This window comes from Bos indicus, chromosome 14 (assembly GCF_029378745.1).
Source record: "Bos indicus isolate NIAB-ARS_2022 breed Sahiwal x Tharparkar chromosome 14, NIAB-ARS_B.indTharparkar_mat_pri_1.0, whole genome shotgun sequence".
Taxonomy (NCBI): Eukaryota; Metazoa; Chordata; class Mammalia; order Artiodactyla; family Bovidae; genus Bos; species Bos indicus.
The window spans coordinates 11762335-11834423 of NC_091773.1; the positions used below are offsets into that span (position 1 = coordinate 11762335).

The following is a 72089-nucleotide window of genomic DNA, read 5'->3' on the forward strand; positions in this document are numbered from 1 at the left end:
AAATTAAAGCAATGTCCGCCTTCACTAATCTTCTTTCAAGGCAAAATAGTAAATATGCATTATATTTAACAATTGTGTTTCCCTGGAGCTAAGCATGGGTTTCAGTGAAAATAAATGCTCTGTAATGTGTCTCGGAATGCTACCCTGGAATTGCAAATAGAGTCTTTTGCCCTCAACCCCAGCAGAATGAACTGTATAATGACAAGGACCAGGATCAATAAATAGGGCCTGATTTGTTATCCAGGATTTATAATTCATCATTGCTTGCAAAACGGAAGCTTGATTAGGTGTGAAGATCACTTTCCTAGTTTGGCTCTTTTCCAGTCTTCAGTGCTGGCTTAGGCAGAGGCCAGGGTTGTATAAGGCTCAGAAGAAATGGCATTGTCCTGGTGGTATCAGGGACCTATTGCACATTCCATGTTTGTATCATGGCAACCTTCATTTAGTTCATCATGTGTGTTTGTAATATATGTTCATCATAGTTTATTCATATACATCCATGGTACATAATTTATTCTTTTATATATAGTTTATTCATATTGGTAAATATATATTTGTCTAGGTAAACATGTATGTTTATATGAACATATGTTTATATCTGGTGTGTGTATATGTATATATGTATATATATTCCTGGATGTGGGAAAGAGTTGTAGAAGTTAGTTTATTTATAGCCTCATGAAGTCACTGGTGAAGTCATTGTTTGCTAGAGCAAAAACGGGGACTCAGAGATACTCAGAGCTGAGGGGTTTTTCAAATGCAGTCCCCAAAGGCCTAGAGTTCTGTAAAGGAGCTACAGAAAGATACGCATTTAGATGCATTTGTATCTAAATTTGAAGCCTAGTCGTGGCACTCACTAACTTCATAACCCAGAGCAAGCTTTCTGCCTCTGTATAATGGGCATGATAACAATTTTGTTATAGGGATGTCATGAGTCTTCCATGAGTTGATGCATGTAAAGTATGTACCACAGAGTTGGAATATGATAAGTGATCAATGAATATTAGTTCTTACTATATACCTCCAACTCTGTTTCTCTATGACCATGATTAAATATCAGTATTCCTGGAAGATTATGCTTGAAATAAACTTCTCATTTTCTAAGAGATTTTTAAAAACTTACTAATCTTGTTTAATATACTGTAGTATATATGTAAGGAAGATTAAGCTCAGAAAGTGGAGGTGACACTGTCAAGGTCATTGAAAGACTGTGGTCTGTTGTTAAGAGGAAGATTCCAGGAAAGATTTGGGCTTGTTGGTTTAACCAAAGCTCACTGGGACTGGTTAAGAGGTTATCGAATAAAGGAGACTTGAATTTAGTCTGTATACTGACACTAGCCTCCCCAGTCTCCACTCAGGTATGAAAGCGCACACACACACACACACACTCCCCACAAAGTCACATGCATACACATGAACAAACATGTACACATATACTCACTGATTCACATGCAGACACACATGTGATCTGGGTGCAGACCCTTGTGTTGGTTAGTCAGTTGTATCCGACTCTTTGCAACCCCATGGACTATATAGCTGCCAGGCTCCTCTGTCCTTGGAATTTTCCAGGCAAGAATACTGGAGTGCGTTAAAATTTTCTTCTCCAGGGAAATTTCCCAACTGGGGATAGAACACGGGTGTCCTGCTTCACAGGCAGAGTCTTTACCATCGGAGCCATCAGGGAAGCCCTTGGTAAGCTGTTTATTTTCCCCTTCTGCCTTGTATTCTGTAAACTTTCAGGCATATCACTCATCAGATTGATCTTGTCATGCATGGTGGGACAACTCTACCAAACCAATCAGTGTGCCTAGCATGCCCACCTCCCTGATTCTCCCTACTACAATAAGCTGTTTACAAGTATTATTTCCTTTAATTCTGGTCTGGTAGAGAGTAGCCACATATGATTTTTCTATAGGCACGGAATCTCAAATTCATAAAAGTTAAACAAACTGCCCAAATCCATGGGGTCACAGAGTTGGATATGACTGAGTGACTAAGCACAACACAGCACATGCTGAGATTTAAAAACAGTTTTGTGTCACTTCAAAGACCATGCTTTATTCCAGAATTTTGTAAGTTGAGATCCCAATTCATTAATTGATCAAGGTTGCTCAGTTAAATGGGTTTCAACCAGCATCTACAATAATAAAAACAGAATGAAAGGAAAAAAAACAAAACACAAGGGTGCCTCACAGAGTATTATTTTGTAACACTTAAGTACATGTGCATGGGTTTGTGTGTTTAGAATAGGCATATAAAATAATTTTGAACTGTAAGTCTCAATTAGAAAAGGTTGAAAGTTAGCGCCTTATTAATCCATATTGCCAGGGACAGTCCGGTCATTCGGCGCCAAGCTTCCCAGGCACCCTCCAGGCAGAATAAAATGCTTCTGTATGTGTTCCCACAGCACACTGTACATTCCTATCTTATAGCCCTAACCAACGTGCACTTGGGTTTTCTCCCCAAAGCATGGCCACATGTATATGGAGGCTTTCCTGCTGTGTTTTTTCCTCTCCGCCTCTCCATGCCTCCTGGAGCACCTTGGGGAGATGGACACCGGATGAGTGTTTATTGCTTTGAATTTGATACAATTGAAAAGCTGAGCCATGTGTCAATAAAAGCTAAATGCTCCAGGTTCTCCATCTCCTAGATTTCTCTCTTTTATGACCTAGCTTGAGATCATTTCGTTCTTCTTTAGTACCTACAGCAATAACAGGCTGAGGAAAAAAATAAAGACAAAAGAGAAAAAGAGGAAGGTTTAGAATTAATCATTTGGGTAAGATGCCAAAAAACAGAGAAACAAAACTATTTACTAAGTATATGTTTTGATATAAAGGGGATACAAATGACTTTTATCCAAATGATCACAGGCCCACCAACTGTCTAAAGTTAATAATTAATAACTGAGTGTAATTGGTTATATTCAGAGGTTATATCCAAGAGATACACTTGAGATAATGTTAACAAGGAGAAAAAGAAAAAAAAATGAGAACTTTCCACTCCCATTTCCTGTGCTATCCTTTGGCCAAACACAGAAAGCCAGCCTAAACGCTGCCTCCTGAGGCGAGAGAGAGTTTGACTGCAACTTTCTGGTTGTTTATTGTTGTTTTATTAGTCTCCATTTTCACACGCTTCGGCAGAAGGGAAACGGAAATGCTGAGTACCCTGTGCACATTCTCATGAGAAGAAGCCACAACAAACGCTGATACAGCAGAAGTCCCTGGGGCCATATCTTCCCTCGCTCCATGTAGGAGGAACATGCTTGATGACATCTTCTCAGATGAACAAGGAGTTTTTAATTTGGAATCAGCGTTGACCAACCAGGCTTTGGAAAATAAAGCATTTTATCACTTGGTTGAGGACATAATCCACAGGGCTGACATGGATTCATCGTACAGACTTTTCAGAGAGCATCACTTTATACAGTCTATTGTCTATTATTATTAATCACTGTATTGTCTCATTATCTACTGTTATTATTTACATGGCTCTGATTCTGTGAAAGGGTGTGAAAATGGTGAATAATAAACAGTAACAAGGTTATTTCTTCGAGCCTTGTCAGAACTTAGAGGGTAACCCCTCAGGGCAGATGGATGGGGCTGGGGTAGACCTGTGACTCTGTAGAATATTTCACACTTTGTGAAATACAGCACTGCAAGTTTACAGAATTTAATCAAATAAAATTTGTGATTATACAGAAAGTATTTTCATTCAAATCTCAAATCCTTCATTATTTTAATCTATGGACTTGGCTTCTTTTTATAAGAGAAAAGTACTAGTTTGAATTAAATTTATGATGACCTTGGGAATATAATGATGTCAGAGCACATCCTTCCTTCCATCTCCCCATGCAATGAGTCACTACTTCCCAACCCAGGTTGACTCTTCCCCTTCTATCCTGATCACTAGGTTCTTAGTCCAGCCTCTATACTCTTTCAGATACTTTTCTCAGTTTCTCTAGACAAAGGATCATGAGGAGGAAATGGAAAAGTGTGTTCCTGGCCATTGAAAGCGGGATGGTTAACACTTAAATAAAATGCTAATTAATTTTACGCAGTATTTGAGGCTATTAAAAATATTAGAACCAGGAAAGTGGCCCATGATAAATCCAGACAGAAAAGTAAGATTCAGAATAGTTGTTTAGTATGGTCCTATTACTATAAAAATAAGTAGCCACCCACATACTTTATGTGTGTGTATATATGTGCTATTATGGAAGCTATGTATCTTTGTGTGTATGTAAGATTAAAGGGGGTATAAAGTTAGACCCCTAATTTCAACTAAACATACATATGTTTAGGAAAAAGTTTAGAAGTAATCCATATACATAATAATATCTATGTTAGAGTGGCAGAGTCTGGACGTTATTCTCTTTTTGTTTCAAACACAATCTTACTACTTTTATGATATACAGATGAATTATAGATAAAATATTGATATATAGATGAGAGAGATTTAAGTAAGGATTAACTGTACAACTATAGACATACTCTTAATGTGTCTAGGACTCAAATTTACCTTTTTGCCACATGAGGTTGTAGGCTAAAAGATCTCCATATTTTCATTCTCCTGGGATGATTCCTGATTCTGTGGATAATAGGAGTGTATTATAACTAATTCTCTGATTCTAGATTAATTTTATTTTTACTAAAAGACATTCCCTGTGTATCATGGGAGAAAAAAGTCATGGACATTCTTACTCACTGGATGCTGCATGGAATAGTTAAGGTATTTCAGAGAAACACTCAAGTTATAGTTAGCACACACACTAATAGTCTTTTTAAGAACTTGTGAGCTGATTGGGTTATACATGCCATATCTACAGAGAGACCCTAATTATAATTGGATTGCCTTTGTCATGGACTGTGGTAACAGCTCTAATAGACAGATTAGCATCAACATGTTAATAACTCTTGGGAGTTGATGGTAAAGCAATTAAGCCTTTGGAATAATCTTAGGAAGGATGGATCTCTCTATGTATTTCTCCTGTTTGAATGCTCTGAGACATATACAGCAAAATTTATCATGAAATGCAATGTCCTGTTTACACTTATGACTTCAGGCCCTAGTATTCAATGACATGAAAGTTATAATGAAATTTCTCAGTCCCTCGAACTTGTCAAACCTCTATGCTTCTGCATGCAGGAGCATACTCACTCAGCCCAGACTGCTTCCACATTCATTTTGCTGCTGATAAACTTTCACCCTTTAATAGAAACACTGTAAAGCTAACACATTTCTATGTATCCTTGCATGCTTAATGAAACATAGCCTTGTCTTCAGAGCACTTTCTGAGCTCCTCCTCCTCTCCATCCCTTCAAGTCCCTGCATTTTGTTAGTGAACCATCCTACTTTATCCTAGCATTTTGTTAGTGAACCACCATCATTATCCATTTCCTTCACTCTATTGGGAGCTTCATAAGGAAAGAGACCACATTTCCTTGTTTTCTCAATTCTATGTCAGTTCCCAACATATGCCAGGTACTCAAGAACACACTTTCAAAAAATATGCATTTTCATATAAAATGAGATTAAATGTCCTATATATTTACATGATATGCATTTAATTTATATATACATACAACCTCATAGAAAAAAGACAAGCAAAATAAAGCAACCACATATCACTGAAATATAGTAAATACATTAAGTATTTATTAGCTCAGTTCAATGCACAGTCCAAAGCTCACACTAGCTGACTTTTGCCCAACAGAAACAGAGGAGTTGAAATAAATGCCATATTTGGAATAATGTTCTGCTTATTTGGCTTTTGCAAGAATCCTCAAAACTGGCTAGATAATCATGGCATCTTAGAAATGTGTAATGATTTTCCCTACTCTCAAACTTCATCAATACACTGTGAAACAATTCTTAGGCACCATGATTTCCTCACAGTTTAATGGGCTTTGGGGGAGAAGGCTTTCATTATTAAGTCCTATTTTAACCTTCCCATCCAAGATTTAGACAAGGTGTACTGGTGCTCTTGCCTGGAGAATCCCAGGGACGGGGGGAGCCTGGTGGGCTGCCGTCTGTGGGGTCGCACAGAGTCGGACATGACTGAAGTGACTTAGCAGCAGCAGCAACTGGTGTCCACAACCTCCGCCATGTCCTGTGATGGAAGTCACTCCTCCCCACCAAGACCACATTGTTAGAGCTTTTCTCCCTGTTGTAGACCAAGTCATTCCCTCACCAGATAAAGGAGAGAGAAGCACTGCTGGATGTTAGATTCAGTCTCCAAATCATTAGCAAGACCAAAAAAACCAAACAAACAAACCTCGTGGAATTTTTGCCTTTACAGTTAACTCCTCCAAGTAATCATTCTAGGGTATTGGCGATTCAATTTGGGAGTAGAATTCTGTCTCTCAAGTGGAAGATAAAGTAAGATCCATTTCCAGACAGCAGACCTGAAATGAATACCCTGTAGATGGGAATGCTCTGTCCTCAACCAGGAGAGCAATGCAGAAGCTAAAATAAGATTTCCAACTTTCACATGCTTTGAGAGGGGGAAAAATTAACATTAAATGTGATTTAACTTTTTAAAAATATATGCAACATTGGAAGCATGAATGTGCGTATATTCTTAACTCTTTTTTGTCTGTGAACATTTTTATCATGATGCATATATTAAACTTTATCTTATTTCAACAGGGGCAACGTTTACAGTGTCATGATATTAAAAACAGTGACAAGCAAAGGGTAAATGGGAAATGAAGATAGGAAAAAATGAGAAAGGGTCCTAGAACCAGACATGTGACTCACATACAAACTATATATCATAGAGTTTCCCTGGTGGTTCAGATGGTAAAGAATTAACCTGCAATGCAGGAGACCCAGATTCAGTCCCTGGGTTGGAAAGATCTCCTGGAGAAGGGAATGTCTACCCACTCCAGCATTCTTACTTGGAGAATCCCGTGGACAGAGGAGACTGGAGGGGTACAGTCTAGAGGGTTGCAAAGAGTGGGACATGACTGAGTGGCTAACACTATATGCCACAGAATTTCAAATGTTTCAGGAGAACTAGTGTTTCTGGGTCTGAGTTTCCTAGCATGTAATATAAAGAGGCAAATGTGGTAAGTGTGAAAATGTTGATTCTTAGCAGATAAAAGTAAATCAATAGCCAGAAGAATCCAGCTAGTCTAGATATAGAGATGAGAGAGAACTTTCTCTCACCTCCTAGAGGTGACTATGTACCTGACCAGGTTTATAATAACACCTTCATATTGTACACAGAAAAAGTCTGCCACTTCTTCCCCATCAGGACATGGAGAAAAGCAAAATACCAAAAGGCCATTTCTTCTAAGTACTTTGTTATGACACTGGACAGTACCCGGTGCTTGAAAAAAAATCTATACACTGCTAGAAGCACTGTTCTGTCTCATTTGGCAAATAAATAAATAAAACAAAAAGAAAAAAATTTAAAAATATCATGGGAAAAATATGCATTCTTTTACTCACCCATTAAATACTTATGAGCTACTTCTCTGTGGTTCAAATAATACACAAATAATTTTTAACTGATCTCACTTTTTCTCAAATTCAAATGTAAAGACTCAAGCAAGTTTGGAAACCTTTCACAATATCTGAGGCATATAAGGTAGAACAGACAACCCTCAAAACCTCTTCCACTTCAAACATTCTATGATGCTGGGTGATAAAATTACTGGCAAAAAACTGAGTACGTAGAATGAAGGAGTATACCTTGAGGGTGGGATTGAACAGGATTTCCTTGGACAGAATCATAGTTTTCACAGTATAGAAAGAAAAATGGCACAGTTCACCTTATTGACTAGTATGTTGCACTGTTTTTAATCAATCTACTTTGCCAATTTATAGATTATTTTGCCTCAGAAACTAAAATTATGTCTAACATGATAGCCAGAGAAGAAGTCTAGGCCTTTTGGAGTCTGAAAGACCTGGATAGAGTTCTAGCCTTTTCATGTAATAACTATGTGATCTTGGCAATTTATTTAATCTCTGCACAATAGCAAGGTACCTCAATTGTTATGAAAGAAGCAACAATGAAAAGCACCTACAAAAGTTTAATAGGAGGGGGATTCTCATCAAATGTTTCTTTCCTTCCTTTAAAGGAGTTTTATTCTTATAAGTAGCTGATGTATATTTAAGCCTTCATTGTCTAAATATATTCTCTAAAGCTCCTTATAAGAATCTAGAGTTAATTTTAAAATTAAGAATACATATAAATGGAGGAAAATCTTATGCTTTTTCACAGCAAAGGCATTTGATTTTAGCTTCTGAAGCTGTAGTCCTTGTTAGTTCCTTGAACAGTTTCCTGAGTGAAAATATGCCACAGAGACATTTTGACCTGAGTGATATCACTTTCAACAGAACAAAGATGTTTATGTGCTGTATAGTATTTTAGCATTTGATGCTGGGAGCAAAGTTTAAGAGTTCTGAATATACATGAATATCCTAACTTCATTTACCAACATCTCCTTTGAAAAGGTGAACTTGATATGTTTTTAAATTTCATGCCCTTGGGTTTTATTAAGATGGCTTACCTGAATGGAACACATTTAAATCTACTTTATGGAGTGCAACAGTTGGGCTTGTATTCTCCCTTTTCCCTTTCTTCATCCCCTCCTCTCTTTCCTCCTCCTCTTTTTCCTATTCCTCCTTCATGCACACACAAAATTTGCTGATGGAAAGCACTTTAAGGAAATTCTTGTTTAAAAAGAGATGACTTTTAGAAAGAAAAATGAGCCAAGAAAAAATTAAAATTTTAAGGAAAAAACCCTCATTAGAAATCAAAGACTTCTAAATAGGGCATCTTTTTACTAACAGTGATGAGACTAGGGAAATTATAAAAATTTAATAGTCATGACTGTCTTACTGTGATGAAACTTGTATACTGCTTATGTCAAGGAAAGCTATATAACTCTTTAGGTAAATAGCAGGGAAATGAATATGAAGAACTAAGAAGCCATTCATAATCTTTGACCTAATAATTATAAATCTAGCGATTGCTTTTTTTTTTTTTTTTGGAGAATGCCAACTGTGTACCTAAACTTACGTTAGGTGCTACAAAGATGACTCAGGCAACACCTCTGTTTCAAAACACTCATATCAAAATGACTTTAAAGCCTGTTACAAGAGACAAAGAAGAATACTACATAATGATCAAGGGATCATCCAAGAAGAAGACATAACAATTGTAAATATAAATGCACTAAACTTAGGAGCACCTCAATATATAAAGCAAATGATAACAGTTATAAAGGGAGAAATCAACAGTAACAATAATAGTGAGGGACTTTAACACCCCGCTTACATCAATAGATAGATCCAGACGGAAAAAACCACTAAGCAAACGCAGGCCTTAAGTGACACAGACAGACTTAACTGTCCCAAGGATACAAGAATTCTTCAGTATACAGAAATCAATGTGATACGTCACAGTAACAAACTGAAGAATAAAAACCATATGATCATTTCAAGAAATGCAGAAAAAGCTTTCATCAAAATTCAACACCCATTTAATATAAAAACTCTCCAGAAAGTTGGCATAGGGGGAACATATCTCAACATAATAAAGATCACATATGACAAACCATAACAAACGTCATTCTCAATGGTGAAAAACTGAAACCATTTCCTCTAAGATTAGGAGCAAGACAAGATGTCCACTCTCACCACTTATATTTAATATAGTTTTGGAAGTCCTAGTCAACAGCAATTAGAGATGAAAAATAAATAAAATAAATCTAAATCAGAAAAGAAGTAAAACTGTCACTGTTCACAGATGACATGATACTTAGAAAATCCTAAAGATTCTACCAGGAAACTATTAGAGCTCATCAATGAATTTGGTCAAATTACAGAGTATAGAATTAATACACAGAAGTCTCTTGCATACCTATATACTAACAAGGTATCAGAAAGAAATTAAGGAAAGAATCTCATTTCATTTTTGCACATATTTTTGTCGTAACTAAAAAATACTGTACATTCTTCAAGAATTTAGTTTTCTAAAAATCACCTTCAAAATCCAGTTTTGAAATATAAGCCAAAGACAGCTTAGGAGCTTGTAGAGGGATAGACAGAAATACAAAACCCTGGGAAAATAATTTCTCTAGGTTTCTGATGGAGAAAATGGGAGTTTTTACATCTGCCCGAGTTTAAATGTATTTTTTTTTTTACTTATTCATTTTGGCTGCACTGGGTCTTTGATGCTATGTGCAGGCTTTTTCCTAGTTGTGGTGCATGGGCTTCTCATTGCAGTGGCTTCTCTTGCTGTAGAGCATAGTCTCTAGGGTGTATAGGCTTCAGTAGGGTGCATGGGCTTAGTTGCTCCATGGCACGTGGAATCTTCCCAGATGAGGGATTGAACCCATGTCCTCTGCATTGGAAAGCAGATTCTTAACCACTGTACCCTCAGGGAAGTCCCTTAAATGTGTTTTATGGATACTAATCAAATTAAAAAAAAAAAAAAAGACTAGTGTTTTCAAGTCATTGGACACTAGAACAGGAAATCTAAAATTTTGCAAACATACTATAATCAGAGACAATATGCTGTCCTGATTATAGCTGTGTGTGTGTGTGTGTGTTAGTTGCTCAGCTGTGTCTGACAGTTTGCAACCCCATGGACTGTAGCCCTCCAGCCTCCTTTGTCCATGGAATTCTCCAGGCAAGAATACTGAAGTGGGTTGCCAGTCCCTTTTCCAGGGTATCTTCCCAACCCAGGGATTGAACATGGATCTCCTGCACTGCAGACAGATTCTTTACCATCTGAGCCAACTGGGAAGCCCCATCCCTTAGCTAAAGAGTCACAAATGTGACAAGTAGGAGGACGTGGAATGAATATGATTTCAATGGAGACACTGAAAAAGAATTAGCAGTATGCTTAATGAGGTATGTAATAACATGATAGAGAATTCTGGCAACATAAAATCTATAGATCCTCATAGGGGAAATGTCAAAGAAAGGGGAAAAAACCCGTAAATTGCTACTTCCGTGTATTGTAGTTTTATTGAAAATTATAAACTCGTTTTTCTTTCCTGCCATACAATGATTGCTTTAGGGAAAGAACTACATCTTTAAGTATCAGTTAATCTGCATCATTTAATGATGTTTTTGCACATAAAATTCTTCCATTAAATGTTTCTTAAAGAAAAAATAAGGAAGGAAGGAGGGAGGGAGGGGTGGAGAAAGGGAGGGAGAACATAAAAGGAGAAATATGAATGAAAAGAAAGGAGAGCGGAGTCAATGCTAATAGAAGTTGGGGGTCCTCAGGACCTGACAGGGTTTCAGCTTTGGGACCTTGTTGTGTCCAGTTCACGCCGAATGCAACTGGTCTCCTCAGGACCTGCTTGGAGGTAGTGCTGCTGAAGGAGAAAGTCATCCAGAGTACCCAAGACTACTGACAGTGGTGGCTACTGATAGACTCTTCCCACAGCGCTTCTTCATACCATGTGAACTCCTACAAGGACAATGAGCATCACTACTTCCCTTGAACTTGATCTGGAAAGAGAAGGTAAAGAAAAGGAAGTAGAGGAGCAAAAGATCAAAATTGGAGTCTTGTCTTTATCATTATTAGTACTTAATTTAAGATCAGCAGATTGAGGCATAAAGTGATTACATGACTTGATCATCACCTTAAAGAGATCAGGATCTGAATATTTGGAGTGGTAGCACTGAATCCAAGATCCTAGACTACCAATGAACTAACTCCAGGGAGTATCAAATAGTAAGAACTCACACAAAGGACACCACTTGAATACAAGATGTGGCATTGCCCAACCACCAGTAGCACCCTGTGCAGGACACTTCATCTAAACAACAAACAAAACAAAAATACAAACCCAATCATCAGCAGACAAGATTACCACCTCACTCAGCCTTGCCATCAGAGGAAAAACAAACAAACTAAAGGCTCACACAAATCTCACCCTATACAAAGCTTACACAAACCAGTGACCCAAACTTAGGAGGGCAGAAACCAAAAGGAACAAGGAATTCAACCTTGAAGCCTGGGAAAAGGAGACTTCAAACACAATAAGTTAAAACATAAAAAATAATGAAAAACAGAGAAGTACTACACAAATGAAGGAATACATTAGAAACACAGAAGTCCAAATAAATGAAGAGGAAATGGGCAAACAACTTGAAAAAGAATTCAGAATAATGATGGTAAAGATGATCAAAAACCTTGAAAACAAGATGCAGAAAATGCAAGAATCAATTAATAAAGACCTAGAAGAATTAAAGAACAAACATACAGAGACAAACAATACAATAACTGAAATTAAAATACTATGAAGTGAAGTTGCTCAGTCATGTCTGACTCTCTGCAACCCCATGGGCTGAAGCCTACCAGGCTCCTCCGTTCATGGTATTTTCCAGGCAAGAGTACTGGAGTGGGTTGCCATTTCCTTCTCCAGGAGATCTACCCAATCCAGGGATTGAACCCAGGTCTCCTGCATTATAGGCAGATGCTTTACCATCTGAGCCACCAGGGAAGCCCTTCTTCACTCTACAGAAGGAATCAATAGCAGAATAGCTGAAGCAGAAGAACAAATCAGTGAACTGGAAGATAAATGATGGAAATAACTTCTGAAAAGTAGAAAAAAGTAAAAAGAATGAAAAGAACTGAGGATAGACTCAAGACGTCTGGGACAATATCAAACACACTAACATTTGAGTTACTGGGGTCCCAGAAAAAGAAGAGAAAAAGAAAGGGTATGAGAAAAATTTTGAAGAGATTATAGTTGAAAATTTCCCCAAGATCACGATACTGGATGCTTGGGGCTAGTGCACTGGGACGACCCAGAGGGATGGTATGGGGAGGGAGGAGGGAGGAGGGTTCAGGATGGGGAACACATATATACCTGTGGTGGATTCATTTTGATATTTGGCAAAACTAATACAATTATGTAAAGTTTAAAAATAAAATAAAATTAATTAAAAAAAAAAGAAAAAGGAAATAGTCAATCAAGGCCAAGAGATGCAGACAGTCCCATACAGGATAAAGTGAAAGTGAAAGTTGCTCAATCCTGTCCAACTTTTTGCGACCCCATGGACTATACAGTCCATGGACTTCTCCAGGCCAGAATACTGGAGTGGGTAGCTTTTCCCTTCTCCAGGGGATCTTCCTGACCCAGGAATCATATGAGGGTCTCTCACATTGCAGGTGGATTCTTTACCAGCTGAGCCACAAGGGAAACCCAAGAAGAAACATGCCAAGACACATACTAATCAAACTAATAAGAACTAGACACAAAGAAAGAATATTAAAAGCAGCAAGTGAGAAGCAACAAGTAACATACAAGGGAAACCCCATATGTTTAATACCTGATCTTTCAGCAAAACTCTGCAGGCCAGAAGGGAATGGCAGGATATATTTAAAGTACTAAAAGGGAAAAATCTACAACCAAAATTATTGTACCCAGCAAGGATATCATTAAAAATTGATGGAGAAATCAAAAGCTTTTCAGACAAGCAAAAGTTAAGAGAATTCAGTACCACCAAACTAGCTATACAACAAATGTTAAAGGAACTTAGTCAAGAAATACAAGAGAAGAAAAAGATCTACAAAATCAACCCCAGACAATTAAAACAATGGCAATAGGAACATATATATCAATAATTACTTTAAATGTAAGTGGATTAAATGCTCCAACCAAAAGAACAGACTGGCTGAATGGATACAAAAACAAGACCCATATATATGCTGTCTACAAGAAACCCATTTCAGACCTAAAGACATATATAGACTGAAACTGAGGATGAAAAAACATATTCCATGCAAATGGAAAGGAAAAGAAAGCTGAAGTAGCAATCCTCATATCTGACCAAAAATACCTTAATATAAAGAAGATTACAAGAGATAAGCAAGGACACTACATAATGATCAAGGGATCAGTCCACAAGAAAGACATAACAGTTGTAAATATCTATGCACCAACATAGGGGCACCTTGATACATAAGACAAACACTAACAGAGATACAAGGAGAAATTGACAGTAACACAATAAGTGTAAGAGACTTTAACATGCCACTCACACCAATGGACAGATCATCAAAACAGAAAATTAATAAGGAAACACAAGTCTTACATGATACATTAGATGAGATGGATCTCATTGATATCTTCAGGAAATTCCATCCAAATGCAGAAGAATACACCTTCTTCTCAAGTGCACCTGGAACATTCTCCAGGATAGACCACATCCTGGGTCACAAACCAAACCTCAGTAAATTTAAGATAATTGAAATTGTATCAAGCATCTTCTCTGACCACAACGCTGTAAGACTAGATATCAATTACAAGAAAAAAAGTGTAAAAAACACAAACACATGGAAATTAAGAAATATGTTTCTAAATAACATATTACTGAAGAAATCAAAAGGGAAATCAAAGAATATCTAGAAACAAATGACAATGAAAATACAACAACTTGAAATGTATGGGATGTAGCAAAAGCAGTTCTAACAGGGAAGTTTATAGCAATACAATCCTACCTTAAAAAAAAAAAAAACAAGAAAAATATAAAATAGAATACCCAACTTTACATCTAAAATGACTAGAAAAATAAGAACAAAAACCCCAAAATTAGTAGGAGAAATGAAATCATAAAGATCTGAGCAGAAGTAAGTGAAAAAGAAATGAAAAAAAAAAAAAAAAAACAATAGTAAAGATTAATAAAACTAAAAGCTGGTTCTTTGAGAAGATAAACAAAATTTATAAAACTTTAGCCAGACTCATCAAGAAAAAAAGAGAGAGGAATCAAATCAACAAACTTAGAAATGAAAAAGGAGAGGTTACAAAAGACAATGTAGAAATACAAAGGATTATAAGACTATTATGAACAACTGCATGTCCTGGAAGAAATGGACAGATTCTTAGAAAAGTTCAATTCTTCCAAGACTGAACCAGGAAGAAATAGAAATTACTAACAACCCAATTGCAAGCACTGAAATTGAAGCTGTGATTTAAAAATCTCCCCAAAAACAAAAGCCCAGGACCAGATGGTTTCACCAGAGAATTCTATCAAACATTTAGAGAAGAGCTAATGCCTATCCTTCTAAAACTCCTTCCAAAAATTGCAGAGGAAGGAACACTTCCAAACTCATTCTATGAGGTCACCATCACCCTGATACCAAAACCAGATAAAGATAACACACAAAAAAGAAAACTATAGGCCAATATCACTGATGAACATTGATGCAAAAATCCTCAACAAAATTTTAGCAACTAGAATTCAGCAACACATCAAAAAGCTCATACACCATGATCAAGTTGGATTTATTCCAGGGATGCAAGGATTCTTCAGTATATGCAAATCAATCAATGTGATACACAATATTAATAAATTGAAACATAAAAGCCATATGATAATCTGAACAGATGCAGAAAAAGCCTTTGATAAAATTCAGCACCCATTTATGATTAAAACTCTTCAAAAAATGGGCATAGAAGGAACCTACCTCAACATCGTAAAGGCCACATATGATAAGCCTATAGCAAACATTATTCTCAATGGTGAAAAAACATTTCCCCTAAGATCAGGAATAAGACAAGGGTGTTCTTGCCTGGAGAATCCCAGGGACGGGGGAGCCTGGTGGGCTGCCATCTATGGGGTCGCACAAAGTCGGACACAACTGAAGCGACTTAGGAGCAGCAGCAGTCCACTTTCACCACTATTATTCAACATAGTTCTGGAAGTCCTAGCTACAGCAATCAGGGAAGAAAAAGAAATAAAAGGCATCTAGATCAGAAAAGAAGATTTCACTTGTTTGCAGATGACATGATACTGTACATATAAAACTCTAAATGTAGTATCAGAAAATTACTAGAGCTAATCAGTGAATTTAGCAAAGTTGCAGGATACAAAATCAACACACAGAAATCACTTGCATTTGTATATACTAACAATGAAAAATCAGAAAGACTAATTAAGGAATCAATCCCATTCACCATTGCAACAAAAAAAATTAAATATCTAGGAATAAACTTACCTAAGGAGACAAAAGAACTGTACACAGAAAATTATAAGACACTGATTAAAGAAATCAAAGACTACATAAACAGATGGAGAGATATTCCACATTCCTGGGTAGGAAGAATCAATATTGTGAAAATAACTATACTACCAAATGCAATCTATAGATTCAGTGCAATCCCTATCAAATTACCAATGACATTTTGCACAAGACTAGAATAAAAAATTTCACCATTCATATGGAGACACAAAAGACCCTGAATAGCCAAAGCAGTCTTGAGTAAGAAGAATGGAGCTGGAAGAATCAACCTTCCTGACTTCAGGTTATACTACAAAGCTGCAGTCATCAAGACAATTTGGTACTGGCACAAAAACAGAAATACAAACCAATGGAACAAGATAGAAAGCCCAGAAACAAACCCATGCACCTATGGGTGCCTTATTTTTGACAAAGGAGGCAAGAATATTCAATGGGGCAAAGACAGCCTCTTCAATAAATGGTGCTGGGGAAACTGGACAGCTGCATGTAAAAGAATGAAATTAGAACACTTCCTAACACCATACACAAAGATAAACTCAAAATGGATTAAAGACCTAAATGTAAATGTAAGACCAGAGACTATAAAACTCTTAGAGAAAAACATGAAACACTAGATGACATAAATCAAAGCAAGATCCTCTATGACTCACCTCCTAGAGTAACAGAAATAAAAACAAAAGGAAACAAGTGGGACCTGATTAAACTTAAAAGGTTTTGCACAGCAAAGGAAACACTAAGCAAGGTGAAAAGACAAACCTCAGAATGGGAGAAATTAATAGCAAATGGAAACAACTGACAAAGATTAATTTCCAGAATATACAAGCAGCTCATACAACTCAATACCAGAGAAACAAACAACCCAATCAAAAGGTGGGAAAAAGACCTAAACAGACATTTCTCCAAAGAGGATTTATAGATGTCCAACAAACACATGAAAAGATGCTCAACATCACTCATTATTAGAGAAATGCAAATCAAAACTACAGTGAGATATCACCTCACACCTATCAGAATGGCCATCATCAAAAAGTCTACAAACAATAAATGCTGGAGAGGGTGTGGAGAAAAGGGAATGCTCTTGCACTGTTGATTGGAATGTAAACTGATAGAGACACTATGGAAGATGGTATGAAGTTTCCTTAAAAACCTAGGAATGAAACCACCATATTTCCCAATAATGCCCACTCCCAGGCATATACCCTGAGGACACCAAAATTGAAAAAGACATAAGTATCCCATTGTTCATTGCAGCACTATTTCCAATAGCTAGAACATGGAAGCAACCTAGATGTCCACTGACAGATGAATGGATAAAGAAATTGTGGTACATACACAGAATGGGATATTCAGTTCAGTTCAGTTCAGTTCAGTCGCCCAGTCTTGTCCGACTCTTTGTGACCCCATGAAGCACAGCATGCCAGGCCTCCCTGTCCATCACCAACTCCCGGATTTCACCCAAACTCATGTCCATCGAGTCGGTGATGCCATCCAGCCATCTCATCCTCTGTCGTCCCCTTCTCCTCCTGCCCCCAATCTCTCCCAGCATCAGGGTCTTTTCCAATGAGTCAACTCTTCGCATCAGGTGGCCAAAGTACTGGAGTTTCAGCTTTAGCATCATTCCTTCCAAAGAACTCAGCCATAAAAAGGAATGCCTTTGAGTCAGTTCTAATGAGGTGGATGAACCTAGATCCTATTATACATAGTAAAGTAAGTCAGAAAGAGAAAGATAAATATTGTATTCTAATGCATATATATGGAATCCAGAAAAATGTTACTGAAGAATTTACTTACAGGGCAGCAATGGAGAAACAGAAGTGGAGAATAGACTTGTAGACATGGGGAGAGAGAAGAGGGTGAGATGTATGGAGAGAGTAACATGGAAACTTACATTACCATATGTAAAATAGACAGCCAACTGGGGAATTTGCTGTATGACTCAGGAAACTCAAGCAGGGGCTCTGTATCAACCTAGAGGGGTGGGATGGGGAGGGAAATGGGAGAGAAGTTCAAAAGGGAGGGGATATATGTATACCTATAGCTATTCATGTTGAGGTTTGACAGAAAACAAAATTCTGTAAAGCAATTATCCTTCAATTAAAAAATAAATTTTTTTTTTTTTTTTCAATTAGTTTTAATTTTTTTAATTTTTATATCTAAAAAATTAAATGGAGTTCATCCAGGTACATATTGTATAGTATGGATTCAGCTGTATCTATTTCCAGATGTCAGATGTCAGCTTTAGTTGTTTCAACAACAGATTTTATTTTATTTATTTTTTTTTTCTTTTTTTTTTTTTTTCAATGCCATTCTCCCAAATCTTCCCACCCTCTCCCTCTCCCACAGAGTCCATAAGACTGTTCTATACATCAGTGTCTCTTTTGCTGTCTCGTATACAGGGTTATCGTTACCATCTTTCTAAATTCCATATATATGCGTTAGTATACTGTATTTATGTTTTTCCTTCTGGCTTACTTCACTCTGTATAATAGGCTCCAGTTTCATCCACCTCATTAGAACTGATTCAAATGTATTCTTTTTAATGGCTGAGTAATACTCCATTGTGTATATGTACCACAGCTTTCTTATCCATTCATCTGCTGATGGGCATCTAGGTTGCTTCCATGTCCTGGCTATTATAAACAGTGCTGCGATGAACATTGGGGTACACGTGTCTCTTTCCCTTCTGGTTTCCTCAGTGTGTATGCCCAGCAGTGGGATTGCTGGATCATAAGGCAGTTCTATTTCCAGTTTTTTAAGGAATCTCCACACTGTTCTCCATAGTGGCTGTACTAGTTTGCATTCCCACCAACAGTGTAAGAGGGTTCCCTTTTCTCCACACCCTCTCCAGCATTTATTATTTGTAGACTTTTGGATTGCAGCCATTCTGACTGGTGTGAAATGGTACCTCATAGTGGTTTTGATTTGCATTTCTCTGATAATGAGTGATGTTGAGCATCTTTTCATGTGTTTGTTAGCCATCTGTATGTCTTCTTTGGAGAAATGTCTATTTAGATCTTTGGCCCATTTTTTGATTGGGTCATTTATTTTTCTGGAGTTGAGCTGTAGGAGTTGCTTGTATATTTTTGAGATTAGTTGTTTGTCGGTTGCTTCATTTGCTATTATTTTCTCCCATTCTGAAGGCTGTCTTTTCACCTTGCTAATAGTTTCCTTTGATGTGCAGAAGCTTTTAAGTTTAATTAGGTCCCATTTGTTTATTTTTGCTTTTATTTCCAATATTCTGGGAGGTGGGTCATAGAGGATCCTGCTGTGATGTATGTCAGAGAGTGTTTTGCCTATGTTCTCCTCTAGGAGTTTTATAGTTTCTGGTCTTACGTTGAGATCTTTAATCCATTTTGAATTTATTTTTGTATATGGTGTTAGAAAGTGTTCTAGTTTCATTCTTTTACAAGTGGTTGACCAGATTTCCCAGCACCACTTGTTAAAGAGATTGTCTTTAATCCACTGTATATTCTTGCCTCCTTTGTCAAAGATAAGGTGTCCATATGTGCGTGGATTTATCTCTGAGCTTTCTATTTTGTTCCATTGATCTATATTTCTGTCTTTGTGCCAGTACCATACTGTCTTGATAACTGTGGCTTTGTAGTAGAGCCTGAAGTCAGGTAGGTTGATTCCTCCAGTTCCATTTTTCTTTCTCAAGATCGCTTTGGCTATTCGAGGTTTTTTGTATTTCCATACAAATTGTGAAATTATTTGTTCTAACTCTGTGAAGAATACTGTTGGTAGCTTGATAGGGATTGCATTGAATCTATAAATTGCTTTGGGTAGTATACTCATTTTCACTATATTGATTCTTCCAATCCATGAACATGGTATATTTCTCCATCTATTAGTGTCCTCTTTGATTTCTTTCACCAGTGTTTTATAGTTTTCTATATATAGGTCTTTAGTTTCTTTAGGTAGATATATTCCTAAGTATTTTATTCTTTTTGTTGCAATGGTGAATGGAATTGTTTCCTTAATTTCTCTTTCTGTTTTCTCATTATTAGTGTATAGGAATGCAAGGGATTTCTGTGTGTTGATTTTATATCCTGCAACTTTACTATAATCATTGATTAGTTCTAGTAATTTTCTGGTGGAGTCTTTAGGGTTTTCTATGTAGAGGATCATGTCATCTGCAAATAGTGAGAGTTTTACTTCTTCTTTTCCAATTTGGATTCCTTTTATTTCTTTTTCTGCTCTGATTGCTGTAGCCAAAACTTCCAAAACTATGTTGAATAGTAATGGTGAAAGTGGGCACCCTTGTCTTGTTCCTGACTTTAGAGGAAATGCTTTCAATTTTTCACCATTGAGGATAATGTTTGCTGTAGGTTTGTCATATATAGCTTTTATTATGTTGAGGTATGTTCCTTCTATTCCTGCTTTCTGGAGAGTTTTTATCATAAATGGGTGTTGAATTTTGTCAAAGGCTTTCTCTGCATCTATTGAGATAATCATATGGTTTTTGTTTTTCAATTTGTTAATGTGGTGTATTACATTGATTGATTTGCGGATATTGAAGAATCCTTGCATCCCTGGGATAAAGCCCACTTGGTCATGGTGTATGATCTTTTTAATGTGTTGTTGGATTCTGATTGCTAGAATTTTGTTTAGGATTTTTGCATCTATGTTCATCAGTGATATTGGCCTGTAGTTTTCTTTTTTTGTGGGATCTTTGTCAGGTTTTGGTATTAGGGTGATGGTGGCCTCATAGAATGAGTTTGGAAGTTTACCTTCCTCTGCAATTTTCTGGAAGAGTTTGAGCAGGATAGGTGTTAGCTCTTCTCTAAATTTTTGGTAGAATTCAGCTGTGAAGCCGTCTGGACCTGGGCTTTTGTTTGCTGGAAGATTTTTGATTACAGTTTCAATTTCCGTGCTTGTGATGGGTCTGTTAAGGTTTTCTATTTCTTCCTGGTCGAGTTTTGGAAAGTTGTACTTTTCTAAGAATTTGTCCATTTCTTCCTCGTTGTCCATTTTATTGGCATATAATTGTTGATAATAGTCTCTTATGATCCTTTGTATTTCTATGTTGTCTGTTGTGATCTCTCCACTGTCATTTCTAATTTTATTGATTTGATTTTTCTCCCTTTGTTTCTTGATGAGTCTGGCTAATGGTTTGTCAATTTTATTTATTCTTTCAAAGAACCAGCTTTTGGCTTTGTTGATTTTTGCTATGGTCTCTTTTGTTTCTTTTGCATTTATTTCTGCTCTAATTTTTAAGATTTCTTTCCTTCTACTAACCCTGGGGTTCTTCATTTCTTCCTTTTCTAGTTGCTTTAGGTGTAGAGTTAGGTTATTTATTTGACTTTTTTCTTGTTTCTTGAGGTGTGCCTGTATTGCTATGAACTTTCCCCTTAGGACTGCTTTTACTGTGTCCCACAGGTTTTGGGTTGTTGTGTTTTCATTTTCATTCGTTTCTATGCAAATTTTGATTTCTTTTTTGATTTCTTCTGTGATTTGTTGGTTATTCAGCAGCGTGTTGTTCAGCCTCCATATGTTGGCATTTTTAATAGTTTTTCTCCTGTAATTGAGATCTAATCTTACTGCATTGTGGTCAGAAAAGATGCTTGGAATGATTTCTATTTTTTTGAATTTACCAAGGCTAGATTTATGGCCCAGGATGTGATCTATCCTGGAGAAGGTTCCGTGTGCGCTTGAGAAAAAGGTGAAATTCATTGTTTTGGGATGAAATGTCCTATAGATATCAATTAGGTCTAACTGGTCTATTGCATCGTTTAAAGTTTGTGTTTCCTTGTTAATTTTCTGTTTAGTTGATCTATCCATAGGTGTGAGTGGGGTATTAAAGTCTCCCACTATTATTGTGTTATTGTTAATTTCAATAGGGAGGGGATATATGTATACCTATAGCTATTCATGTTGAGGTTTGACAGAAAACAAAATTCTGTAAAGCAATTATCCTTCAATTAAAAAATAAATTTTTAAAAAAAGAAGAGAGAGGAGAGGAGGGGGAAAGAAGGAGGATGAATGGAAGGATTAAGAAATATAGCCAAAAGAGCTATTTTTATTTTGGATTTGATGTACACACATAAAAAAAAAAAAAAAAAGCGGCATCAGGTTGTGGTGCAGCAGGAGAAGGAAAATGAAATAGTATTTCTGGCCACAGACACAGCAGATGGCTCCAGGATGGGTGGTCAATATTATACTATAGGGAAAACTTCGAAGATCATTGACCTAAATCCCCCTCATTCCTGAACTGCAGATCAGGGATGTTCACGAAATTGTTTCTTTTCAAAGTGTAAGAAGATATAGAAGTAAGAGGGCTTATGATTGAAACAAATTTTCAGAGTATAAAATGGCTGTTTCCTTATAACCAGGAAACTAGTCTGAACACCTCTTCTCTGCACCCCGTGGAAAGATTACACCTTTCCTTTCCAAACGTCTTACTTTATAACGTATTGTAAATTATCCACTCAACTCAAATCCTTTTGTATGTGGCTCAAAAATTACTTCTGTCGTCTAGCGATGACCTCCTCCAATTCCTAAACAGCAAAAAACCCTCCTGGCTTCTCCTGCAGCCTGCAACCACTTCCTGAACTCATTATCTCAAAAAGACCTTCTGCTGCTGCTCCTTGTAGAGGAAGGCTCTGCCTGAGACGCCTGACCTCTGACTCCCTTTTCCCTTACATAACCCACAAACTTTTCATTCATCAGCACTGTATTCAATCTGCAATTTTTCTGAAAAGACTTCCTTAATTCTCTAGCAAAGTACCCCTTCCTCTTCAGAGTATCATCAGAGCTTTGCTTAATTGACGTGCTTTTGAATAAACAAGTGGAAAATGAGTGCATCAAAAAATAAAAGGAAGGAAGACTATCTTTTGTGAAATCAGACTGTGGCCATTTTTTTTAACAGTGAAAAACATCTTCATTAGAAGTTTGAATAAGAATATAAACATAGCAAACCCAAGTTACAATATTACATATTTTTGATTTGGGATGTATAAGAACTGAAATGTGAAAGAAACTTCGGATGTAGCTCACTCTCAGCAATACATGAACCTGAAAACATCCACCTTATAAATTCTGATCCCACGTAGACCTCTCGAAGTCCTCGCTTGCCATTATGCTAGTTCTCTTTCTGCACTTGCTCACCAAAATGTAGTACTTTAAAAAATTTTGACAACTCATAATTTTGTAGAAGGAAGGAGGGACATCTTTGCTCCATGGCTGTAAAACTTTCTCATTTTTAGATGTTCAGATACTCATTAGACCTGGACTTTGGATCTCATGACCTGGGTTTGAGTCATGGCTTCATTGTTACTTGGGTGTCCTTGGGTAGATAATCTTACCCCTCTACAACCTTAGTGTCCTCTCCTTTAAAATAGGGAAAATAAAACGAGTTGCCAGTCCAGGTTCGATGCATGATGCTGGATGCTTGGGGCTGGTGCACTGGGACGGCCCAGAGGGATGGTATGGGGAGGGAGGAGGGAGGAGGGTTCGGGATGGGGAACACATGTATACCTGTGGCGGATTCATTTTGATATTTGGCAAAACTAATAAAATTATGTAAAGTTTAAAAAAAAAAAAAAAGGAAATAAATAGGGAAAATAATAGTGTCTGAAAAACAGTTTATTTCTCTCCTCCTTTCTTTTTTAATTTCCAAGAGCTGTAGGCCAGGCATTGTGCTCAGCGCTTTCCATGTAGAAACTCGTTGATCCTGGCCGATAGTGCTGTAAGTTTAGGGTCAGAAAATGCATGGGAAGTGCTTTGCATGATCCCTAACACACAAAGAACACTCTTTGTATGCTGGTCATTGTAAATTTTCACTGATTCTTTTTAATTTAGACTAGAAGACAGTGCGGAGAAGGCAATGGCACCCCACTCCAGTATTCTTGCCTGGAAAATTCCATGGACGGAGGAGTCTGGTAGGCTGCAGTCCATGGCGTCTCGAAGAGTCGGACACGACTGAGCAACTTCACTTTCACTTTTCACTTTCATGCATTGGAGAAGGAAATAGCAACCCACTCCAGTGTTCTTGCCTGGAGAATCCTAGGGACGGGGGAGCCTGGTGGGCTGCCGTCTATGGGGTCGCACAGAGTCGGACACGACTGAAGCGACTTAGCAGCAGCAGAAGACAGTGATAAGACAAAGTTTCTCTAGTCGCATCCTCATTTCAAGGATGGAAATGGGGCAGAAGGACAAACGATGACAAAAGATAGGTAATAGGCTGAGCTCTTTAACCTCTGAGTTTAGTCGAGCTCCCTTTACCAATATATACTTTTTTGTCCTGAAGCTGTAAGGATATGGGACTGCCTGGGAAAACTTTTCCCCAGTAAATGTGTATGTGGCCAGAATAAAGAGCACTCAGAATGAGGGGACCTTTTACTATTGCTTTTTGGAAGTATGAACTTGGGTAATTCACTACTTTAGGTAAATCTTGTCTCCTCTTTGGCCTACCATAATGTACATTCTGAACTACTCAGAACTATTAATAATGTATATACATTTCAAAACTCAAATTCAGTCTTTAAGGATAGGGGAATGCCACATCAAAAAAACTTGTTATGGATTTTTAGGAAATTCCTGTTTTGTTATTTGTAAACCTCAAATATTCTCTTGTTATTTTTTACTTCTTGTTTCCAATTCCACATAATTTTTCAGAGGATACGGAAATCAAGAGCTTCTAGTCTTAAGACTTTGTTTTTATCGACTGTTTCTCATTCCTACTCCTGGGTTATTTTACATCGGGATAAATTTTATATTACAAATAGGTATTATGACAATCTCTCAATAAAACCAACAACTTGTATCAGAGTCAGGTTTATCACCTACTACAACAGAAGCACCTCGAACTAGTAGGTGAATCTTGCCACTTGCTATATTCTGGGACAATGACTTTCACCAAGTAGAAATGTCATACCTGCTTGTATAAACTGCACAGTCCCCATAATCCATGAATCATGCTATTGCTGCACTACTTCTAGGGCAAATAACTTGGGAAAGAGCATGTGTTTTGAAAATTGTTAAAAAGGAAACTGTTGACATAAATATGTATAGGAGAAGATCAACATATGGAAATTGTCATGGTGAGTTTTCCTCCAGAGTAAATGAAAAGGAATGTCAAACCACAAAGAATCCTTTCCCAGAGCTTCTGAGAGTGAGAGCAGAAATTTTTAAAAGGTATGGAATCATACCCAGAAATAGATCATAAAAAGGTACAGCATCCAATTCTTTTCAAAATGTTTTTGGAAATGCTTTGGGAACTTCAGCTTTTTCTCTGAGAAATAAAATATGACTTCAGCCTCCCTCAAGGTGAGGTTATTCTCTGGGCCATTCCCATTTAATTACTGTTTAAAAATAAACAGAATCCACACCTATCTAGACCCCTCTCGCCTTTCAGGGTCCAGGCACTGGCCTTTCTCCCCTAAAGCTTGCTCTGCCAATCCCTGCTTCATTTGACCTCATGCTTTTTTAAAGCCTAAAGTACTAGATGTGTGTAACACAAAAATTTACATTTACTTCCAACAAGGTCTTGAATTATGCTTGAATCATATTCTTCCATCAGATCCATAAAGGCAGAGTTAAAATCCTGCTTTCTAACTGTTCAGCTCACTCTTGGGCTCTCTGTAGAGGCTTAAGAAACATGGATATCTTCCACTTCTCAAAAGTTTACTTTTATCAAGACATATATCAATACCTATTTTGGCTAATCAAAATGCATTTGAAGAAGATTTTGCTTCTAAGAAAAAAAGGTGAAAAGTAAAAATGGTGGTCAGCATTTGTTGTGCAGCAGTTGTCATAGAGGTATGTACCCCAATCAGGGAGAGTGGCACCGCCAAGCTCTTTTCCTCAGAACTGACACCAGCATCTTAGCACCAAGTTGCCGTAACTCTGAATAGTGTTTGTGAGCATCTGTGCTTTATCTCGATTTACTTTGTGCATCTGTTAGCAAGATGTGTCCTAAGGTAATTGCTCCTGTGCTTTAAGCATTTCAGCTTACAAAAGGTTTCACAGGAATGGACTACTTTCAGACTGGGGAGGGAGGGGCCCCTGTATTGGCAATAACGGGCTTAACAATTTGGATGATTTAACCATAAACCTGCCATAAACCTACCAAGGTTGATCTGACAACTGGATTACCCAATGTGCATACATGGAAATTTCACCCAGTAGAAGTTATTTCCATTGTATCAGAGATAATGCCCTCATGAACCAATGGAAATAACCACCAGGAAAGTCTTTCATGCTCCTCCTTGTAGGAGGACAAATCCTGCCCTTTTCTGGATGATAAGAATCCCTCCGCTTGCTTCCCTGATGCCCCAGCAAATACAGGTTACTCGAGGTGGAGAGGAATGAGTAATAACAGCTATTCTACTCAGCCTTGTGAGTCCTAATCTAGACTGGTTCTTCCTTCCAGCTCCTAGGGGACTTCAATCTATGAAAACAAAAATTCTCCTTTTTTAAAAAAAAAAGTTAATTCATCTATTTTAATTGGAGGCTACTTTACAATATTGTAGTGGTTTTTGCCATACACTGACATGAATCAGCCATGGGAGAAGGCGATGATGGCACCCTATTCCTGTACTCTTGCCTGGAAAATCCTATGGACGGAGGAGCCTGGTGGGCTGCAGTCCATGGGGTCGTGAAGAGTTGGACATGACTGAGTGACTTCACTTTCACTTTTCACTTTCATACATTGGAGAAGGAAATGGCAACTCACTCCAGTGTTCTTGCCTGGAGAATCCCAGGGACGGGGGAGCCTGGTGGGCTGCCATCTATGGGGTCGCACAGAGTCGGACACGACTGAAGCGACTTAGCAGCAGCAGCAGCAGTACCTTTTCAACAGTAGATGGGAAATTGGTTCATAGTACAAATTTTGGAAATGCTAAAGCATATGATAGTTTGTTTCTTGAATCAATGTCTAGTCTTCTTTGCCTTTCTCTTCATTGTTCTAAACCAATGGTATTAGACTTTACATTCCTGATTTATCTAGAGCCCAGTGCCTGGCATGATACTAAGCAAAAGAGGAAACAGATAAAATCAGAGACACCTATGAACTCAGGAACGTATTGAAGGTGACTAGTGTTGGGGGTTCAAGTTGGAAAAACCAGAAGTAGTGCATAAGTTTAGATTCTATTTACTGCCCTCGTTATTAGTGCTTTGGGGGAGTCAGAGAGGAACATCCAATGAATGGCTTGAAAGAGGAGGTGAAATCTGGGCTAGATTTGGGAAAATGAGAAGAACTTTGATAAATGAGGATAGGGTGGAAGGAGGTTCCCAGGCAGAGAGGAAACCTGAGCAAAGGTGAAGAGGCAGAAAGTCAGTAGGATTTTCAGGGAAATTCAAGCAATCAAGTGTGGCTAGATCATAGATCTTGGTAATTGGTTGGGGTGTATTTCAGACTGGGGAAGGAGAAATAGAGCATCCTAAAATGGTTATATGCCATCTCATAGGATATAAAAATTATCTTTTTTAAAAGTAGAAACTTGATTTGGTGAGAGTTGAGCCTTTGGGATAGCAGAAATACTGAACCTTTAGAGTGAGATTTCTCAACAGCAGCATTACTAATATTTGGGGCCAGATAGTTACTTTTCTGTAAGGTTCTTCCTATGCCTTGTATAATATCTTGCAGCACCTCTAGCTGTTATCTGCTAGATTCCAGCAACACCTCCTTCCCTACTTGTGACAACCAAATATATTAATATCTCTAGATATAATGGATTGTCCCCTAGAGGGCAAAATTACCCGTAGTTGGGAGTGCTTGCCTTAGAGTCTATTTTTACTCTTCATCATCATATCTCACCTCAAATCTAGCATTGGTAAGCCATCTATTTGTCCAGCAAAATAAGGGAGTTGGATGAAAAATCAGTAGGTAGTCACAACCTCTAAAGTATTATTCTTCTGTCATGTCACTGAGACAAAAATGAGCTACTGTATTCAGTCAGGGCCTGCCTGGATCAAGTTCTGGTCCTGCTAGGCAGTGTAGAACAGTGGACAGAGAAAGGGTTTTGGAGCTAGTCACCACTGTTGATCACAGGCCCCCTCATTTACTGCCTGTGTTGTGATGCAGAGAAAGGCTTTTTCAGCTGTAAGATAAACAATGAGTAATATCATCACTTCCTAGGAGAGGCGAAGCAAAGATGAAGTATATAAAGCGCCAGCTCAGGCCCTGGCACTTACAAGTGGCACCAAAAAGACATACACCTTTCCTTCCAAAGTACCTGGAAGTTGACTGGATCCTGAAAGGTGAGGTCTCCACTTCAGCCCTGGGTAGCCTCTCCCTGTAAGGACAAATCCTCTGCAGGTTTTCCGTGCCCTATGCTAGGGGTGGACAGACTATAGCTCATGGGTGAAACTTGGCTTGCTGTGTGTTTTCCTACGGCCCATGTTACAAACGGTTATTATATTTTGATCCCTTTCTTTTTTGGCTTGTGATCTAAAGATTTTTTGATGTGGACTATTCTTAAAGTCTTTATTGAATTTGGTACAGTATTGCTTCTATTTTATGTTCTGGTTTTTTTGTCTGTGAGACATGTCACATCTCAGCTCTCAGACTAGGGATTGAACCTGCACGCCCTGCATTTGAAGGCCAAGTCTTAATCACTAGACTATCAGGGAAGTCCCCTACATTTTGAGTAGTTGGGAAAAAAAAAAAAAGGAATGCACTTCATGATATATGAAAAGTATTCATATTACAATCTCCATAAATAAAAATTTTACAGAAACACAACCATGATCGTGCTCTCACTTGCTGTCTCTATGGGGAATTCTGTGCTACAACGGCAAAGCTGAGTAGTTGCAACAGAGACCATAGGCCTATAGGATGGAAACTTTTTACTATCTGTCTCTTTACAGAATAAACTTGCAAACTACTGCCCTTTACCAATCCTTGAACCCTCTTTCCTCTCTTCTCAGAGCCTTCATACTACAGTTTGGTAGCTACACAACTCCACTTCTCTCAATCTCTATTATTACCCCAAGCACCAGAGTTAATGTTACCCAGGCCTAACTCACATCCAAGCTTTTTCCCTAGCTTTCTTATGGTTAAATTGACAAAAATTGTATTTATTTAAGGTATATAATGTGATGTTTTCATATATCTATATATCATGAAATGATTATCACAATAAAGCTAATAAACATAAGCATCATCTCATAGTTATTACTTTTTGTATGTGTGGTGAGATCACATAAGATTCACTCTTTTGTCACATTTGAAGTATAAAATACAGTATCATTTTTTAGTCACCATGCCATACCTTAGATTTCCAGAACTTACCAACTTTTCTGGATCCTGTGACCAAAATCTCATTTCCTCCGTCTATTAGCCTCATCTAACTACCCTTTCACTCTGATTCTGAGTATGGCTATCTTAGATTCCACATATGAGATATGCAAAATTTGTCTTTCTGTGTCTGGTTTATTTCACTTAGCATAATATCTGCCAGGTTCAGCCATGTGGTTGTAAGTGACAGAGCTTCTTATTTAAGGCTGAGTAATATTCCATTATATTACAGGATATAGATTATATATATGTGTATGTATATCTTCCAGACATGGCAGCAGTCTTTGCTCCCAGGACTAGGGAGGAGGAGGTTACCTGTTATGGGGGAATTGACATCAGTGTGGCTCATCAGTTACCAGGGAAACCAGCAGAAGGGCTCACCCCTCACCACCTCTTTGATCAGCTAGCAGGTGGAGATGTTCTGATATAAATGTTAGAACAGTCACTAGCTGGGGTGGGGGCACATATATAGGAAGGTCAGTCATGAGAGTAGGGTGTAGGTAAAGCAGGACTGGTCTGACAGGGGATGTCCAGAGAGCAAAAGAACAGCCATCTTGGGTGGCCTGATCATATACTTCACCTCTACATACCCCACATGACCTTTACAATCTTGGTCTGCCCCTCTCCCATGATATCCCTGGGGTCAGGTACACGGAGGCAACCAGATACCACAAACAATACAGACACCAGCAGCCGAAAAGTATCAAGAGTGAGTAAGATACTTATTATGCTAAGTACAGTCATTCACCAGGATGTGGACAAATTTTGAAGCTTTCTGAGAATTCATATGTGTGTGTGATTTCTTTTAAGCCAATTAAACAGAGCTCACCCACAAACCAATCTTGGCAATGCCATTTGCAGGCAGAAACACTTCATATTTATAAGATACACATCAGTTCACTTGCTCAGTCGTGTCCGACTCTTTGCAACCCCATGGACTGCAGCACACCAGGCCTCCCTGTCCAACACCAGCTCCCGGAGTTTACCCAAACTCATGTCCATTAAGTCAGTGATACCATCCAACCATCTCATCTTCTGTTATCCCCTCCTCCTTCCACCTTCAATCTTTCCCAGCATCAGGATCTTTTCCAATGAGTCAGTTCTTCACATAAGGTGGCCAAAGTACTGGAATTTCAGCTTCAACATCAGTCCTTCTAATGAACACCCAGGACTGATATCCTTTAGGACGGACTGGTCGGATCTCCTTGCAGTCCAAGGGACTCTCAAGAGTCTTCTCCAACACCACAGTTCAAAAGCATCAATTCTTTAGTACTCAGCTTCCTTTACAGTCCAACTTTCACATCCATACATGACCACTGGAAAAGCCATAGCTTTGACTAGACAGACCTTTGTTGGCAAACACATACATATAGCTATACAGGCACAAGGATCTCCATTTTCTTGCTAGAATTTAAGGCTTTTTTTCCTTTGCTCTCAAGCATTAAAGTTCCTGAGATCCCAGGTATATTATTTCTCTCTCAAAAACACAGGAAGAGAAATACACATTCCTTCTAGAAAGTTAACTTCCTCTAAGCTTGTAGGCAGAAACCTGTCTTATAAAGTCAAAAGGTTCCCATTTAGGACATTTTCAGGGATTTTTTTTTTTTTTTTTGACAGTTTCTAAATAGCCAATTCAGTGTAAGAGTAACCATAATACATATCACTCAGTCAGATGCACCTGCCTCACTTCCAGAGGAACGTGAATCAGCATTTAAGCTAACCTTCACTTCAGCTGTTAACTTGGCCTCTGTGCCCTTTCTTAATATGAAAAGCAACCACCAGCCCACAGCTGTGGCCAGTGCCGTATTATCTAACACTTTTTCCCTTTGCAATGGCAGTCACTATCTCCACAACAGAATTAGGGTGCCTATGAGTTCTCCATCTGTCCTGGTGGCGCCCAAGAGAGGTCAGCCACCACAGGAGTCCTCCATAACCTTAAGAATTACACCCAGTGACTCCTGGGCCCCACGTGTAAGTGGACAGCCCCTGTGAACTTTCCATTCCTTGTCCTTATTTCCAGACATCTCAGGGTTCTGGGGAGTTTCCTTGGTCTCCTGGCTGCTCCAGCAATTTTGGGGCTGCACCCAGCAGGCCTATAGGCCCTGTACTTGCCCATCCTCAAGACCAAAGAAAGAGCCCAGAGTTAGCAACAGACCTCAGTGGTTTCATGGATGGGGGATCTTACACCTCGAAGCAAGGCCCTGGAACTGAGACAGGAGGGGAAGGAGCAGGACACAAGGCTAGGTCATTGAAGAGGGCACAGCTGTAGGGAGGCGAGAAAGGCCAGCCTGAACCAGCCGAAACCAAGATGGCTTTGGGAAGAGCAGCACGGTCATTGACCTTGAGCTCAGGATGTCTTCATGTGAATGCAAACGTCACCCCCACCCCACACCCACACCTGGTTCTTATGCCACAGCAGTTCCAAGAGGGACCATAAAAAGCCAAGAAGTTGGCAGTGGTCCTATTTTTTTTTTTGTTTCAGACACCCTCACTGTTCCACAAAATAGCAAGAATATTCCTCCCACTCATTAGTGTGTATAATTACTTAGCCTGCAAAAACTGCTATCAATCAGGGCCTGCTCTCAGTTTCAGAGACAGTCCGCCTTCCACCTATGGAAGGTGTATCCCGCTAAATAAACTTACCTTTGCTTTTCCTTGGCTGGCTCTTGAATTCTTTCCCCCTGTCGAGAAGCCAAGAACCCTCACTTGGCAGTGAGTCCATGTTAAGGACGCCTGCAGGCCCCGGGACATGACAGCTCCCGCTCCAGCCACAAAACAACAACAGTCTACCGTACCAGGCAGGCAGCAGGCAGGACAGGGCAGCTCCTGGAGGGAGGGGGAGGTTACCAGTTAGAGGGGGAATTGACATCGGTTGGCTCATTTGTTACCAGGGAAACTGGCCGAGGGGCACGCTCTCACTACCCATTTGATCAGCAATCAGGTGGAGATGTTCTGATCTAAGGGTTAGAACAATCACTAACTGGGGTAGGGGGCAAGTACATAGGAAGGTCAGTGGTGTGAGTAAGGTGTAGGTGAAGCAAGCACTGATCCAGCAGGGGATGTACAGAGAGTGAGAGAGAGAAGAGCCACCTCCGGGCAGGGGGTCTGATCACACCAGTACATAGAACACTCTTAATGTTTGCTTTTATTCTTACATGGAACACCCTTAATCAATGTTTGCTTTTATTCTTACAATTTTAGTTTTATCAAAAATGTCATTTTGGGCAGAGAAGAATGGCAATATGGGATCACACCTGGAAAACAGTCTTCTTCCGTGTCCTTTAAGTTACTTCTCACAGAAACCTATTCATGAAATCAACTCTGACAACATTTGATGTGCTTAATGCCATGAGTGCCGCCTCCTGACACAGAAGGTAGAAGGAATCATCCTGTTCTGCTTTTTGGTCTATCTGTGCTTCTCAGTGTAATCCCCTCTATTCTGAGGTTTTGGATTTATATACACATCACAGCCACAGGCATGCAGGAGTGTATTTTTAGATCACTCTCTGAAAATGGAGCATCCACATTTTTAAAAATAAACTTGCACAGAGCTAAAGCTGGAATCAATGAGGGTGTGTGGGATGGGGGTGGACAACCCTGCCTTCTTGTCTTCACTGACAACCACATCTTACTCTCCCAATGTGGATTTCAGGAGATTCTTTCATTTTCCAACCTAGAATGAGGGGTGTGGATCTGAGCAACTGACAGGGTTGGAGTTTGCTGTTGAAGAATTGATTTCCAACTCCCCATGGAAATTTGGCTCCTGATAAACGTTCTTGAAAACTTTAGGGTGTGCATGCGTATTTCAAGGGCCTCTTAAGTGAAATCAATCTCATCACAGCAGACCCTTTTCATGCTGTGAGATCCACAAGTACTCCTCATGGTGAACACAGTGAACTGCTGTGCAGGGACTTCTCAAAACATGGGGAGAACAAACCTTTGCTCCCCATCCTGCTTTTTCCTTTCCATGCATCCAAACAGCCCAGGAGGATGTTCTCAAAGCTGATTACTGTTGCCAGGGCAACTCGAGATTGATCCTTCACTCTAGTAAGCTCAACGGATCCCCCTGAGGATTGGAGAGTGTGATTGGTGACAGCTGTTTGGGTGGGCGGGGAGGCTGTTTTGTTTTGTTTTTATCATTCGCACTATCTGTTCCCAGCTCCAGAGAGTCAAACTTTAAGCTCTGGAGAAATTCTCAATTTGTTAATGACTGTAGATGGACTGAAAAGAAGAGGCCTCTGGGATTATAGGGGAAGACCTCACTGGAAGAAACTTAACTTCCCAGGATGGGGAAAGGGGAGGAGTTGGGAAGAAAAGAAGAGATGGGAAACAATTGTTATTCCGCTGCTAAAGGGCCAAGAAGTCAATCCTTTCATCCATTTGCCACCTAGGAAGATGTAGAAAGGTAGGGGAGGAGAGATGGGTGCTGCTGAGATCAATTGGAGTTCCCCCAAAATATGAAAGAGATGTGGTTCTTTTCACCGAGTATCTTGGACAAAGCCTTAAGGCAGACAGAACAAGGAAATGTATTAGTACCCCTGTCCCAGAATTAACGGCATTGCCAGTGTCACAAATCTCTTATCTCCCAGCTTAGACTCAGAGATGATCAAACCCTGCTAGAGATTTAGTTTGTACTTTCCGGATAGCAGTCACTGTCACATCTTTATATACTATTGTGCTTCAAAGCCCTCCAAAAGCCTGTTTCTATTACTCCAGCCTGCCTTTAAGAAGGAAAAAAAAAAAAAAAAAAATCGAGGAACAGATTGTGAAGCGTTCCAGAGAGAAGAGATTTGGCAAGTCATCCTATTTAAAAAAATGTGTTATCAAAAATACTCATTTGCCTTTCACCTGTTAATTGTTTTCTGATGAGCAGGGGTGGAATGAACTCCAGGTTCACGATTAGATTTCCAGAGATGAAAGCTCAGGCTCCAGTATTAATACTCTAAACAGTTCATTGAACCTCTCTGAGCCTCCGTTTTCATTTTTATCACTCCTAAAATGGGAAGCATGTCATTGTTAGAAAAGGCTTATGATGAGAATTAAATGTTAAGTGCCTAGCCGGTTACAAGCAATTAGAAAAGTCCCTATTATTTTCTGTTAGATCTAGCAACTCCCAAACATGAAACTATTATGTTCAGAGGACATAACAGCAGATTCCTGAACTATTTGAAAGGGTTGATTCCATGCAGGCTTGGGAATTGTTTTTAAATTCGGAAGATAAAATGTTATTTTATTGGTACCACTTAAATAGCGTTGCTGTTTCCTTTAAGAGGCGAAATTGGCCTGGGCCCACATCGCAGGCATATTTCATCTGCAGGCCCCACATACGTGTGTTTTGCTCAGCAAGCAGCACAGATGGAACAACTCTTTATGGAAAAGAAGAGTGATGTCATCTGCCTAGCAATAGCAGGATATGAACCCACACTCCCACAGTGTGGCTGGAGATCCACAGCTACCAGCGTACTCTGAGGAAAGGACGCTATTTGGATGTTTCCGGAGTTGAAAGCTTTGATTTTCTTCTAAGTCCCTGGGAGGGTGGAATCTGATTTCCACAAAAAGAAATGGGTTTGTGGGGCCAGAAATAGTTTATTCTTCAGGACGCCTAAGGAACACACTCGAAGTGTCTCTCATATTTCAGAACGGAAAAGTGGAAAATAGAGCAAATGTATTCCATTCCCTTTTATGTTGAAGAAAATAGTCCCTCTGTCCCTTCAAGAGCTCTGGTCCCAGGGAATTTGCTTAGACTTGCTGCTTGCTCAGTCTGCATTCTTCTGGCATTGCTGAACAGATAAGCTCTAAAAAGGACTTTAACGCTCCTCTGGTGATTTAAGTTGTTTTAAACAAGAATTTCAGGATGCCAAGGATGAAAGGAACTTAGATATTTGGGCAGAAATCTGTTTGTTTGTTTTCTTTTCTTAGAGCAAATAATGAAAAAAATTAAACTTTATTCATGAAACTGTACTGGGATGGCTTAAATTCCATTCTTTGTACTAAGGTTCAAAGGTACAATGCTCTTCGTGAGCACTGATCTCCCTGTAGAAAGAACCTGCCTGCTTGCTTGGAATTCAGGCTTCAGTGTGTTAAGAACTAATCCTTATAAGCTTGTAGGAAGTGCTACCCTAGGCCACACTGAGAGGTCTACTTGGTGGAGCTGGAGGGTCAACTGGTGATCCTAGGATTGATTTCATCCAGAAGATGGGTTTCGTTGGGTGGAGATTTTACAAACCATTTGAACTGGAATACTTTCAGCCAAGCATATATAATTCCTTTTCTCTTTGGGCACCAGCTGTCCCTAACAAAATGACCACTGGCTTTGGAATAATGTGAAATCACCTGTCTAGTTTCTAAAGCCATTTGAGTCTGAGACTCTGGGATTGGATAGGACATCCAACAAAATGTAAGTGGGATATGAATTCCCGTTCCAAGTCCACCGAGCCCTCACTACGATCATATACCTCAAACCCTCAGTTTCTGTTTCTCTATTATTGGTTGTCTGCTACGCTGCTTCCTGTCCCCACTCTGGGGTCCAGGCACAACAGCTACTATTTGGACATAGGTTCATTGAAGAATAGAAAAAGAACAAGGCAGAATGACCAGCTTCTCTTAAAGCTGATAAATTAAGAGATCGGAATTGAGAGCTATACGCTACTATAAGAGGAGAGTGAAAAATCTGGCTTAAAACTCAACAGTCAAAAAACTAAGATCATGGCATCCTGTCCCATCATTTTATGGCAAATAGACAGGGAAAAAGTGGAAACTGACAGATTTTATTTTCTTGGACTCCATAATTACTGCAGATGCTGACTACAGCCATGAAATTTAAAGACACTTGCTCCTTGGAAGAAAAGCTATGACAAACCTAGACAGCATATGAAAAAGTAGAGACATTACTTTGCCAACAAAGGTCCATCTTGTCAAATCTATGGTTTTTCCAGTAGTCATGTATGGATGTGCTCATTGAACCATTAGGAAGGGTGAGCACTGAAGAACTGATGTTTTCGAACTGTGGTGCTAGAGAAGACTCTTGAGAGTCCCTTGGACAGTAAGGAGATCAAACCAGTCAATCCTAAAAGAAATCAGTCCTGAATATTCATTGGAAGGATTGATGCTGTAGCTGAAACTCCAATACTTTGGCCATCTGATGTGAAGAGCTGACTCCTTGGAAAAGACCCTGATGCTGGGAAAGGTTGAGGGCAAGAGGAGAAGCAGGTGACAGTGGATAAGATGATTAGATAACATCACTGACTCAATAGACATGAGTGTGAGCTAGCTCCAGGAGATAATGAAGGACAGAGAAGTCTGGCATGCTGTAGTCCATGGGGTTGCAGAGTCAGACACGACTTAGCTACTGAACAACAATAACACTACTATATATATATAAAAAAAATAGATACACAAGGACTTATTATATATCACAGGGAACTATTTTCAATATATTGTAATAACCTATAATGGAAAAAAATCTGAAATATATAAATATATATACACACACATATATTCTTATATTTATATATACATATAGCTGAACCACTTTGCTGTACACCTGAAACATTGTCAACCAATTATACATGCCACATCCTGTTATATCTAAATGGCCAAAGTCATGTGCTTAAGCCTGACTTTCTAGGAGGGAGCAGATATCTCTCTTAATAAAAATACTTGTGAGCTTAGCAAAATCTAAGTAGATTGAAAAGGGAGGAATCCACCTTCCATCAATTAGAAAGTGGAAGTGATATGAGAAAACGATAAAGAATAAAAACTCTGTTGTTTCTGCATGTCCAATATCCTTTCCACCTTCTATCTGATAACAGAATCTCATTTCCCTTTTGGAAACTATTATATTTCCTCTTTTGCAGTTCCGGTGAAAATACTATTTCATATACCCTTCCTCTGCTAGCCGTATACATCTAGGCATACGAATCATAGTAACCAAACTCAATCATCTCGGATATTTGTGGTAGACACAGGGATGCTCCACCCAGATTTCCCTTAAGGAAGGACTTGCTTCCCAGCTATGGAGAGTGACGTAACCAGACAGCCTCAGTTATCAGAAACTTCAAGGCCTACCTTTACTGTAGAGAGTCCCCATGCCGAAGGTCCTGCCTTTCCCTGGGCAGCTCTGATATGGAGCAAGTTGGGATTACAAAGACCTGGCCATTTCTGCTCAACTCAGATTGTAATGGGAACTATATACTTATTCCAAATCTTCCCCTGGGTTGGCTTAGGCTTTTTTGGATCTGCATTGCAGACAAGTTCTTTCTCTGTCCAAATTGACTTGCACCCTCTTCCCTTAGCAGGTATTGATGCCTAATAAAAAGCTGTGAAGGGCTTCCTAGGTGGCAAAGTGGTAAAGAATCCACCTGCCAATGCAGGAGACACAGGAGACTAGATGTGGATTCAATTCCTGGGTTGGGAAGATCCCCTGGAGGAGGAAATGGTAACCCACTGAAGTACTCTTTGCCTGGACAATTCCATGATCAGAGGAGCCTGGCATGTGACAGTCCATGGTGTCACAAAGAGTTGGACATGACTGAGCATGCACGCATCTATGTGTGCATGTTAAAAATACTCATGACTCAACTCTATCTCAGTATTTCTTCCTGGAGAACTCAACCTATGACAGTTAATGTAGCAGAGTAATAGAGAACCTTGCATCAGCAATTCTATGCCCTCACTATAAATAAGATTTATTTATAATACCAACAGACTTTTAGTCAGAGCCAGCCCAAGAGCACCACCTAATAGGAAGATGGGTAAGAAATGCCATATTGAAGATGAAATGTTTGGACAGTCAGAAAGCCAGAAAGTCCTTCCAAAGGTACAGCTTCTGTCCTGTTAGGTATCATACATCTTCCCAATATATTCTTATTTTATTAAGTTAGTCAGTGTTAAGCTCTTTTGGTTGCAAGCAAACAACTCTTTCATATAGGAAGACTTAGTATAAACTCCCTTTTCAATAAAGCTGAATAAGTGGCTCAGAGGTTAAAGCATCTGCCTGCAATGCGGGAGACCTGGGTTCGATCCCTGGGTTGGGAAGATCCCCTGGAGAAGGAAATAGCAACCCACTCCAGTATTCTTGCCTGGAGAATCCCATGGACGGAGAGCCTGGTGGGCTACAGTCCACGGGGTTGCAAAGAGTCAGACACAACTGAGCGACTTCACTTTCATTTTCAAGATATTAAAAATTAATAGGATTGGAGAAGGTGTTATTTTTATCTTTATAGGATTAGGGAAATATTAGTTTTATTGGCTGAGATGCTGTACCTTGTTACAGCAAAACTTGAAAACTAAAGCAAACAAACAAAAAACTGGCATGAGTTGAATATATAGGGGAGTGGCAAAGATGGTTGATGGAATGAGGTCTTGGAACAGGTGAAAAAGGTTAGCAGTTACATAATAAACAACAAAGAAAAGAAGAATATATTTTCCTCTGAGAATCTGGTGAAGAAGAAAGACCATAAAGAACATAAACACTGGTGAATAATGCGGCATTGAGGAGACTTTTTAAGAACATGAGTAAACCATGTTAGGTCAATGATTTCAACTCATATATGTCTTTAAAAGTTTGAGGAACTCCGAAAGCAGCTAGTTTCTTTGAGTAATCTGTCATGGTAATTTTATAAACTGACCGATATAAACACTTTAAAAAATATTACTGTTATAGTACTCCTTTTAAATTGGACATGGTTTAGTGTTAGTGATTAAAAGCAATGGTTCTGGACCCAGAATATCTGAGTTGAATTTGGCATCACAGTTTCCTAGTGTGACATTGACTGAGTTAATTTTTAGGTTAATTGAAGAATTTTAGTAAATTCTTCACCCATAAAATGGAAACAGTAATAGTATTCAACCTCAGTATAATTGATGAGGATGAAAGGAATTACTGAAGAGGATTAAAAGAGGAAAAACTGCCTTTTTCCTCATCAGCAAAATGAGAATGGTGGTAGTACAGTATCTAACTTATGAGTCCAGGATTAAATCACAAGAGCTGAAACACATAAATCACATATAAAGAGCAGGGACCGGCACTTAATAGTGCTTAACAAATGTAAGTTATTATTATCATCATTATATGCTTTAATATAACAATTTCCAACTAATAGAAACTTTTCTGTAAAAATAAACACTTTTATTTTTTACCAATGTCTTCCTATCAAGGAAGCTAGAGAGTAACACAAGGGATTTTTCAAGGACGATATCTTTATACTCTTAGAATTCTGATTTTAGGGTCCTCGGTGTTCATTTTTTTCAGGATTTGTCTTTTTATATTTTAAATCCCAAAGAATCAATATACATAAAGAGTCTCACCACATCTAGGTGGTAGTTTTACTTTCTCTGCCCTGAAATTTTTCTAGCTTCTCTTTTGCTGTTTGATTATTTGCATATTATATATTTTATGTTACTACTCTGCTTCTACAAGTCAGTTATGAAACTTGCTAACATGCTGCACAATCAATTTTCTCAATAATTGGCCTTTACAATAGTTTTGCATTTTATAGTTTTATGCCACGTTAACTTTATAAGATGTCATTTTACATTTATTAAAAAGAGATACTTCTCTTTGTCAACAGTCTTAAAAACACCTCTTTGGGACATAGGTTTTCTCTTGAGGGCTGCTGACACACCCAGGTGACTCACTGTCATAAGACAATGACATTAATAAATTGTATTTCTTTGCACTGTCAATCCCTTCAGCAAGACGTAACCTCTGCATAAGTGACATTCATGAGACTATCAACCTCCTTCTGAACCTGGAATTTATTATTCTTATATTCAGTACAATCCACAGCACTGATGTGGTACATAGTACGTAATAGCTGTTTAATAAAAAATTTATTAGAAGAATCATGAAGAGATAGATCCTATTACTATTACTCAACGGGCAGTTTTGCAAGACAAACTTTATTTACCAAATGCTCTGAAATTGCTTTCTCTTATTTATTTCATAGTCAAGTTATAAATTTTACAAATAAGGACATTGATAGGATTTAAATAGTGTACAACATTGCTTTATAATTTTACTATTTAAATTTATTTTTAAAATTTAATGTAGTTGAATTTTCTACTTACAAAATCAATATATGGACTTCTATTCCCTGTTAAATTTTAAAATCTATTGGTAGACTATTTTCCCCATAATAGCAATTAGAAAAATGGATAAATTATAAATGTTATACTTTTTTAATCACTGAAGAGCTTTGTACATGTAAAAGGTCTAGAAGAATTAATCTAAACAGGGAAAAAATCCATTTCACTTGGTGGAATTTAAGGAGTATTTTACTCACTGGGAATATTTGCAGAATCTGAGCATAGTTTAAAGATCCGTTCTTTCATATGAGAATACTGGTGAGGAAGCTAATATTTGATAACCATTCAGACTTATGTGGAAAATTAGAATCTAGAGGAGCTACCAATGATAAGTTTGATTTCCCAAAGAGAGAAAGAGGATTTTTGCAGAATGCCAAGGAAGCATGCGAATCAACAGTACTCTAAGCCAAAATTCTGCTACAAGTTTGGGTCTTTAATAAAACACAGGAAAGTTCTCGCCTTTGAGAGATTTGTAACCAGAGGTAAACTGAGTCTGACTAGGGTTGCAAACCAATCTTGACCTAGCTTGCTTGCTGAATAAATCAAGTTGGCTCATGATTCTGCCTACTAGAGGAGAGAAATACCATCAGGGAAAAGCAAACCATCTTTAGTCCTTATGGTCCTTTACAGAAGGGTTATACTTCAATAAAAATGGTTTGAAATATGAAGGAGAAAAATAGAACTCATAATCAATAGAGAAAATAGCCAATAAAAATAGATTAGTGTATTACTCATTAGAAATGCTTTAAAGTAAATACACATATTTTTTAAACGAGGAAAATATGAATCAATAGGTAACTCTAACAAGAGATGCAATGTTTAAAACAAACCAAATGGATATTCTAAAACAAAAATATATAATATCATAAATTAAGAACTCATTATTTGTAACAGCAGAAAAGACAATTAGTGAATATGTAGAAAGATCAATAGGAGTTATTTAAACTAAAGTGGAGTCCGAAAAATGAAGAAATCTGAACAGATTACAATAGAATCATGGGAAACTGTAAAATCTGCTAACAAACATATATCTGGAATCTCTGAAGGAAAGAAGAAGGAGAAGCAATATTGAAAAGCTACTGATAAGTTTACAAAACTAATGAAAGATAAAACTTAGAGATTCAAGAAGACATATTGACACAATAATTGAATTTCTGAAGACTGAAGACAAATATTTTTGAAGGTATGATAGAAAAAGGCACATTGTTTTCAACTGTCAGAAAACTTTCAAATAATAACTATGAAAAACAGAAGATACTGGAAAAGCATCTTTAAAGTGCTAAAAGAAAAACAAAAATGAAAATTCTATATTCAACAAAAATATGATTAAAAATGAAGGTGAAATGGCAGCTTTGGAAGTATAGTGGTGAGTATAGCTGCCTTCATGAAATTAAAATATTTTCAGATGAGTTTCAGAGAGTGTATTGATATTGGGTTCACACTGTAAGACATTCTAAAGCAAGTTTTGCACATTGAAGGAAAATCGTATAAAAACATGAAATTTCAGAAAAAAATGAAAACATGAGAAGGGATGCATACTGGATAACTGTAAAATATTACAGTTGTTAAACAATAAAAACAATGTACTTTGGGTGTTAACTATGTATAAATAAAATGAAATAAGAGAATGGACTAAATGGATTAAATTGTTGTAAGGGTCTTACAAGAATTGGTAGAGAGCTAATTTAAGGTAGGCTGCAATAAGTTACGGAGAAGGCAATGGCACCCCACTCCAGTACTCTTGCCTGGGAAATCCCATGGACAGAGGAGCCTGGTGGGCTGCAGTCCATGGGGTCGTGAAGAGTCGAACATGACTGAAGCGACTTAGCAGCAGCAGCAGTAGCAGCAATAAGTTAAGAACATATAATCAACATATCACTACAAATAATACAAATGTAAGTAAAATTGAATACAGGAAAAAAAAAAAAAACAGAATACTAATGTTTCTTGACTAATCCTAAAAATCGAAAAGGAAGAACAGGAAACAAGCCACAGTTTGAACAGTTAGAAAGCAAATATTAAAATAGCAGACTTAAGTTGATCTCAGTAATTACACTAAATGTAAGCTATGTAATGACCCAAAGGAAATGCAAAGTTATGACACTAAGAAAAATAAATATATATATTCAAGAGTCAAGTGTGTGTTTAGGAGAGATATACTTGACCTTTAACAACATAGATTAAATGTAAGATAATAACAATGAGAGTAATATATAGCATGCAAACACTAACCAAACAAAAGCTGATATGACTGTATTAGTATAAGAGAAAACAGACACTGATGAATGTATTAAACAAAGAAATAAGAATCTTTTATAAAGAAAAAGGAAACAGTCAACAGGAAGTCATAACAAGCCCAAATGTATACGTGCCTAAATAGTTCAAGATACATATAAAAAACAGAATTAATTGGAAAGGCAGACAGAATATCAATTATTGCTGTAAAGTCTAAAATATACTTTTTAAAGAGCAAAGCAAAAGTCATATGGGAGAGAGAATATTTACGTTAAAACCCTCTTAACTAATTTGAACTAATTGACCTTATGCGCCAAAACTACAACCAAAAAACTGTAGAATACATAGTATTTTCAAATGTTTTTGGGATATTTACCAAAACAGACATTACACTAAGCAAAAAAGCAAATCCACATAAATTTCAAAAGGTTGAATTCATACAGTGACCACAATGGAATTAATCAATCAATAAATAACAATATGACTAGATCCCCAAATCTCAGAAATTGAAACTGCAATTAAAAATCTTCCCTCAAACAAGCAAAGTAACATACCAAAGTAGGAAAGGGAAATTTCTGGCCTAAATTATTTCATTAGTGTGTTCCTACAAGCATTTTCAAGAAAAATAATGTCTTACACAAATCTTTCAGATAGTGGTGAACAGGAACACTCTAACATATTATGAAAACAGTCTGACCCTATACCAAAAGCAGAAAAGGATAAGTAAAAAAAATAAAATAAAAATACAAGCCTATGTTACTCATAAATTATAAGTAAAATCCTAAGCAAACAAAAATCATGGCCAAGTGGAATTTATTTTGAGATCATAATGTGTATTTGTCTTTCAAAAAGTTAATCAGGATAGTTAATATATTATCAGAACAGGGGAGAAAAAGCACATGATATCATTATACACAATAAAGTGATAAAATTTGAGACTCTTTCAAGATAAAATTCTCAGAAATGAGGACTGCAAGAGAGTTTCTTCTCAAAGTCCTGGATTATTCTAATGGTTAAGTGCGTTGGCCCAAGCCAGGCTGAGTTTAAATTATGGCTTATCCATTTACTAAGTGTCCCTTGTGCCAATTACCTAATCTTTTTCTCAGTTCCCTCATTCAAACAATGACAACAGTATTATTTTTGTCATCAGAATTAAATTAACGTAAGCAAAATATTTATAAGAATACTTGCACATGTGTGCTTAGTCACTCAGTCAGGTCTGACTGTTTGCAACCCCATGGACTATAGTCTGCCAGGCTCCTCTGTCCATGGGATTCTTCAGGCAAGAATACTGGAGTAGGTAGCCATTCCCTTCTCCAGGGGATCTTCCTGACTCAGGGATTGAACTTGGGTCTCTTGCCTTGCACATAGATTCTTTACCATCTGAGCCACCAGGGAAGCCCTCAAGAATGCTTGGTCCATGATAAGTGCACTGAAGACAGTAGCTATTACAATTAGTGATGCTATTTCTACACTGTCAGCACTTAGAATGTTACCTACAACAGAGTAGGTGTTAAATGAGCGTTTTCTAAATGAATGAATAAATAAGTGAGCCTATATACTAAGAGTCCAGCATATTGGTAGGTGCAGAGAAGAATATAAGCCTCTAGCTCTACCCATTTTTATCACTCCTTATGACTGCTGTAGACAATATGATTTGAGGGCATCTGAAGAAACAAAGCATCTGAATGCAGAGTTCCAAAGAATAGCAAGAAGAGATAAGAAAGCCTTCCTCAGCGATCAATGCAAAGAAATAGAGGGAAACAACAGAATGAGAAAGACTAGAGATCTCTTCAAAAAAATTAGAGATATCAAGGGAACATTTCATGCAAAGACAGGCTTGATAAAGGACAGAAATGGTATGGACCTAACAGGAGCAGAAGATATTAAGAAGAGGTGGCAAGAATACACAGAAGAACTGTACAAAAAAGATCTTCATGACCAAGATAATCACGATGGTGTAATCACTGACCTAGAGCCAGACATCCTGGCATGCGAAGTCAAGTGGGCCTTAGAAAGCATCACTATGAACAAAGCTAGTGGAGGTGATGGAATTCCAGTGGAGCTATTTCAAATCCTGAAAGATGATGCTGTGAAAGTGCTGCACTCAGTATGTCAGCACATTTGGAAAACTCAGCAGTGGCCACAGGACTGGAAAAGGTCAGTTTTCATTCCAATCCCAAAGAAAAGCAATGCCAAAGAATGCTCAAACTACCACACAATTGCACTCATCTCACATGCTATAAAGTAATGCTCAAAATTCTCTAAGCCAGGCTTCAGCAATACGTGAACTGTGAATTTCCAGATGTTCAAGCTGGTTTTAGAAAAGGCAGAGGAACCAGAGATCAAATTGCCAACATCTGCTGGATCATGGAAAAAGCAAGAGAGTTGCAGAAAAACATCTATTTCTGCTTTATTGACTATGCCAAAGCCTTTGACTGTGTGGATCACAATAAACTGTGGAAAATTCTGAAAGAGATGGGAAAACCAGACCACCTGATCTGCCTCTTGAGAAATTTGTATGCAAGTGAGGAAGCAACAGTTAGAACTGGACATGGAACAACGGACTGGTTCCAAATAGGAAAAGGAGTACGTCAAGGCTGTATATTGTCACCCTGCTTATTTAACTTATATGCAGAGTACATCATGAGAAATGCTGGACTGGAAGAAACACAAGCTGGAATCAAGATTGCCAGGAGAAATATCAATAACCTCAGATATGCAGATGACACCACCCTTATGGCAGAAAGTGAAGAGGAACTCAAAAGCCTCTTGATGAAAGTGAAAGAGGAGAGTGAAAAAGTTGGCTTAAAGCTCAACATTCAGAAAACACAGATCATGGCATCCGGTCCCATCACTTCATGGGAAATAGATGGGGAAACAGTGGAAACAGTGTCAGACTTTATTTTGGGGGGCTCTAAAATCACTGCAGATGGTGACTGCAGCCATGAAATTAAAAGATGCTTACTCCTTGGAAGGAAAGTTATGACCAACCTAGATAGCATATTCAAAAGCAGAGACCATTACTTTGCCAACTAAGGTCCGTCTAGTCAAGGCTATGGTTTTTCCTGTGGTCATGTATGGATGTGAGAGTTGGACTGTGAAGAAGGCTGTGCACCGAAGAATTGATGCTTTTGAACTGTGGTGTTGGAGAAGACTCTTTCGAGTTCCTCGGACTGCAAGGAGATCCAACCAGTCCATTGTGAAGGAGATCAGTCCTGGGATTTCTTTCGAAGAAATGATGCTAAAGCTGAAACTCCAGGACTTTGGCCACCTCATGCGAAGAGTTGACTCATTGGAATAAACTCTGATGCTGGGAGGGATTGGAGGCAGCAGGAGAAGGGGATGACAGAGGATGAGATGGCTGGATGGCATCACTGACTCGATGGACGTGAGTCTGGGTGAACTCCGGGAGTTGGTGATGGACAGGGAGGCCTGGCGTGCTGCAATTTACGGGGTCACAAAGAGTCGGACACAACTGAGCGACTGAACTGAACTGAAGAAACAAATCGTCTCTGCCCAGGTGGATTTCAATCTGGAGAGTTGTGAGAAGACAGAGAGATGCTTGGCACCTTCTGGCACAGGAGTGAGATGATCAGAAGGACTGAAAAAAAAAAAAAAGGCTTGAAGAATGTGTTTGAAAAGGGGAAAAGAAAGAGAGGAAGAGAGATTAGAAGCCAGGAAATTGGGGTTAATTTTTTCTGTGTGGATTTTTGGATGATACCACTCTATTGGCTAAAGCAAAGAGAAACTAAAGAGCCTCTTGATGAGGGTAAAGGAGAAGAGTGAAGGAGCCGGCTTAAGTGTAAATATTAAAAAAAAAAAAAAACAAAAAAAAAACAACTAAGATCATGCATCCAGCCCCATTACTGCATGGCAAATAGAAGGGGAAAAGGTAGAAGTAGTGACAGATTTCTTCTTCTTGGGCTCCAAAATCAGTGTAAACGCTGGCTGTAGCCATGAAATCAGAAGAAGATGGCTTCTTGGCAGGAAAGCGATGACAAACCTGGACAGCATGTTGAATAGCAGAGACATTACTCTGCCGACAAATAGTCGAGGCTCCAGATAGTCGAGGCTGTGGTCTTCCCAGGGATGACATATGGTTCTGAGAGCTGACCGTCAAGAAGGCAGAACGCCAAAAAATTTATCCTTTCAAACTGTGATGCTGGAGAAGACTCCTGAAAGTCTCTCGGACAGCAAGGAGATCAAGCCAGTCAATATTAAGGGAGATCAACCTGGAATATTCACTGGAAGGAATGATGATGAAGCTGAGGCTCCAGTATTTTGGTCATCTGATGTGAACAGATGACTCATTGGAAAAGTCCCTGCTGCTGGGAAAGATTGAGGGCAGAAGAGGAGGATGTTAGAGGATGAGATGGCTGGATGGCATCACTGATGCAATGAACATGAACTTTGGCAAACTCCAGGAGGTGGTGAGGGACAGGGAGGCCTGGCCTGCTGCAGTCCATGAGGCCACAAAGAGTTGGACACCACTGGGTGACTGAACAACTCTCTGTGTGGCACTGTGCAGTCATTTAATACTATCATTCATTCCATCATATTGAAATTATTTATACTCTATTTGTTCCCAGTAAATGGTGAGCTCTTTATGGAAAAATTCACATTTAATCCATCTTTTGTGTTCTGTGTCTCACATGGTAATGCCACATACCTGGCTTTGGTAAATGTTTTTTGAAAGAATCTAAACTTTGAGCCTCTATTCTTCATTCCTGAGGAATGCCTTCTTGCTCACCTTTAGAAATTATATTAAATGAGAGAGTATATATCTGAAGAGCCTTAAACATTCCATGGGCTACAGAAATGTGTGTTGTTACTAGTAGGTTTATAAGAAATAGCAAACAATGAATACATACACAAAACACTTCAGAGTTTACAAAGTGTTTTTCATATTCATTGCCTAATCTAATCTGGCGGACACACAGACTTATAGGAAGGTATTATTATGCTAATTTCTCAGAAGATACAGTTTGAATCTACATTTTAGCCATAAAAATATGCTTTATATTCATTTAGGGATAAATGTTCTCAAATGAATTTTACAGTAATTCTTATGTAATAAAGTAATGTTTTTCTTTTATAAAGTTTGAATGCTTGAATACTGAAAACTTTCATTTACCTTGGTCTGAATGTAATATATGTATATATATGTGTGTGTGTGTGTGTGTATGTGTGGGTCTCAGCTTGAGAGGCCCTTCAGATGTAGTACATTTCTGGTTTAATAATTTTGAAATAGATACATTTGTTTTTAAGAGCTTAAAATAAAAGTTGAGAGTGAGTGTGAACTTAGGAATTCAGACACACTTGTATCCCATTTCTCATTTCTTTTATGATCCTGTGAAGATCAGTATCCTTACCTATGAAAGCAAGAGAAAAATTGCATACACCTCCTAGAGTTATTTTGAAAATTAATTAAATAATGTTTAAAAGGTATTTGGCTTTGAACAGCAAATAATAGCTTTTTTCTATTTTGCATCATTAATGTGAAAATATTATATAAATTAGTAGCAATTATTAATATATTTTTGACTTAACAAGAGTAAATGTAGGGAGCACTTTTGTTGTCTGGGTCTTTTGTTAGAGAAATTACTGACAAAGATTTGGTATGATTTTCCGGCCAGTGAACAATTCACAAATGAGTCCTGCTTAGGTTCCAGTTCCAAATTGCCGGTGGCTCAGAGGTTAAAGCATCTGCCTGGAATGCAGGAGACCCAGGTTCGATCCCTGGGTTGGGAAGATCCCCTGGAGAAGGAAATGGCAACCCACTCCAGTATTCTTGCCTGGAGAATCCCGTGGAGGGAGGAGCCTGGTAGGCTACAGTCCATGGGGTCGCAAAGAGTCAGACACGACAGAATGACTTCATTTCACTAGGTTCCAGTAAATTTCAGGATCTTGATCCAGTCTGTGGTCCCAACTTGTATTTATTTCCCACATCTGCTATAACAAATCACCACAAAAATTTAGTGGCATAAAACAACAAAATGTTTAATTGTATAGTTCTGGAAGTCAGAAGTCTGAAATGGGTCTCCCTGAACTAAAATTGAGGTTTCCCACAACTGTATTCCTTTCTGGAGGCCTTGGGGGAAATTCATTCTCTTGCCTTTTCAGCTCCTAGAGAGTGCTCACATTCCTTGACTTGTGGCCCCTTCTATCTCAAGACAACAATGTTGCATTTCTGTTATCTCTCCCACTTACTTTCCTTTCATAGTTACCTCTCCCACTTACTTTCTTTTCAGTCTCCCTTTTCCACTTTCAGTTCAGTTCAGTCGCTCAATCTGTCCGACTCTTTGTGACCCCATGAATCGCAGCATGTCAGGCCTCCGTGTCCATCACCAACTCCTGGAGTTCACCCAGACTCATGTCAGAGTCAGTGATGCCATCTAGCCATCTCATCCTCTGTGGTCCCCTTCTCCTCTTGCCCCCAATCCCTCCCAGCATCAGAGTCTTTTCCAATGAGTCAACTCTTCGCATGAGGTGGCCAAAGTACTGGAGTTTCAGCTTTAGCATCATTCCTTCCAAAGAAATCCCAGGGCTGATCTCCTTCACAATGGACTGGTTGGATCTCCTTGCAGTCCAAGGAACTCGTAAGAGTCTTCTCCAACACCACAGTTCAAAAGCATCAATTCTTCGGCGCTCAGCCTTCTTCACAGTCCAACTCTCACATCCATACATGACCACAGGAAAAACCATAGCCTTGACTAGACGGACCTTAGTTGGCAAAGTAATGTCTCTGCTTTTGAATATTTTATCTAGGTTGGTCATAACTTTCCTTCCAAGGAGTAAGCGTCTTTTAATTTCGTGGCTGCAGTTACCATCTGCAGTGATTTTAGAGCCCCCCAAAATAAAGTCTGACACTGTTTCCACTGTTTCCCCATCTATTTCCCATGAAGTGATGGGACCGGATGCCATGATCTTTGTTTTCTGAATGTTGAGCTTTAAGCCAACTTTTTCACTCTCCACTTTCACTTTCATCAAGAGGCTTTTGAGTTCCTCTTCACTTTCTGCCATAAGGGTGGTGTCATCTGCATATCTGAGGTTATTGATATTTCTCCTGGCAATCTTGATTCCAGCTTGTGTTTCTTCCAGTCCAGCATTTCTCATGATGTACTCTGCATATAAGTTAAATAAGCAGGGTGACAATATACAGCCTTGACGTACTCCTTTTCCTAAGTAATCTAATACATTCACAGTTTCCAAGGTTTAGGAAATGGGCCTCTCTGGAGGGCGTGGGGAGGATATTATCCTCCCTATGACATAGCTCCAAATAAGAGTAGGTTCAGTTCAGTTCATAGAGGATAAGAATCTGCTCCAAATCTGAATTTAGGAAAGAAGAAGGATTTGTTTCTGATTTTGAGGTCTGAACTGAGTTTTGAAACTTTAATGGTTCCTATTTTTACATGGCCCTATATACCTATCAGCTTAGAGTTTCAGACACACCTAGCCCACAAAATTATCTTTGTTTCTGGTGCTGTCATGTGAGACCAGGAAAAGCAGCCCAGCTTGAGATGACAGCAGGGATTGATGACAGTTTAAAGTCTATGTCTCTTTTTTTTTCTTCTTGTCTCCTGTGTTTTTCTTCTTTTCTGAAAACCACCTAAGAACATCCAGTGTTTACAGCATCCTTCAAATTTCCACATCAAATTTCCTAGAAAGTGAGGAGAGCTCAGTAGTGAAATAAAAACATCAGAGGATTTAGTGGCTGTGAAGTGACCCTGGGGCTCCTCAGGTGGCACTAGTGGTAATGAAACTGTCTGCCCATGCAGGAGACACAAGAGACATGGGTTTGATCCCTGGGTCAGGAAGATCCCCTGAAGAAGGGCATGGCAACTCACTCCAGTATTCTTGCCTGGAGAATCCCATGGACAGAGGAGCCTGGCACGTTGCAGAGTCAGACATGACTGAAGCAACTTATCACGCATGCACATACATACTACCCTGACAATGGTAGAAGCCGTGGTCTGGGCTTGTGCAAGACACAACCATCCCTGGGTTATCCCACCTAGACATGCAAGTATGTATAATCATATATCAGGAGTCTCCTCTGTGCCAAGTGCCTTACAGATAGCATATCTAAGTGTCATCACCATCATTTTGAAGCAAATAAAACTGAATTTTAAAGAGAATTAATAACTTGTCAAAGAATATTCACCTTAAAGTCAGGAGGGTCTGGAGTCAAATCACAGTCTCTGATTCAAAAAGCAGAGATTTTCCAGCTCCTCCAAGCCTCTTTCCTGCACATGCCTATGCTCATCACACCAGCCTGCCTTTCTAACTAGAGTGTGAACTCTTGCTGGTCTGAAGCACATCTTTTTCATGTTTCCAGCACCCAGCTTTGTGTCTGATGTGTAGTCAAGGTTCAGCAATATTTGCTTATTTTATGAAGGTATGATTTAGTTAGGACACTGTATGGGTGTCTTAACTACAGCAGGCTGCAGAAAACCCCATAACCAGATGAGGCCATAGAAAGGCAAAATCAACTTAGGAACTTATGGAAATTTGGCCAGGGACTTCTTCTTTCCCTCCAGGAGTCATTTACATGGTATTTGACTTGGCTTTCTGAGATATATTAATCAATCCTCTAAACTCCATTCAAGGCTCCGTGTCACTCAGTTGTAATCAACTAGTGTTTATCTACTGAGACACTTAGGAGGCAACATGGAAAATGCAGCCTTTCAATGGAGTGCTTTAATTTAACCCCTCCCATTCAGTTTCATCTAAAGCCATCTCAAGTTGTAGACATGTACCATCTGTCCTAAAGGAGATACACTTAAAGCGAACTAACACAACACACATTTGTGGAGCTACTTATACCTAAGTGCCAAATGCTATGCTTGCACTAGGAATGGTTGAATATTAAAGACCCAACAGGACTTCCCTGGTGGTCCAGTGGTTAAAGATCCACCTGCCAATGAAGGGGATATAGGTTTGATTCCTGGTCTGGGAAGATTCCACACGCCACAGGGCAACTAAGCCCGTGCCACACAATAGTTGAGACGGCTCTCTAGAGCCCATAAGCTGCAACTACTGAAGCCCTCACGCGTGGAGCCCATGCTCTGCAACAAGAGAAGCTGCTGCAATGAAAAGCCCACACACACCACCACGAGTAACCCCCGCCTGCCACAATAGAGAAAGCTCGTGGGCAGCACCAAAGACCCAGCCCAGTGCTCCACACACAGAGGCTACAGCCTCTAGAATTGTTCAGTTTGCTAAGACTTCTCCTTTTTTGGATGACTTTTGAATATCCTGAAATATTTTTAATCATTTGAGGCTAAAAGAGTGTGTTGACAAATTATCTCCAACATAGCCAGACCAGGAAAACAAATGAATCATATAAACACTCGAAAAAGTCAGAATCCACCATCATGCCTAAGAAATGTGACAAATATGCTAGCTATTCAAAATAATTTGTTTTTCTTTTTTTAAAGCAATTTTGGATTCACAGCAAAGTTGAGGGAGTGGTACAGAGATTTCCCATACAACCCCTTCCATCATACATGTGGTCTCTCATTGTCAACATCCCCCACTATGGTGGTGCATTTGTTACAACTGATTAGCCTACTCTGACACATCATAGTCACCTAAAGTCCATAGATCACATGAGGATTTGTTCTCGGTGTTACATATTCTATGGGTTTAGACAAAAGTATAATAGCATATATCCATCATTATATTATCATGTACAGTATTTTCACTGCCCTGAAAATCCTCTGCTACATCTGTTCATCATCCCTTTGTCAACCACTGATTTTTTTTAAAGATCTTCACAGTTTTGCCTTTTCATTTAGTTAGAACCATACCATATGTTACCTTCTCAGACTGACTTCTTTCCATTAATAAAATGCATTTAAGGGTTTTCCATGTTTTTTCTGGAGAAGGAAATGGCAACCCACTCCAGTGTTCTTGCCTGGAGAATCCCAGGGATGGCGGAGCCTGATGGGCTGCCGTCTATGGGGTCGCACAGAGTCAGACGTGACTGAAGCGACTTAGCAGCATGCTTTTTCGTGGGCTAATTGGTCATTTCTTTCTAGTACTGAGTAATATTTCATTGCTATATATTCATTCATCTATAACATCTTGGTTGCTTCCAAGATTTGGCAATTGTGAATAAACTGCTATAAACATGGGAGTGCAGGTTTCCCTGTGGACACGAGTTTCCAGCTCATTTAGTTAAATATCAAGAAGTGCCATTGCTTGATCATATGGTAACTGTATGTTTAGTTTTGTAAGAAACTGACAAACTCTATTCCAAAGTGGCTGTGCCATTTTGCACCCCACCAGTACTGAATGAAATTTCTTGTTACTCCATATGCTTGTCGGCATTTGGTGTTGTCAATGTTCTGGATTTTGGCAATTCTGATAGGTATATGGGGCTTCACTTGTGGCTCAGTGATAAAGAACCTGCCTGCCAATGCAGAAGACTCGACTTTGATCCCTGGGTCAAGAAGATCCCCTTTACCTTCTGGGTAGGAAATGGCAACCGACTCCAGTATTCTTGTCTGGGAAGTCCCAAGGACAGAGGAGCCTAGTGGTCTACAGAACATGGGGTCACAAAAGAATCGGATGTAACTGAGAATGTCCAGATGTTCAAGCTGGTTATAGAAAAGGCAGAGGAACAAAAGATCACATTGCCAACATCCACTGGATCATAGAAAAAGCAAGAGAATTAAAAAAAAAAATGTACTTCTGCTTCACTGACAACACTAAAGCCTTTGACTGTGTGGATCACAACAAATTGTGAAAAATTCTTAAAGAGACGGGAATACCAGACCATCTTACCTGCCTCCTGAGAAATCTGTATGCAGGTCAAGAAGCAATAGTTAGAACTGGACATGAAACAACAGACTGGTTCCAAATTGGGAAAGGAGTACATCGAGGCTGTATATTGTTACCATGCTTATTTAACTTATATGTAGAGCAGAGTACATCATGTGAAATGCCAGAATGGACGAAGCACAAGCTGGAACCAAGATTGCCAGGAGAAATATCAATAACCTCAAATACGCAGATGACACCACCCTTATGGCAGAAAGTGAAGAAGAACTAAAGAGCCTCTTGATGAAAGTGAAAGAGAGTGAAAAAGCTGGCTTAAAACTCAACATTCAAAAAATGAAGATCACAGCATCTGATCCCATCACTTCATGGCAAATAGATGGGGAAACAATGGAAACTGAGAGACTTCATTTTCTTGGGCTCCAAAATCATGGCAGCCATGGTGACTGCAGCCATGAAATTAAAAGACACTTGCTCCTTGGAAGAAAAGCTATAACCAACCTAAACAGCATATCAAAAAGCTGAGACATTACTTTGCCAAGAAAGGTCTAGTCAAAGCCATGGTTTTTCCAGTGGTCATGTATGGATGTGAGAGTTGGACCATAACAAAATCTGAGCACCAAAAAATTGACGCTTTGAACTGTGGTGTTGGAGGAGACTCTTGAGAGTCCCTTGGACTGCAAGGAGATCCAACCAGTCAATCCTAAAGGAAATCAGTCCTGAATATTCATTGGAAGAACTGATGCTGAAGCTGAAGCTCCAGTACTTTGGCCATGGATGCAAAGAACTGACTCATTGGAAAAGACTCTGATGCTGGGAAAGATTGAAGGCGGGAGAAGGGGATGACAGAGGATGAGATGGCTGGATGGCATCACCAGCTCTATGGATATGAGTTTGAGCAAGCTCCAGGATTTGGGGATGGACAGGGAAGCCTGGCCTGCTGCAGTCCATGAGATCGAAAAGAGTCAGACACGACTGAGTGACTGAACTTATAGTGACTAAACAACAATATATAGTTTTTTTATAGCCCACTGTTGTTTTACATTTCACTGATGACATATGATGTGGAGAATTTTTACATGTGCTTATTTGCTATCTATATCAAATTTGTGGGTGGAGAGTTCTTCATATCTCTATACCCTTTATTATCCTTTTAGTGTCTCTATGACCTATAGTAATGTTTCCTCTTTCATTTTTAAAATTAGCAATTTATGTTCTCTATTTTTAGTAAACCTTATTAGAGGCTTATTGATCAGAGATATAGCTTTTGGATTGGTGCTTTTCTCTACTGATTTTCTGTTTTCCATTTCATTGATATCTGCTCTCAGATCAGATCAGTTGCTCAGTCGTGTCCGACTCTTTGCGACCCCATGAATCGCAGCACACAAGGCCTCCCTGTCCATCACCAACTCCCGGAGTTCACCCAGACTCACACGTCCATCGAGTCAGTGATGCCATCCAACCATCTCATCCTCTGTCATCCCCTTCTCCTCCTGCCCCCAATCCCTCCCAGCATCAGACTCTTTTCCAATGAGTCAACTCTTTGCATGAGGTGGCCAAAGTACTGGAGTTTCAGCTTTAGCATCATTCCTTCCAAAGAAATCCCAGGGCTGATCTCCTTTAGGATGGACTGGTTGGATCTCCTTGCAGTCCAAGGGACTCTCAAGAGTCTTCTCCAACACCACAGTTCAAAAGCATCAGTTCTTCAGTGCTCAGCCTTCTTCACAGTCCAACTCTCACATCCATACATGACCCCTGAAAAAACCATAGCCTTGACTAGACGAACCTTAGTTGGCAAAGTAATGTCTCTGCTTTTGAATATGCTATCTAGGTTGGTCATAACTTTCCTTTCAAGGAGTAAGCATCTTTTAATTTCATGGCTGCAGTCACCATCTGCGGTGATTTTGGAGCCCCCCAAAATAAAGTCTGACACTGTTTCCCCATCTATTTGCCATGAAATGATGGGACTGGATGCCATGATCTTTGTTTTCTGAATGTTGAGCTTTAAGCCAACTTTTTCACTCTCCTCTTTCACTTTCATCAAGAGGCTTTTGAGTTCCTCTTCACTTTCTGCCATTAGGGTGGTATCATCTGCATATCTGAGGTTATTGATATTTCTCCCAGCAATCTTGATTCCAGCTTGTGTTTTTCCAGTCCAGTGTTTCTCATGATGTACTCTGCATATAAGTTAAATAAGCAGGGTGACAATATACAGCTTTGACGTACTCCTTTTCCTATTTGGAACCAGTCTGTTGTTCCATGTCCAGTTCTAACTGTTGCTTCCTGACCTGCATACAGATTTATTAAGAGGCAGGTCAGGTGGTCTGGTATTGCCATCTCTTTCAGAATTTTCCACATTTTATTGTGATCCACACAGTCAAAGGCTTTGGCATAGTCCAGAAAGCAGAAATAGATGTTTTTCTGGAACTCTCTTGCTTTTTCCATGATCCAGAGGATGTTGGCAGTTTGATCTCTGGTTCCTCTGCGTTTTCTAAAACCAGCTTGAACATCAGGAAGTTCACGGTTGCTGAAGCCTGGCTTGGAGAATTTTGAGCATTACTTTACTAGCGTGTGAGATGAGTGCAATTGTGTGGTAGTTTGAGCGTTCTTTGGCATTGCCTTTCTTTGGGATTGGAATGAAAACTGACCTTTTCCAGTCCTGTGGACACTGCTGAGTTTTTGAAATTTGCTGGCATATTGAGTACAGCACTTTCACAGCATCATCTTTCAGGATTTGGAATAGCTCAACTGGAATTCTATCACCTCCACTAGCTTTGTTCTAAATATCTGCTCTAAATCTTCCTATTTTTCTTCTGCTTACTTTGGATTTAATTTGTTGTAATTTTTCTAGTTTCCTGAGATGGAAACTTTATTAATTTAGATCTTTCTTCTTTTCTAATATATGCATGCAATGCTATAAATTTCCCTTTAAGCGCTGTTTTTGCTGCATCTCACAAATTTTGATAAGTTGTGTTTCATTTGATTAAAAAATATTTTTAAATTTCTCTTGAGATTTTTTCAATTCATGTAATTAGTCAGAAATCTATTATTTAAAATCCATGTATTGGGGGATTTTACATTTATTTTTCTGTTATTTATTTGCAGTTGATTTCATTATGGTCTAAGTGCAGTTACTGTATTATTTATATTATTTTAGATTTACTAAGAAGTGTTTTATGGTTCAGAATGTGGTTTGTCTTGGTAAATGATTCTATGAACTGAGAACAATGTGGTCTTGTATGAAATAGCTTATGGGTGTCAATTATATCTAGTAGATTGATAGTGTTTTGAGGTCAACTGTGCCTTTCCTGATTTTCTGCCTACTGGATATGTCCCTTTTTGATAGAAGGATGCTGAACTCTACAACTATGATAGTGGATTCATCTATCTGTCCATGCAGTTTTATCAGCTCTTGGGTAACATTGTTTGACTTTCTCTTGCTCCTCATACACATGTTAAGAATTGTTATATTTTGTCAGAGAATTGACACTCACAATCCACGTACAGGAACATTAGTAAAGATAATAACTGTTGGAATTTGAAAAACTGTATAGCTAGATTTCTCTGCATTTTATAACTTTGGATAAACTGTGTTTTAATTTTCATTTAGTTGAGACTATTTTTTAAATATTTGTATCCTGCATCATATCAAGCTTTGTAACCTTAAACATGGGGCTTAAGATTTCTACTTAGAGAGGTAAGTCCTTGAAAAGCATTTGCTTCTAACATAGAATGCAATCAGTTCAGTTCAATAATCACAATTAAAAGTCTGATCCAAGATGTAGCTTCCTTCATTGATACATTGTTTCAATTTAGGAGGACGTGTCTTTGCAATTATTCATTTGCATACATGTTCTTCACTGTTAGGTTAACATTATGGAAAGCATGCAGTTCTGGAAGCCATTAAACTAGCTCTCTCTTGCACTAAAGAAAGTCTCTTCAATAGATTTTCAATTTTTAATCCAGTACTTACTCTTTAATTATGAGATAAGTTGCCCTTGATTGCTTCAAAGCATCCACATATTGAAAAAATTGTGTACCTACTGGCATAACTTTTATACTTTACTGATGTTATTTCTCAATTTGCCAATGGGCTATAAGATAATTCTTGTGAAAGGAATATTTGTTATAGCTGAACAAGGTGTGGTAAAACTCCAAGACTTCCTCACGAAAGATGCTCTTTGCCAGTGTCTCCTAAGTCTTGGTCACCAGAACAGACCACAACAAAAAGTTAATTTTTCTGTTCCTGACAGGCAATTAAGAAATGTATCAATTCCTAGACACAGGATCGGAGACAAGAAATTTTAAGGCAAAGTCAGGAGACAGTGCCCAAGATCCAGCAAGGATCCATGGGCTATTTTATTCACTTATTCATGTATTCAGTGAACATGTTTTGAGCATGAACAATTTATCAGGTGTTCAGCAAAAGACAGATTCACAGTGTGCCTTCAGCACTGCCACTTACATTATCTCCCTCAATTTTCACAGCAACCCAGTGAGGCAGAGATTTCCCTTCGTTCTATTTTGCAGGTGAAGAAGCTGAGCTACCCTGTAACTGGGAATGCAAATGTGATGCACCTATAGTATAAAAGAGAAGGAAATGGCAACCATGCTTCGTTCTTTGTACAACAAGGAATAAAAAGATGTACAGGATATAGTTTCTATCTCTAAGAGTTCCTATCTAAATTATCCAGTTAATTATCTAAATTAACTAATTTAGATAGTTCCTATCTCTAAGAGTAGGAGAACTTATTTGATGAGGGAGGTGGGGAGAGTGCCATATGCTTGCCAAAAAATTAATGCATTAATTGATGCTTTCAACTGTGGTTCTGCAGAAGACTCTTGAGAGTCCTTTGGTCAGCAAGGAGATCAAACTAGTCAATCCTAAAGGAAATCAACCCTGAATATTCAATGGAAGGACTGATGCTGAAGCTGAAGTTCCAATACTTTAGTCACCTGATGTGAAGAGCCAACTCATTGGAAAAGACCCTATGCTGGGAATGATTGAGGGCAGGAGGAGAGGGAGCCATAGAGATAGTTGGATGGCATCATCGACTCAATGGACATGAATTTGAACAAACTCCTGGAGAGAGTGAAGGACAGGGAAGCCTGGCGTGCTGCACTCCATGGGGTTGCAAAGATTCAGACGTGACTAACAACAAAATAATGCAATATACACTGAACGCTCAATTAGAATGCAGGTTCTTAGAATAATTAGAGTCAGAAGAGCCAGATGTCACAGTAAGTTGACCAGATCAGAAAAAAGCTTTCCAGAGTGGCTCAGAGATTTCAACAGGCCCCTGAAGGATAATGTCCTAGGTTGCTAATGGGAAACTGGGTAATTTAGTCAATTCTCTCTACCTCGACCGCCACAGTTTTTAGTGGGTTGGCCAAAAAGTTCGTTCAGGCTTTCCATATCACAGAAAAACCCAAATGAACTTTTTGGCCAACCTCATACATTATTTTCAAGTCCTCTTGTCCACACATATCATTTTGTCGTGTCTGAGATGTAATCTTGTTACTGAAACCCAACTTGTGTGCCAACACACAGAAAGGCCAAACAATACCAAAATATTAGAGTCTGGAACAGAGAAAGGTGTATTGAGGACCCTGCAAGGAGATAGTGGCTCATGTCTTAAAATCCCCAAACTCCCCAAAAGCTCTCAGCAAAGCTCTTTTCTGATTGAGGTGAGAGAGGGGTGTGTGAGTTGTTGGCAAACATTTTTGGTGTCACAGTTTTTGTTTTTAAGGTCAGGTCATGGTCAGGACCTTTTCCCTGTAAATCTCCATCCAATGAAATTCTCCATTCTGAAATGAAAGGGCCATGTCCCCAGGCACAACTTTCCCCCTCTGAGGTCCAGTCCTGGCTAAGAGGAGGCAGGTCTCAGCTGGCAGTTCCCTCAGGGCCAGGCCCCCAGACCCTGAACTGCAATCCATGCTTGCAAGGAACCAGATGCCCAGGACCCAGCTGGCTCTCAGGCTCCTCAGGCTGCCCAAATAGGGGAGGGGAGGGCCCAGGTCCCACAGACTGTGACCCATGCAGATGGCTGATGCCATGAGGTTGCAGAGGCAGGGATGAGGGAGAGGTTCATTCATTACTGCCTCAAGGCCTGGGTCCAGCCAGTGGGTGGCCTTGGCGAGGACTCTGGAGCCCTGTGGGACACAGCACCCAGCCTCTTCCCTGGCCCCCCAGATCACCTGCTGGCCTGAGACCAGGTGAGTTGGAGGGCCCTGGGGAGAAGGCGGGGATCTGCCTCTTACCTCACTCCCCGCCTGACGACCACCATTCCACCAACCGTTGGCTGAATGGGCCACTAATGGCCGCTCACTGACAGTTGCTCACCTGGGGCGGAGCCCACTGTGGTGCCAACCAATGACTGAGCAGGACCACTAACAGTTATTCACTGACAGTTGCTTGCTTGGGGAAGGGGCCGGCTGTGGCACCCAATGGATTAGTGACCATTAGTGGTCTCATGGTAACCGCTGCCTGGTAATGGATTTTGGGTAACACTGCACAGCAACAGCTGCATGCCAAGAGCTGCCCACGGCAGCTACTACAATCTCACAAACCCCACCTAGTTATATCGTCTCCAGCAATCATTTCTAAATAGTATGGAAATGGTGATTATTCCTAGACCATACAAGGAGATTATAACCAAGAGAAACTTGCTGTTCTTGGCTTTTCCTCGCCAATTCTGAATACATCATATATGACTATGCCCTTAAAGCTTTCATTGCACTCAATCATCCATAGCTTTGAATTGCTGCAAACGCATCTCTGTCAGAGTCAACCCTGTGGTCTTGGGGTCGATGTTACCACACGCTAATCCCTGTGGGTATTTTCTGACGTCCCTTTTGGGTCGTACAAGTAATGAATCATCTTCGAAACTACCGGGTTCTGCTTTCTTCTCCTCTGAGGCTTCTTGCAGACTTTACTTTCCATTTGCCAAGAACTCCAGTAATTTAGGAAATTCAGCAATATGCCCGTTCACTCCAAGGAAAAGATTTTCCTATTTCCCCATGAAGGTCGTGTGTCTCTTCCTTCTCCCTTCTTGTGGCATATACTTCTGAAATCTAGGAAGTACCCCACAATGGCATTATTTGGAGCTATAAAGTGCCTCAGGTGAGTTGCAACATATTTTCAGCCCTTTATTTCTCCTGTAAAGTTATAGAGAGTTCGACTGAATGAGTGGTTTTGCACAATAGTTAAAAGTCCAAAGCAGAGTTAGCCTTGATTTAAATCCTGTCTGACATATGAGCTTGAGTAAGCTTCTGACCTTTCTAAACTTTTATCTCTTGACTTGTAAAATGGAAAAAAAAAAAAAAACAATTATAAGGATTAAATGAGAAACTTTATGCCAAACGCTTAGCACAGTGCTTTACATTTTCAGTTCAGTTCAGTAGCTCAAACATGTCCGACTCTTTATGACCCCATGGACTTCACCATGCCAGGCTTCCCTGTACATCACCAACTCCCGGAGTTTACACAAATTCATGTCCATTGAGTCAGTGATGCCTCCAACCATCTCATCCTCTGTCATCCCTTTTTCCTCCCACCTTCAATCTTTCCCAGCATCAGGGTCTTTTCCAAAGAGTCAGTTCTTCGCATCAGGTGGCCAAAGTATTGGAATTTCAGCTTCAGCATCAATCCTTCCAATGAATAGTCAGGGCTGGTTTCCTTAAGGATTGACTGGCTGGTTGGATCTCCTTGCAGTCCAAGAGACTCTCAAGAGTCTTCTCCAACACCACCATGCAAAAAGAGCATCACTTCTTTGGTGCTCAGCTTTCTTTATAGTCCAACTCTCACATTCATACATGACTACTGGAAAAACCATGGCTTTTACTAGATGGACCTTTCTTTGACTAGACAGACCTTTGTTGGTTGGCAAACTAATGTCTATGCCTTTTAATATGCTATCTAGGTTGGTCATAACTTTCCTGCCAAGGAGTAAGCATCTTTTAATTTCATGGCTGCAGTCATCATCTGCAGTGATTTTGGAGCCCAAGAAAGTAAAGTCTCTCACTGTTTTCACTGATCTTCGTTTTGTGAATGTTGAGTTTTAAGCCAGCTTTTTCACACTCCTCTTTCACTTTCATCAAGAAGCTCTTTAGTTCTTCTTCACTTTCTGCCATAAGGGTAGTGTCATCTGCATATTTGAGGTTACTGATATTTCTCCCAGCAATCTTGATTCTAGCTTGTGCTTCATCCACCCTGGCATTTTGCATGATGTACTCTGCATATAAGTTAAATAAGCAGGGTGACAATATACAGCCTTGACGAATTCCTTTCCCAATTTGGAATCAGTCTATTGTTCCATGTCCAGTTCTAACTGTTCCTTCTTGACCTGCATAGTACATCACGCAAACTGCCAGGCTGGATGAAGCACAAGCTAGATTACTCAGGAGGCAAGTCAGGGGGTCTGGTATTCCCATTTCTTTCAGAATTTTCCAGTTTGTTGTGATCCACAGATTCACAGGCTTTGACATAGTCGATAAAGCAGAAGTAGATATTTTTTTTTTTTTGAACTCTCTTGCTTTTTCGATGATTCAATGGACATTGGCAATTTGCTTTCTGATTCCTCTGCATTTTCTAAAACCAGCTTGAATATCTGGAAGTTCACGGTTCACGTACTGTTGAAGCCTGGCTTGGAGACTTTTGAGCATTACTTTGCTAGCATGTGAGATGAGTGCAATTGTGCAGTAGTTTGAACATTCTTCATCAATGCCTTTCTTTGGAATTGGAATGAAAACTGACCTTTTCCAGTCCTGTGGCCACTGCTGAGTTTTCCAAATTTGCTGGCATAATGAGTGCAACACTTTCACATCATCATCTTTTAGGATTTGAGATAGCTCAACTGAAATCCCATCACCTCCACTAGCTTTGGTCATAGTGATGCTTCTTAAGTCCCAGTTGACTTCACATTCCAGAATGTCTGGCTCCAGGTGAGTGATCAAACCATCATGGTTATCTGAGTCATGAAGATCATTTTTTGTACAGTTCTTCTGTGTATTCTTGCCACCTCTTCTTAATATCTTCTGTTATATTAGGCCCATACCACTTCGGTCCTTTATTGTGCTCATCTCTGCATGAAATGTTCCCTTGGTATTGCTAATTTTCCTGAAGAGATCTCTAGTCTTTCCCATTCTATTGTTTTCCTCTATTTCTTTACATTTGATCCCTGAGGAAGGCTTTCTAACCTCTCTTTGCTATTCTTTGGAACCCTGCATTCAGATGGGTATATCTTTCCTTTTCTCCTTTGCCTTTCGCTTCTCTTCTTTTCTCAGCTATTTGTAAGGCCTCCTCAGACAACAGTTTTACCTTTTTGCATTTCTTTTTCTTGGGGATGGTCTTGATTACTTCCTCTTGTACAATATCATGAACCTCCGTCCCTAGTTCTTCAGGCACTCTGTCTATGGGATCTAGTCCCTTTAATCTGTTTCTCACTTCCACTGTATAAACATAAGGGATTTGATTTAGGTCACACCCGAATGGTCTAGTGGTTTTCCCTACCTTCTTCAATTTAAGTCTGAATTTGGCAATAAGGAGTTCATGATCTGAGCCACAGTCAGCTCCCTGTCTTGCTTTTGCTGATGGTATAGAGCTTCCCTGTCTTTGGCTGCAGAGAATATAATCAATCTGATTTCGGTGTTGACCATCTGGTGATGTCCATGTGTAGAGTCTTCTCTTGTCTTATTGGAAGATGGCGTTTGCTATGACCAGTGTGTTCTCTTGGCAAAACTCTGTTGGCCTTTGACCTGCTTCATTTTATACTCCAAGGCCTAATTTGCCTGTTACTCCAGGTATCTCTTGACTTCCTACTTTTGCATTCCAGTCCCCTATGATGAAAAGGGCATCTTTTATGGGTGTTAGTTCTAGAAGGTCTTGTAAGTCTTCATAGAACTGTTCAACTTCAGCTTCTTCAGCATTATTGGTCGGGGCATAGACTTGGATTACTGTAATATTGAATAATTTTCCTTGGAAACAAACAGCAATCATTCTTTTTGAGATTGCATCTAAGTACTGCTTTTCGGACTTCTGTTTACTATGATGGCTACTCCATTTCTTCTAAGGGATTCTTGCCCACAATAGTAGACAAAATAGTCATCCAAGTTAAAGTCACCCATTCCAGTCCATTTTAATTCACTGATTCCTAAAATGTCAATGTTCACTTTTGCCATTTCCTGTTTGACCATTTTCAATTTGCCTTGATTCAAGGACCTAGCATTCCAGGTTCTTATGCAATATTGCTTTTTGCAGCATGTGACTTAACTTCTATCACCAGTCACATCCACAACTGGGTGTTGTTTTTGCTTTGGTTCTGTCTCTTCATTCTTTCTGGAGTTATTTCTCCACTGGTCTCCCATAGCATATTGGGCACCTACTGACCTGGGGAGTTCATCTTTCAGCATCCTATCTTTTTGCCTTTTCATGCTGTTCATGGGGTCCTCAAGGCAAGAATACTGAAGTGGTTTGCCATTACATTCTCCAGTGGACCACGTTTTGTCAGAACTCTCCACCATGACCCATCCATCTTGGGTGGCCCTACATGGCATGGCTCATAGTTTCATTGAGTTAGATAAGGCTGTGGTCCATGTGATCAGTTTGGTTAGTTTTCTGTGATTGTGGTTTTCATTCTGTCTGCCCTCTGATGGATAAGGATAAGAGGCTTATGGAAGCTTCTTGATGGGAAAAACTGACTGAGGAGGAAATTGGGTCTTGTTCTGATGGGTGGGGCCATGCTCAGATGGGTAGGGCTGTGTTCCCTCCCTGTTGTTTGACCTGAGGCTAAACTACGCTGGAGGTAATGAAGATAATGGTGACCTCCTTCAAAAGGTCTCATGCAAGCACTGCTGAACTCAGTGCCCTCGACCCTTCAGCAGGCCACCACCGGAGACTCCTGGACACCCATGGCCAAGTCTGGGTCATTCTCTAGTGGGATTACTGCTCCTTTCTCCTGGGTCCTGGTGCACACAAGGTTCTGTTTGTGCTCTCCAAGAGTCTGTTTCCCCAGTCCTGTGTAAGTTCTGAGGGCTCTATGGTGGGTTTAATGGCAACTTTCTCCAAGAGGAAGTGCTTTACACACTGAATATACTAACTGTCGACATCTTATTCTGATTCATGTGTTCATCAAGTATTTATTCAGGACTCCCTGCTCACCTCTATGCCAGTCACTAAATATAAAGGGGTGAATAAGACTATCATAGTCTCTGCTTGTTGGCTAGTTATAGCTCCTTTAGTTGGTTAATGACATGGATGAACCAACACCTTCCTCTAAGTCTGATCAGTTTTATCTCCCTCATATTTTTCACTCCCCACCTCTCTCTTTGATCTCACTTTTGTTGCCCATATGGGGAGGGCAAGAGGAAGGGAAGGCATTGGTATATTTATTAGGCACTTATTATGGGCCAGGGATCATGAGAAATCTTTTTCAGAAAAATAAATGCAGCCTGCTGTAACACAGGGTAGGAATGCAACCAGAGGCGTGCTCGCCCACTCAATGTCAGCTTGTGAATGAACCTCTTCAGAGGGTGAGTGGCAGGCCAGTTTTTCCACAGGAAACCCATCCTGTGGCTCAACTACATAAACCATGACATGTGTCACAGTAGCCCTCTAGTTCTCTGAGAAAAGGAAAGTAAGAAGGGAGTATTTTTACATTGCTAAACAGAATTGCACCCTTGATTCAGCAAGAGAGTTATAGAGACAAAATCAACAAGAGCAATACTACTTATATTTGTGCAATAATAATGAAGTAATCCTACCTTTATGAAACATTAATTGATGTTACTGACAATCCTATGGGATAGACAGATAATGTATTATTATCTCCCTTTTATAGATGAAAAACTAACCCTGAGAAGCAGAAGAAATTTTGCAAGGACACACCAATACTATATGATGGCATGAGAACATTTTCCTGCCAGATTATACTCCCATTGAGGGCAGGGTCTACCATCTTTCAGGGCAAGCCTTTGAAGAGATTAGCCTTAGAATATGGGATTCAGCACATTCCCATTGAAAGTTTCAAATCCTGGCTGTTCCACTCACTTGCTGACCAACGGTGGAGAAACCACAGAAACTCCCAGGGTCAGATTCCTTATCCAGAGAATAAGGATTTTTTTTTTTTTAAGTTTTTTTTTTTAATGTGGCCCATTTTTTTAAAAGTCTTTATTGAATTTGTTAAAATACTACTTCTGTTTTATTTTTTGATATTTTGGGCTGCATGTGAGATCTTAGCTCCAGTACCAGGAATCGAACCTGCACCCCCTGCATTGGAAGACAAAGTCGTAACTCCTGGCCCACGAAGGAAGTCCGAATAGGGATTAAAATGACTACCTGGGAGCACTCTTGTCCTCACAATGGGACCGTATACAAAAAGGGCTTAGTCCAGGGTGTGTAGAAAGGACTCATTATACACCTGTAATCATAGTTGCTTTCTTTTCCTTACCTTCCTCCTCTTCTTTCTTGTTCTCCTTCCCTTCTTCTCTTCCTTCCCAGTACTGAATTGTTGTTTCTGTCACTGTACTACTATTTTTAATGCTATTTAGCAGCCTTGTGAAATAGGTACATGGTTTGGCATTGTAGTTCCAGCTCTACTATTAATACTCCTTAGCCTTCTTGATTTTGCTGAACTAGGAGTCAGAGGATACATATTTCTGGGCTGAGTCTAATCGCAAAACCATCTTGAAAATGGCAGGGATGCTTTTCTAGACTGAGACAAATAGCCCATTTTTTTTCTCATTCATTAATTACTTTTGAATGCAGCCAGCCAGCCTCTAATTCATATATCTCTAAATCTGTATTAAATGAACAGGACTCCCATTTAGTCATGATTAACATGAGGAGCTTGCTGTCTTGTTAGTTGATTTAGCTGGGAGTCTTGCCTATAAGTCACATCCTCCCTCCTATTCAAACAAGCAATAGCGGTCATTTGTTTATTCAAACCACTGTTTCATTTACAGTTATAGGCCAAAGCAAACAGACTCTCCAACATCAAATAGTCTCATGAACTCAGATGGTGTTCCTCTCTTGGAGGCATGTAGCAGTAACACCTCAGAACTGTGGAATTGGATCACGGGGTTGCTATTGCAGCTGGGAAATGTCAGGGATGGCTGGGTGCTTTCCTAAGCATCTTGTTATCATCTTCTGCCATGGTGGTGGTGGTGGTTTAGTTGCTAAGTGGTGTCCAACCCCATGGATTATAGCTTGCCAGGCTCCTCTGTCCGTGGGATTTCCCGGACAAGATTACTAGAGTGGGTTACCATTTCCTTCTCCAGCCAGCTGCCATATCACAGAGGAAAGGGAGAGAACCTGGGCCATGGGTGAATCTGTGGAGTCTTATCTGTCTAATGGATAGTTATAGTTATATCTTCTTCTTGTGTCTTGGCTTCTTCATCTTTAAAACGGGTTAGTAATACTTGAGTTGTTAGTTGGGAGAATTATAAGTGCTTTATAGTGTCTGACATGATATTTGTCACATTTGTTGCTGTTCAGTTGCTAAGTCATGTCCGACTCTTTGTGACCTCGTGGACTGCAGCACACCAGGCTTCCCTGTCCTTCACTACCTCCTGGAGTTTGCTTAGATTCATGTCCATTGAGTGGGTAATGCTTTGTAACCATCTTATCCTCTGCTTCTCTCTTCTCCTTTTGCTTTCAGTCTTTACCAGCATCAATGTCTTTTCCAATGAGTTGGCTCTTCACATCACTTAACCATCAGTCCAATATTTGTCATGTGACACTTGGTCAAAAAAAAAAATCTTATCTTCTATTTTATAATTTTTATTGGAATATAGTTGCTTTACAATATTGTGTTATTTTCTTCTGTACAGCGGAGTGAATCAGCTATACATATAGTTAGCTAAATAAGTTGTTTTTTCTACCAAGCAAATGTGGATAGTTCCAGCACCAAAATGTGAGTTGTGGGCTATATCACCCTCCTCCAGACTCTAAGGCTCAGCCTCAGCTTTACTTCTCAAATCCTGGATGCAGTGTATCTGTTGTCCCCTGTCCTTGAGAGTCCACTTTGGTGTTGATAGCCTCAGTGGGTTTCCAGGGCTTCCCATCCAAGCAGACAGTCTGGCATTGACCTCTTTGCTTCTAATTACCAAATTAGCCATCCTACAAAGTGTGAATAGACACATTCCTACTCTCTGTTATGCTCATGGTATGATTTGTTACTCAAGCATACAGTATCTAGAGCATACCTTGTGTATTAGGGTTCTCCAGAGAAACAGAACCAATAAATTAATTAAATACATAAATAAATTTATATATTTGTTCATTTATTTATTTATAATGAAAAAGTGGCTGACAAGGTTATCGAAGTTGAGAATTCCAATAATGCATCCTATGCCAGTGGGAGGCATAGAAAAAACAGTGGTATAATTCAGCCCAGGTTCAAAGGCATGAAAACTGAGGAAGACAATGGTGCCAGTCCCAGTTCAGGGCAGGAGAAAGTGAGCTGAGATATTTCATCTCAAGTGTGAGGCAGAAAAGAAAAGGTGTCAAATTCCTTCTTCTTCAGTCTTCTGTTTTATTCTGGCCTTCAATAGATGGGATGATTCCCACTCACAGAGGGAAGGGTGTTTTACTGAGTCTACTGTGCTAATCTCATCTGGAAACACCTTCACAGACACCCACAGAAATAATATTTAATCTGGGTATATGACTCAGTCAAAATGACACATACACTTTACTATCACACCCTGTTCTTTAACCAGTATTTATAAACACCACTAGAAGAGCTGGGACAACCACACTGAAGGGTGAGCTCTTCCACTCTTCTCTAAATCACATCTCCCCTTTGCTCTTCCATGATCCTCAGGGCTTGTTGATTATGCAGTAAAGATCTATCAGTCTCCATTTCTTTTCTTTCCTGATCTGCCTTCTCAGCCCTTTCAGTCAGGATGTTAAGGTTGGCAGACACATTAATTAATGGTTGAACCCTCAAGGATGAAGGTAGCTCAAGTTATTGTTCCTCATTTCCAATCTCTCAAGACTCTTCAGAGCACATGCAAATCAGTGGATGTTGGTGGACACATCAGAAGAGGCAGAATGTGGGCTCAGTCACTCAGACTCACTGGTCATATCAGAATCTGGGTTCTGACTCAGTAAGGACCTCTAGTTATGGACCTTTAAAGTCACAAAGTTTTTGAGAGCAGAAGAGGACTTCCAGGACTCCTGTCTTCTGATCCCTTAATCGATGACACATCATGGTCTTAATTAGAGACTGAAATGAAGCAGCAGTAAGTACTGAGTTACAAAGCTCTTACTGAGTGCTGGATGCAGAGGTAAATACTTCATAAGTTTTTATCTCGTGAAGTCAGCTCAATGAAGTACACATAATTAAAATCCTCTCTTAAATGATAAGATATCCAAGGAGGGTTAGAAACACGCCTCAAATCACCCATCTGAGATGAAGAAAGATGATAGGTCAGTATCTTGCCAAATTCAAAGAAACCTTTATGCCCTATTGACTGAATATGAAGAATTTACTATAGTGTTTGACCCACAATATGCTTTTGATAAATTATTACTGTCTCATGCAAGGCTAGTTATATTTGAGAACCCCTTGAAGAAAAGTGGCCTTTTTCTGCTTTTTCCCCTCATCATTGTCTCATATATATTACAAATACCTGCCCAGGTGATTTGATTTTGATGCTGTGTACCTCTGGAATGGACATAAGTACAAATTTAGTGTTGCCTTCAGGTATTAAGTGGTCAATTCTCTAGTGCAGAGCAACCATGATGTATATTTTAATATGTTAATGAATAAGAAACAAAAGAAAATCTTTGCTCAGATTTGCTAGAGCCAACCCTCATTAAGCTTCATGAAATTCAGAGTTCAGGAGCAATCAATGAGGAAATAAAATTTAAAATAAAATAAAATTTTATAAAAAAGAACAACTGGTTGAATATTTCCATAGCCTGAGAAAGTTAGTTTAGTGAACTTCACCAACTGTGATGTAAGTCTTGCTCACCAAGATTGAATAAATATGTTAGTACGTTGTATTCCCCATCACTTTGCTGAGCTTGCACACAAGGTCATACATGAAAATAAGATCAAAAGTGACAACTAGGCAATCTAAGTAAAGTTCAATTGGTTGGTTTGCCCTGTCAGCGAGCCTTCTTTCAGAGGAGACACTGAATCTTTTCCTAGCTCTGAATGCTACAAGTTTTATTCTTGGCCTTTGCTATATATGCCAAATTTAATTAATGTGAGTAAGTGAATCAGCTTAGAAAGAAAGAGGGTCAACCTGACTGATATTAGATTAGCTGGATCCTACATCTTCCATCTTCCATGAATTATTTATACTGTTTGATCCCAGTTTTGAAAGAGAAAAATCTGAACATCTTTTTTTTAAACATTTATTAGGATAATCGAATAAGTTAATTCTCAACAAAGCAACTATTTCTGGGTGTTTTCAAATGGCACTTCTCCTTTGTGTTGGAAAGAAACTTCTGTGTAGGATGATCAAATGAAACAAATATGTACTCTGATTTAGACCAGAGTAATCAGAACCATCCCTAGTATAAAACTGAGTCACTGCCTTTGGAGAACTGCAAAGCGAGCATAAGCTTTGAAATCATTATAGACTTAGGATTTAATCTTGACTTTGCCCCTAACTCACTGTGTGACCTTGAGAATCCTGTATCAGACTCTTAGTTTCTGTTTTGGTCAAATAAGAAAACTGGTAATCACCTTGCAACTGATTTGAGGATTAGATGAGATAATGTCCATGTTGCAGTTGCTCAATAAATGTTACTAGTCATTATGACTAGTTTTGCTATGACTATTTTGCTTCTGTCTTCTAAACTATACTGTCTTCTAAACCACATGCTGGGAAAACTAATGGAGCAGAGCAAGGACACAATGAAATATTAGTCAGCCATAAAAAAGAATGGGACATTGCCATTTGCAATGACATGGATGAACCTAGGGATTATTATACTAGTGAAGTAGGTCAGACAAAGAAAGACAAGTATTATGTTATCATTAATACGTGAAATCTAAAATATAATATAAATATACTTATTTACAAAACAGAAATAGACTCACTGACATAGAAAACAAACTAAACAGTTACCAAATGGGACGTGGGGGAGGGCTACATCGGGAGTTTGGGATTAACAGATACACACTACTCTGTATAAAACAAGGACTTCCTTGGTCATCCAGTGGCTAAGACTTGCACTCCCAATGCAGGGGCCCCAGTTGGGAAACTAGATCCCACATGCTGCAACTAAAGATTCTGCATGTCTCAACAAAGATCAAAGATTCTATGTGCCACAACTAAGACCTGGAGCAGCCAAATATTTTTTTTTAATTTAATAAAAAAATAAAATAAACAATGGGCTTCCCAGGTGGCACTGGTGGTAAGGAATCCACCTGCAATGCAGAAGATTTAAGAGACCTGGGCTCTATCCCTGGGTTGAAAAGATCCCCTGGAGGAGGGCATGGCAACCCACTCCAGTATTCTTGCCTGGAGAATCCCATAGACAGAGGAGCCTGGTGGGCTACAGCCCATGGGGTCGCACAGAGTTGGACATGGCTGAAGTGACTTAGCATGCATGCAAGGTCCTACAGTGTAGTACATATTCAATATCCTATAATAACTACAATGGAAAAAATCAGACAATGTGTATATATGTATGTGTGTGTACATATATGTATATATAAAACTGAATCACCTTATTGTACATCTTAAACTAACACAGCATTGTAAATCAACTGTACCTTGATTAAGAAAAAAACAAATACAACTATCTCAAACTGAAGTCAATGCATTCAAGGAAAATAGGAGATTCTGAAGTTCTATGATCTCAAAGAGAGTTATGAGATGTCCCTGGAACAGTAATGGTTCAGAGAAGTGTTGAATATTGAGAAAGGTACAGGCAGATGAATAGGGGAGGGGTGGCGATGAAAACCAGGGACCCGTTATTGCTTTGCAGTGGGAAGCAGCCTGAGAGAGATCAAGGTGGCTTTTCAAACACCACCTCTGCTGAAATCCAAATCCAGAGGAAGCAAAATCAATTTATTTCTTTCAAAGTAGCTTCCTGATTTCCATTAGGTTCCCTGCCTGCTTTTCATTAGATGAACTACCTATATTCCATCAGATGTAATCAAATTTGTTCAGAGCACTTACAGAAAAAATCTGTATTTAGTGAAGTCTGATCAAACAGAGAAGGTGCTCTTCTACTACACCATGCTGAACAGGACAAGAGGAATTCCTGTAATGTAACCAAGAAATCTGCTGTGTTGACATCTGTTTGGTTAATCTGTGAAGCCAGTCCATGTATAGGTTGGACTGTATTCAGAGAAAGCAGTAACCAGGGAGCTGGCTGTACATTCAGAAGAGAGGATGTTGCTGAAAGAGCCGAGTAGTGAAAAGAGCATTGAATTTCAAGTTACACCAAAATTCTAGCCTCTGTTTCAACAGTGGTCAGGAAACTTCTCCTCCTTGATCCTCTGTGTGCTCAAAAAAGATGGAGCTTGATGACATGCTTTCTTTGATTCTCTTCTTATTCTAAATAACATGGGTTATCCTGCAACCCTGGCAGAAAGTAGGGCTAACTCTTCACAGTTAGAGCCAGAGACAATCATCTAAGCTGCTCACAGACCAACTGTAGCCTCTGAAAAAATGCAGCGAATTAGAATCCCTCACTGTTGAATTTACACTTATGGTAGGGCCTTCTGTGCTGTTCTTTCTAATGGGGAACTCATCCCATTCCAGGAACTT

The 72089-nt window shown here is 39.2% G+C and overlaps 1 long non-coding RNA gene and 1 other non-coding gene across 2 annotated transcripts; one reads left to right on the forward strand and one right to left on the reverse strand.

Moving 5' to 3' along the window:
• Positions 1-1243: 1243 nt before the first annotated feature.
• LOC139186871 (uncharacterized) lies at positions 1244-59710 on the reverse strand. Its single transcript, XR_011570488.1, has 4 exons — positions 59613-59710; positions 31884-32066; positions 4519-4587; positions 1244-2717 (listed from the first exon to the last, which is right to left on the reverse strand). It is a non-coding gene; the product is annotated as an uncharacterized lncRNA (long non-coding RNA).
• TRNAS-GGA (transfer RNA serine (anticodon GGA)) lies at positions 48246-48318 on the forward strand. Its single transcript has one exon. It is a non-coding gene; the product is annotated as a tRNA-Ser (tRNA).
• Positions 59711-72089: the final 12379 nt, after the last annotated feature.